Source organism: Piliocolobus tephrosceles, chromosome 9 (genome assembly GCF_002776525.5).
Source record: "Piliocolobus tephrosceles isolate RC106 chromosome 9, ASM277652v3, whole genome shotgun sequence".
In the NCBI taxonomy this organism is placed as follows: Eukaryota; Metazoa; Chordata; class Mammalia; order Primates; family Cercopithecidae; genus Piliocolobus; species Piliocolobus tephrosceles.
The window spans coordinates 39,879,990-39,952,078 of NC_045442.1; the positions used below are offsets into that span (position 1 = coordinate 39,879,990).

At 41.4% G+C, this 72,089-nt stretch overlaps 1 protein-coding gene and 1 pseudogene across 4 annotated transcripts; one reads left to right on the forward strand and one right to left on the reverse strand.

The window, feature by feature from the left end:
• Nucleotides 1-3,865: 3,865 nt before the first annotated feature.
• LOC111552195 lies at nt 3,866-4,398 on the forward strand (annotated as a pseudogene). Its single transcript, XR_002734579.1, has one exon. The product of XR_002734579.1 is annotated as a 60S ribosomal protein L23a pseudogene (transcript).
• A 6,539-nt stretch (nt 4,399-10,937) lies between these two features.
• Nucleotides 10,938-50,438, reverse strand: LGI1 (leucine rich glioma inactivated 1). Of its 3 annotated transcripts, none has more exons than XM_023226292.1 (8): nt 49,872-50,438; nt 49,400-49,471; nt 30,968-31,039; nt 30,801-30,872; nt 18,612-18,683; nt 15,874-16,043; nt 15,431-15,595; nt 10,938-11,363 (listed from the first exon to the last, which is right to left on the reverse strand). In XM_023226292.1, exons 1-8 carry the CDS (start codon nt 50,084-50,086, stop codon nt 11,326-11,328), a joined length of 876 nt encoding a protein of 291 aa, XP_023082060.1. In that variant the 5' UTR covers nt 50,087-50,438; the 3' UTR covers nt 10,938-11,325. The 3 variants fall into 3 exon arrangements, with proteins under 3 accessions (XP_023082060.1, XP_023082058.1, XP_023082059.1); XM_023226290.1 differs by having other exon boundaries at nt 10,938-12,144; XM_023226291.1 differs by lacking the exons at nt 30,801-30,872; nt 30,968-31,039 and having other exon boundaries at nt 10,938-12,144.
• Between the last annotated feature and the right edge of the window lie 21,651 nt (nt 50,439-72,089).

Here is a 72,089-nt window from a genome sequence, read left to right on the forward strand (position 1 = left end):
TCTGTGCTTATTCACGCTCCATTCAGAGTACTAGTCCCTCTTTACTAAACCTTGATGAATTCTGTGCTAAAAATACTTCTTTCCCATTTGGTGCAGTGAAATGTCATATCCATTAAACACCAACATACCAAATGCTGCTTCCACATACTCAACCCAGCAAACCCAAGTCAACAGGAAATTGGATCTTCCTCAGTTTGTTCATACTGCACATCTCAACAGATTATTCTGAAGGATTATCTAAATGCTAATTGTTATCTTAGAGCTGTCTTAGAATTAGGAAATAAAGAACTCATCTACTATAAAGAAGGTGGCATTGGGTCAAGGTCGCCAAACCCTCAAGCTGTTTTTTTTCCTCCTTTATAACAGATAGTTATAGAATTTTCAGAACTGGAAGGGACCTTTGGGATGACCTTGTCCAGTTCCAATATCTTCTAGAAAATTGAGGCACCAAGAAACTTAAATGTCTTGCCTAGGGTAATGCTTAAAACTAGTACATTCTAGAGCTTTTGGATAACTTTTTCTAACCACAGGCTTGGAGCTACTAACATGATACTGGTTAGTCCAATGCGGTTATTTATATCAGAGTCTCCTGAATCCCAGTTAGTGGGCTGGTCATGGGCTATCAACATCAGAATCACTCAAGGAACATTTAAAAAAAAATTCCTGGGTCTCATTCTTTGAAAATTCGGGTTTGATAGGTCTGAGGTAGAACTCCAGGAATCTGTATATTTAGTTAACTTTCTAGGTGATTTTGGTGTGGGGCACCCAGACTGGGGGACCATTTTGAACAGAAGTCAGCATTTTATGTTCTATTCTCTGCTGAGATTGGCCTATGATAATTTTAGCCACTGACTAGACATTTGCAGGAAAGCTAAATTAGGAAAAGTCTTGGACCACTAAGGAGTGTCTAAGATTTTAATCTGCAAGGCCAACCTCAAGGTGATTAAAGTATAGAGAGAGGGGAACTAGTGTTGCCCTTGCCAGATACAGATTGATTTGAAATGGAAGCACATTCAAGTACAGAACGGAAAGTGATCTAAGAACACTTGGTCTCTCCTCCTCTCCCAGAGACGGTGGCCACTAAATTAGAACTGGCAGCTTGACTTCACTTAGGAAAACGTCGTTCTGAAACAAAGGATACCAGTTTAAATATTTTAAAACAGAACGTTTGAGGGAACACACTTTAAAACTGCATATAGAAAAGGTAACAGTAAATCATTATAAATAATAGACCAAGATGGGAGGTTATATTTTGCCAGCTTTTGAAAAATAAGAGCTGGAAGGGATCTTTGAAACCTTTTAGTGAAGGGATTCTAGACACGTCTGAGGGTGTGGCCCTCCTTTAGGAACTCTGGCTCTCTAAGCAGAGGTTCTCGAAAGAGACCACACCTCCTACTGTTAGTATTTGTTGTTTTGCCTGTCTGGTATTCTTTCCTTCCTTTTAATAGCACTCCGATCTCACTTTAGGGAATCACTCTTACCTCACTCTCACTCTACGTGGTTCTCATCCGTGGGTTCCAGGGGTGGGAACATGGCCCAACCTGGGCCAATAAGCATTCTACCCTTAGCCACAACAATTGCATCAAGATGGGCACTGGGCTGATGAGCACCAGCCCTGAGCTTTTATTAGAACTACTGGAGAAGAGGAGTTCCCAGCCTTTCTGCTGGGCAAGGCTATACCAGCAAGACTAATGTTGGAGCTGTTGGTAGGTGTTTTTCCACCATGAAAGGAGGGAGTGACTTAGGAAAAAGTCAACATAGAGGAAAATAGGGCCAAGAGTCAGGGAATGACAGATTTAAGAAAACATCATCTGCGCATCTGGTCCAGATATTTCTGAAGCTGGATGTTTCAGATAGTTTGGTTAGGCTTCAGTAACTTACAACCAAAAAAAAAAAAAAAATCGTGGCTGCCGTGACTCCTCAGGGATCAGAATCTGGGCTGTGCATTTAGAAAAATCCTGATAATTCTGATACATTCATTGAGAGTGGACGGGATTTGAAAACAGGAAATGGGAGTATGCGTTTACTCAGTGGAGCACTTCTAGTTGAGAATAACTTAAGCTAGTTGAGGAAATTTGGCCAAAGTCACATGGCTAGAATACAGTAAACCTCTTGTGAGCTTGATTCTATCTCCTTTTTGGGAAAAAAAAAAAAAACACAGTATACTTTTGAAAAGTAAAGGCACACATCACTTAATATAAATTTGCTGACAGGGATGATGTGGTAGAATTGCTTCATTTTATCATTCAGGGATATCTGACTTTTATTGATGCAAAAGCTAGACAGAAATTTGAAGAGCTTTTTTTCACACAGTGTTCCCTCCAGTGCTATAAACATTGACCACATTTTAACAACATCAAGTTTTATTGGAACATAGGTAATTTTCTAGAGGTCAAAGTCCCTCGATGTTCCTCAATAAGAATGCATGCATATCACACACTGTGACTCCTATCGCCTTCTATGTTGGAGCACACCAATGCTGCTGGGGTGGTCTGCTCACTTCACTGCCATCTTCTACCTGTACCCTCTTGGTGGGTCCCACTGCCTCACCTGGGTTTCTATTCCACCTCTTCTTCTAGAAGTCCACAGACATCCTCAGGTCTCACAGAGAAAGATGTGATGGGGCACAAGCATCTTCCACCTATCCTGATCAGTGATTACAGCTCCTATACAATAATGTACCACTTCTGCAACTCATATCAGCTTAGCAGAATAGAGTGGTCAGATGCAGGCTCCTAGGTCAGACTTGCTAGCTGTATGTTCATGGACAAGTTACTAATTTCATTAGTAAAATGGAAGTATTAAGAGTAACCACCTCCTGAGATACTTGTGAGGCTTATACAGTATTTAATCTGCAAACCCACTCTATGACTATCCTTATTCACATTTTGCAGATGAGTTTGATTAGCTTGTCCCGGGTCCTAGAACTAGAGAAGGCCATATTGGGATGCAAACCGAGGTCTGCCTGACTCTTAAAGACATGCTGTTACCACTATGCCCACTGCCCCAGAGACAGAAGTATTGTGGACACCAACAGGATTGACCTACAGGCCAAAAAAAAAAAAAAAAAAAAAACAGAAAACGTGTCATGAATCATTTCTTCTTTAGAACCTTATAGAAGTTACTTTTGCCTCTTTCAAGTCAAATTTTTTGCATGCTGGCTTTTAGAAATAAGTTCCACTGGTTTGTAAATTATTTAGGGGTAAGGACAATTTTTTGCTCATTTTAATTTTCTTTGTATCATCTACTATAGTGCTTTGCACATAGTAGTTGTTCAATAAACATCTTCAGTGAACTTGAGCTTGTCTTGTGTCCATACGTATAAATACTTACTAAAAGCTCTATGATATTGGGGACACATCAAATTTCTGAGTGGAGTATCTGTCTATCTGGCAGTTTACAGAGTTCTGAATTTTTAATATATATTTTGTCTTTAGGCACTTCGTAGCATGGTGCCACTGATAGACGTGATCCAAATGAATCTTTCTTTGCTTCTTAACTGATTATATAGCTGTGGGAAAGTTACTTTGCTGTTCTAAGACTCTGCTTTCTCACCTGTAAAATAATACTATTATCATAGGATTAGAGATGATGGACGATAGTACGGATAAAGCCCTTAGGATAGAGGCTGACTCATAGTAAGTGCTCAGTAAATGTCACCTATTACTGTGATTACATTAAAATATTAAAGAATATGTCCTATATTAAAGAAATTTTATTTTAGAATTGTTAAATATGTGTGTATAGACAAGGCCAAGGGAATGAAGTATGAACAACAATTATCCTGAGATCTGGCATTATTAAGAGGACCGATTTCTGGGATACAGATTTGCTGGGAATTACTGTTAAAACTCCAGCTGACCCTTTTCACAAGATGGCGCCCAAAGCGAAGAAGGAAGCTCCTGCCCCTCCTAAAGCCGAAGCCAAAGCGAAGGCTTTAAAGGCCAAGAAAGCAGTGTTGAAAGGTGTCCACAGCCACAAAAAAAAGAAGATCCGCATGTCACCCACCTTCCGGCGGCCCAAGACACTGCGACTCCGGAGGCAGCCCAAATATCCTCCGAAGAGCGCCCCCAGGAGAAACAAGCTTGACCACTATGCTATCATCAAGTTTCCGCTGACCACTGAGTCTGCCATGAAGAAGGTAGAAGACAACAACACACTTGTGTTCATTGTGGATGTTAAAGCCAACAAGCACCAGATTAAACAGGCTGTGAAGAAGCTCTATGACATTGATGTGGCCAAGGTCAACACCCTGATTCGGCCTGATGGAGAGAAAAAGGCATATGTTCGACTAGCTCCTGATTACGACGCTTTGGATGTTGCCAACAAAATTGGGATCATCTAAACTGAGTCCAGCTGCCTAATTCTAAATATATATATATATATATCTTTTCAACAACAACAACAACAACAACAAAGCTCCAGCTAGGGAGGATGCTCCCTCTGGGGCATCTCTGAGTAGTACTGACCACAGGTGTGGATTCCTCTCTGGGGATAAAAATTTCAAAGGGCATAGACTTTCTGAAAGTGCTAGTGTCAAGCTTCTTGCCTTTTTACTCCCCATGGCTTAATTAAGTTAGTTCCCATCCTTCAGTTTTGTGAACCATAGGTAGATCTGCAGTGTGTGTGTTTAATAAGGATTTACTCAGGAAATAAATTGTGTCTCTTTCACCTTCAAGCCTACCCTGGTTACTGGTGGGGAGCTGGCAGACTGTCAAATCCTATTCTTTTGGGGGCAATCCATGGCCAGGATTTTTTATGGAGCTGGGAACTCACCACAGGGGATGTGGCTGCTTGTCAGAGATGCAAACAGAAGCACTGGAGCTTCTGGGCTTAAGTGAGTTGATTTCCACCAAGTTGTTGGATCCTCTTCAAAAATTAGGACTGTTTCTAGGAATTAGGGGTGGGATGGATGGAAGAATCACAGGTTTCTAAGACACAGTCCTGACCCTCAAAGATGTGTAACCTGGTGGGAGAGATGGATATATTGACAGCTAACCACAATGCAAGGTCGAGTGAAACATGAGCCTTGTTTATGGTACAGAGCAATGGGCCGAGAAACCCGGAGGAAGGAGAAATCACACCTAACTGGTTGGATGAGAAGGACTAAGATTTCAAAAGGTAGAAAAGTGGGGAAAGGGCATTGTGGGTGGTTGGAGCTGCTGAAGCATGTCAGTGCTTAGATTAATAGAGTTTGGCAAATTGTGTGGGTAACTGGAGTGTGGGCAAGGTAGAGGATACAGGAGTGGGAGAAACAGCAGGCCAGATCTTGAACTCCACCTTCAGGACTTTCTAGGGTCATTTTAGGTCTTCTTGAAGTGTGGTGTCCCTGGCGGCCCTGATGCTGTTGATATTAAAATGCCTTATATCCCACATTCTGATTGATATGTAATGATAAGAGCTGAGTTGAGTGAGTTGAGCTATAGTTGTTTCAGTTAGCTATAGATGTGGTCCTGGGACAAATGCCAGTCCAGGGAGAGTTTGCAATCAGTTTGGGATAAGTACAGAACTTGAGACATTGCCACAGCAACCAAGTGTGTGATCGTTTTTCTAGTAACTCCTTTTTAACTTTCAAAAAGATTGGTTAACAATACATTGGTCCAAAATACACTGGAAATTTTAAAATTTTGATGGTTCAAAACTTTTCATACATTGGAATTTTTACATAAAAGTTTAGAAGCCTTAATCTGATTGAAATAATATTACGTTTTGAAGACATTTGAGATTGAAAATGAACTTGAAGATAGAGCAATAGAAATTAGACAGTCTGAACTGTGGAAAGAAAAAGGATGGAAATATCTAGTACTTACCATCATATCTACATTACAGTAAATTATGCCTAAACATTTTGAATTCGTTGGAGATAATATTGGGACAAGCACAGAAATCCATTCAAACTAAGCTGAAACAAAACAAAATGTATATGTGCATGGGTTGTTGTTAGAAGGTTATAGAAGTCCCTTGTATTAGTCCACTTTTATGCTAATAAAGACATACCTGAGACTGGGTAATTTATAAAGAAACAGAGGTTTAACGGACTCACAGTTTCAGATGGCTGGCGGGGGGGGGGGGCCTCAGAATTATGGCGTTAGAGCAAGGGGCAAGAGAGAGCTTGTGCAGGGGAACTCCCCTTTATAAAAACCATCAGATCTCATGAGGTCAATTCACTATCATGAGAACAGCATGGGAAAGACCCACGCCTATGATTCGATTACCTCCCACATGGTCCCTCCCACAACACATGGGAATTGTGGGAGCTACAATTTAAGATGAGATCTGGGTGGGGACACAGCCAAACCATATCATCCCTTGAGGAATTCAAGGGCAGGGAGCTGCATCCAATGGCTAACCAGCATGGAGACTGCATACATGTAAAGACCTGGTCCCCTTGCTCCAACTTGAGACAACTGAGAAGGGACATCCCAGCCCAGCTGTGTCAAGTTAGAGCAGCTACCAGGTTGCCTGAGGCTTTTATTAGAATTTTGTCACAGTTCAGTGCCTCCCTCCACCCAATCCTATTTCCATTTTCTCCTTCCCAGGCGATGACCTCAAGAGGACTCCTTAATTAATGTCTGTACAGTAACTTCTCAGAGTTTGGTTACCAGATAACCCAACCAGGAACACTGTACCTCCCCGTCTTCCTCTCACGATCCCTCCCTCCCCACTTCCTCTTCCTTTTTGCTCTCCCTTGTTCCCTCTTTTCCTCCCTCTTTTTCTCACCCTTTTTCTATCTTCTTTCCTCTCTCTATTCTCTCTCTTGCTCTCCCTCATACTGTGGAGTTTCTCACCTTGGCTCCTTTCTGAGCTCTCATGTCTTTCTCTTCTCACTTTCTGACCAATTTCCTCAGCCCTTCTGGCACATGGACCATCATGGCTGCCCCCAAATGGTGTCTTCAGCTCCCCAGTCACCATCACTGTGGTATATGCTGTATCTCACCCCAATGCCTTTACTGGGCTGATGTCCTCATCTTGCAGCTGCTATGGGTGTCCGTTAATAATAGCTCATATGTGTACCCTTCTCTGGAGGACTATCCTTTACCAACTGGAAGCTTCTCTCCTGGAGATGCCCAAAAGGTTTTGCCCCACACTCCTTGGCCAATGACTGTCAGATGGGTGGGGGTGTGCAAAAGTCCATCCTCCTTGCCTCAAGGCAGGACACACTCCGTGGTACAGTTCACACTCTGGACAGCCCCCTAGGATCAGGTGTAGCCTGTCTTTTCCTGTCTTTGCATAGCATCTTCCCCTGTCCCATGCGGCTCCTCTCACTCCCTTCAGGTGTAGCCTGAGAGCACTCCCTCAATCAATCCCTCTGCCTCTAAGGAGCCTGATTTAGGCTCATCTCCTTACAGATCCTGTGCTTGTGGCAAATTGGCTCAGCCTTTGCTGTCCTAATTCCAAATATCCAGGAGACAGAACTCTCTTAGAGTTCTTTCTCTTTGAACTCCCATTCAAAAACCAGTGCTCCCTGTGTGCAGCTTGGCTCAGGCTGAGCTCAGCCCAGCATCTAGGACGAACACCTGGAGTTCATTTCAGGTGAACATTGGGAACGCATTACAGGTGCAACCTTCTGTGGCTGCAGAGGGGACAGAGTTAAATAGTATAGGGTAGATGAAAGGTACAGGGAGAGGGGACAACTCTCAGAAAAGGCTAGTCATTTCCTGCAAAGGTGAACCCTACCCGTGTCCTCCTCCTCAGTCTTTCTTGAATTAATTTTCTTGGTCTTCTCTTTACCCCTCATCAATCTTCCCATCTACGTGCCAAGTTCTAATCAGATAGTGAATATTTGAAAAGTGGCACCACGTGATGGAGAAAGGACTGGGCTGAGTGTCAGGTTGGAAGATGGTCCTAATTCAGCTAGCTTACTTCACATACACCTCTGGGTCTCCAGCTTTAAGGTAAATTAGAGAGTCAGTTTGCTAGCTTCAACAGTCAGTGCTTTTCTGAAAACAAGAAGGGCTGGCTGGTTGCATTGGCTCATACCTATAATCCCAGCACTTTGGGAGGCTAAGGTGGGAGAATTTCTTGAGGCTAGGAGTTGAGATTAACCTGGGCAACGTAGCAAGACCTTGTCTCTACAAAAATTTTAAAAATTAGCTGAGTGTGATGGTGCATGCCTGCAATCTCAGTTATGCAGGAGGACCACTTAGCCCAGGAGTTTAAGGCTGTAGTGAGCTATAATTGCACCACAACATTACCGCCTGGGCAACACAGCAGGACCCTAAAATTAAAAAATAAAAACAAATAGGGCAGAATCTGGGTCTTTAAATCTCTGTATTCCTGAATTCAGCACAATGCCTGGCACAAAGAACACTGATAATGTATTTTTTAAAAGGAGCTATTCTCAGCTGGACGTGGTGGCTTATGTCTGTAATCCCAGCACTTTGAGGGGCCAAGGCAGTGGATCACCTGAGGTCAGGAGTTCAAGACCAGCCTGACCAACATGGCAAAACCCCATCTCTACTAAAAATACAAAAAAAAAAAAAAAAAGCTGGGTGCGGCGGCAGGCGCCTGTAATACCAGCTACTTGGGAGGCTGAGGCAGGAGAATCGCTTGAACCTGGGAGGCGGAGGTTGCAGTGAGTGGAGATGGCGCCACTTCACTCCAGCCTGGGTGACTGAGCAAGGCTCCATCTCAAAATTAAAAAAAAAAAAAAAGGAGTTATTCTCTAAAAAATGAAATGATGGAGAATTACATTAAGATAATAAGGTAGAGCATGATCCCAAAGTATGCAATATTCTGAGTGTGGGGTGCCTGTTAGCAATAATTATCACTCGGTAAGTGCTTAGTTGTGCCAGTTCCATGTTAAGTATTCTATTGCTGTTGTATAACAAATCACCCCAAAACTTAGCCATTTAAAACAATTTAAGCCATTTTATTATGCTCATAGAGTCCGTGGGTCAGGCATTTGGACAGGACACAGTGGGGATGGCTTGTCTCTGCTCTGCAATGTCTGGAGCCTCTGCTGGGAAGATCTGAAGTCTGGTAGTGACTTGTCAGCTGGGGCTGGGATCACCCAGAGGCATCTTCGCTCACAGAACTGGTGGCTGAGGATGGCCTTGGCTGGGTCTGTTGACCAAGGCACCTACATGTGGTTTCTCCATGGGAGCTGGGCTTCATCACAGAACAGTAGCCTCAGGCTAGTAGGACTTTTGAAGGTGGCTGCTCACAGCTCCAAAATCAAGTGTCCCAGTTTACAAGGTAGGAGAGAAGCTTCATCATTTTTATGACCTAGCCTCAGAAATCAACTATATTATTCCCACCACATTCTATTACGAGCAAGTCATAAATTCATTCACGTTTAAGAGTAGGTGCACTGGGTACTGCCTCTTGAGGGGATGGGGGAAAGGCTGTCACAGAGCACATGGGATGGCAGCTATTGTGGTCATATCTGGGAAATAAAACCCGCCGTGCATGTACTGTCTCATTTAATCCTTCCATTATCTTTGGAAGTAGGTGTTATTGTCCCTCTTTACAGGGAAAAAAACTGAGGCTCTGAGGGGCTAAGCAACTGGCCTGTGGACAAGGCGAGTTCATGGCAGAGCTGGAGTTCAACCTAGTCTGTACAGAGCAGGTCTTCTCCAATAGCATATGATGCTGCTTACAGGAAAAGGGAACTGAAAAAAATAAGACATTCAAAGGCCAGTTAGGGAGTGACATATTCTTCTCTCCCATAATCCTGATGTCAGAGTTATTATCTTTCCCATATGGGAATCTGGTTCCTGTGCATAACTCTCCAGGGAATTGCTTCACAGAAACTATGTAAGTAGGTGTGTACCTTTGATGCTTCAAGTCTTCCAGATATGCACTGTGTGCCAGGGGCTGCTGTCTGCCCTTCCCGACCACACTTACATGGCAAAAGAGTCCAGCAAACAATGAGCAGGAGCAAGCTCTGACCCCCTCCGTGAAGGCAGCACACAGAACCAGTTCGTGCTAGGAATATCTTCTCTGCCATGATCCCCCTTTGAAATTACATCTTCCCTTTAAGTTCAAACAAGAACCTAGACTTCCGGAAAGTCATCTTGATACTCCCAGGATACTTATAATCTGGAATGTTTAGAAGGTACTTGGCACTCACTGCTTGCTCTGTAGGTTTTTTGTGTTCTAACACCCCAGTTAGTCTTCTAAGGCCTCAGAGGGCAAGGTCCATGCCCTATTCTGGCTCAATCCTCCACCCCTGCTGAACAATACCCCATTCTTAGGAGGTAGGCAATAATTAGGTCAAAAGGCCTCAGAAAGTTTATTATTGTATTATAACCGGAGGACATATGCTTCTTTAAAAGCATTTTTTGAGAGCCTACTGTATCACAGGCATTGTGCTAATGACCCATGTGATCCAGAAGCAGAAATTTAGAAAATCAGATATGAGCCTTTTGGGCACTCTGCAGCAGGTAAATAACAAATCAAAATTGTATCTAGAAGTGAAGCATCCTTGGTCAGATTAAGAGGCCTTCATGACAGGTACATTTGAGGCAAACGCTATAAGGTTACAATCTCTATCAGCTGTCAGATGTTTAGAAAGACCCTAAATAGGGTATTGAGATCCTAATTCTTGATTTTACTTTCTCCTAGAAGTTGTCTGAGTGATGATTTTCTCTGGGGCTATCAGTCAGGAAAGGATGGGTCTTGCTGTCACTAATTTCAAATCAGTCCTCTTGTAGTAGGCAAATTTCTCTACCTTTCTTTTAATTTGTCACCATTTCACCTCAAATTATCCCGAAAGGCCATGACCTTTGGAAATACCTTTGAATGTTCAAAATCATCTGATCCAGCCACATATAAACCTGGTCATAAATTATGGGTAATCAATATCAGATTACCCATAATTCTATCTTCACTCATTCTTCACACTGTAAATCCTTGATCCAAATACAAAGCTATTATATAAAACTATTTCTTCAACAAACCAACAACAACAAGAATAAAACAGCTCCTGTAAATAATTACCTTTGGGATATGAAAGAAAATGTAAACATTTTATTTGGCAGTTGTTTCTGAACACATGAATAAATAAATGGAAAAGTACATATTAATATTTCTTTTTGGAGTAACAGATACCATTAAACGCTTATTTACACATCTTCACTGCAAAGAACAGTTACACAATTAAATTTTGTCTTATAAAAGGTAACTTCCCACATCACTGGACTGGACAGTTAAGGATGGAGATACTGGTAGTGCTTGGTTCTAGCAGTCTCAATGTTTGAAAGGCATTCATTTGCAAGTGTGATAAGAAGAGTCATCATGCATTGAGTTCATCCGGGTCATGTACTGTAGAAAATTTCTGATGGCAGCCACAGAATTTGGTGTCTCATGCGCTTAAGTCAACTATGACATGTTTGTAAATCTGTGTATTTCCCTTAAAACTGGAAGCAAAAAGAAAATTACGTTTATTAATGGACACATGTGTGAATGATCTTGGTGCCTGAACATTTAATTCCTGAAATTTCACAAATTTGGCTTTTTCTGCATCCCAGTTATACACTTGAGTAAAGGAGTAATCACTTCCAAGAATTGCATATTGGTAATTATTTATCTGAAGAGGCTGGAACACCATGGATCCTCGCGACGGCATCCTCTGAATATCCTGGAACGAGGAGCCTCCCCATTTCATGACTTTGGAATCACCAATGAATCTTGTCAAGCAAATGTACACGTCCCCTTTCACTGAGAAGTGCTTCACTGCGTACACATCCTCCATGTTAGGAATGTCAGTTTGGTTAGTGAATAATTGTGTTGCTTTGTTCCACTGATAAATTACAGGACGCTGGGAACTACTGGACAGAATTAAATGAGGCGTTCTGAGTGTCTGAGGTGTTCTGACTATTTCTAGATATTCCACATCAGTGTCCCTGTACCACGCGTGTAAGGATTGATGGGAGTAGAATCCGTTTCCGTTCCATTTGTAAATGGTAGTAAAACCAGCTTTTGAACTGTCAGCAACAACAAAGTACCAGTTGTTTTCAATCTTGAATGTTTCAATGTCATTGGGTTTTCGGATTTTGAGAATTTCAATATCCTGGATTTTTATGAATTTATTTGCAAAACTGTCTCGTTTATAGATGTGAGAGCCACCAAACAGCTGGGCCACAATAACATAGAGCTGAGTTTCAATGACTATAGGCTTGCATACTACAGTGGATGTGCCTGGGAAAAGACAAAGGAGAGGTTAGTTGTGTGGCCATCCTCTTTTGGAGCATGTAAACATGCAGGCTGGGGCCATACAACTTCCACCCAAATCAGCCTGAAACAAGAGATCTCCTTGGTTGATTAGGCAAGGCTGGTCTCCAAAGCCCAATGGCAGCAGTGTCCTGAAGTTCTGTGCCTTTGTGCCTTGTGGGGCCTTTGTTACCAACAATTGAGTTGTTAACGTCATATCCAGCCTGCTCTAGACGTTCAGGACACACAGCTATGGCCCGAGTGTTCTCTTATTTCTTGCACAAAGAAAGCATTACTTTCCCTGACACATCATGAGTTAATCATAATTCTAATGAAAACTACTGTTTACTGAGCATCTATTATGTGCTTTCTCAATTTACCTCATTAATTTTCCCAACAATCTTAAGAGATAAATATTATCTCTTTTTCCACATGAGTAAACTGAAGCTCAGAGAGGCTGTTTTGGTAGCAGAAGGCAGAGTTGGGGATTCAAAGCCAGGCCTACCGGCGTTTCTACACTTTTAACCCAAGCTGGGGACAAGTTAGCTATTCCAGGACTTCAAATTTGGGTTATCTAAGATCTTAGATAACCAAAGGCTAGCATCGTGGTCTGGGTAGTCCATGGCTCTACTGTAATTGTTTTGCTCTAAGTCTGAACTGCTTCCTGCTCTAGAATAACTCGCCTTTTCCCTGCAAAGAAAGGAGATGCCGCTTTTCATTTTTCTGGAGCTTTAGGTCACTGGTGGCAGGAGTGAAGAGAAGGAAGAGGAATGTTTAAGAAAATCGAAAGACAGGGGCAGCCATGGGCAATGCTCCTGAAAGTTATTTTGGGAAATCACAGAAAATGATGTGGGATCTGTCAGTGGCCTAGCTTGATATCCTTTGGGGAAGAGTTTGACATTTATCTGACCTGTGAGATTCTGATTTTACAGAAGGAGTTTGGCTCTAGAAAATCCAGAGACAGCTGGGCAAATCTGGGCTTTAGGCCTCTTCTGACTACAGCTCTAGTGCAGGGCAGAAAGTTCTATGTTAACTCTTTCTACTAATTGGCTTCATCCCTAGGCAAGGTAGTTTTCTTTGTGACTCTTTTCAGGGCTAAACTGATTGTATGATCTTAAGAAAATCATTTAACTTCTCTGAGGCTCAGTTTTCTTTTCTGTACAATGAGACTTTAGACTAGATTAAGGATGGCCACCAGATTCCAACACGTACGAATACTGTTTGACTCATTGAGTGTGATTGCCTGGGGAACTGTGTTGAGAAGGATTCTGTGGCCGTGTCTGCACTCTACATGAACGATTACCATGATAGATTAGTGGTGCCTGTCTAGAGTGAAGGAAGGGATAATGACTGAGTATGGGATACATATTTGTCATCTACCATGGTTGGAATGTTTGTGTCCCTTCAAAATTTATGTTGTAGTTTAATCCCCAGTGTCATAGTATTAAGAAGTGGGGTGTCTAGGAGGTGATTAGATCATGAGGACTCCACACTCATGAATGAATTAGTGCCCTTGGAAAAGGGCTTGAATGAGCCTGTTAGATCTTTTTTTGCCCTTCTGCCATGTTAGGACATAGAGAAGGCACCGTCTCTGAAGCAGAGAGTGAGCCCTCACCAGACCCTAAATCTCCTGGTGCCTTGATCATGGAGTTCCCAGCCTCCAGAACTATGAGAAATAAATTTCTGTTCTTATAAATTACCCAGTCAAGGTATTTTTTGTTACAGCAGCAGGAAGGGACTAAGACATCATCCTAGACAAGATGAGCTGTGAGGTGCCCTCTGAAAGTTTGCAGATGTATGATTTATTTCTCTTGTAAGTGCTCATCTAAACAGCCATTCAAAGAAATTAATGAACCATACAAAAGTAAGAAGAGCCTGGTTTCAACTGCACAAAACCCTGCTATAGTCCACTGGAAAACTTATGGGGGCCTAAGGAAGCATGACCTTCTTCCTTCAGAAAGGAGGATTCTAAAAGAAAGGAGTTTCTTTTAGATTCTAAAATGGTCTCAATTTGGAAGGGATCCCTTTATTTAAGCAACCCCAGCCTTGAGCAAGCCCCGGACCTGTCTTGGTCCTTTGAGCAATGAGGGTGATGGCTACCAGCAAAATCCATCATGACCCTTCACGCCTTATCTAAAGAGTTACCTTTTATGGGGACGTGTGAGTGCTCTTGAGAGCAGATTTAATGGTATTAGAAGCTAAAGCTGATATTAAAAATTGTAGAGGGAGCCCTATGTTCTAACTAATGACTTATAATTTTAAAAATTATTAAAATGGGAAAGAAACTTAAGAGATCAGCTAAGTATGGCCAGGCAAGGTGGTTCACTCCTATAATCCCAGACCTTTGGGAGGCTGAGGCAGGTGGATCACTTGAGGCCAGGAGTTTGAAACCAGCCTGACCAACTTGGCAAAACTCCATCTCTACTAAAACTACAAAAATTATCGGGGCGTGGTGGCACATGCCTGTAGTCCCAGCTACTTGGGAGGCTGAAGGACAAGAATTGCTTGAACCCAGGAGGCTGAGGTTTCAGTGACCCCAGATCATGCCACTGCACTCCAGCCTGGGCAACAGAGTGAGACTCCATCTCAAAAAAAAAAAAAAAAAAAGAAAAAGAAAAAGAAAGAATTAGATTCCATGGCCAAATTAAGGGTGAAAAATACGGGAAAAATTTCTTCACTGCAGGACTTCTCAGATTCACAGATGTATGTATTACAAATCTACAAGACCAAGATATGGTTCACGAATTTATTGAACCACAAAATCTTTTTTGTTACAAGGCATACATTAACATTTTGTAGAAGAAACGTTTGTGCAACAAAGTTTGAGACTTATTGATCTACAATAACCTTCTTATCTTATAGTTAAGAAAAAGGGGTTGGGGGGTATCCGTGAGTATGAGCGGCTCGCCCAAAGAGACTGTGGCAGAACCTGGACTAGAACTTCTGATTCACCATCCAATACTTTTCTTTGAAGAAAAATAATCATTTATTTACTGTTTATGTATTATACTAGACCCTATGCTAAGTTTCTTGTATATGTGTTCACATGATCTTATTAACAACCCTGTGAGTTAAGTATTAATATTATTCCCGTTTTACAAGTGGGGAAATTATGGCTTAGAGAACAATCCCAGGTCATTTAGCAAATGGTAGAGTTGGAATTCAAATGACTTTAGGTCTGCTAAAGCATTCCCCTATACCACTCATCTTTCCTTGTTGCCCTTGGCTGAAGCAATTTAACTTCCCACTCAAAATATTATTAGGCTTTTCATACCTGTAATGTTGTCATAATTCCGGAAGGTCTTTTCCACATGGTCCCATTCAAGGAAAATGCATTTTCCAGTAAAAGGCTGAGCGATGACTACATACTCATCATTCAAATAAGAAAAAGTGTCTATGGACAATGATTGATAAGGCAGGTCTTGAGACTTTGCAAATTCTGCAAAAAGAGGAAATGATAAATAACTGTGAGCTAATACCTCTTTCCTTGGCTGGATCTCAAATATTCATAAGAAATACATGTATTTCAGAGAATAGTAAAATGGTCATTTTACTTTTCTTTTAAACGCATGAAGCATTGTCAATGGTTCATAATTTTTTTAAAATTAAATTGCTCAGCTGGTTTTTAAGATATAAAAAATATCAGTTTCTGCATATGAAAAAAAAAGGTAGCTCTTATTTTAATTTTATGAGGTGGAATGATGATGAGTACATTACCTGTAATGATGCAATCGAAATCCTTGGAGGAGAGACTATTGATTTTGCGCTTCTTGTATTCTGGGGGGCCTTCACAGTAGATGTCTTCAACAGTTGCATTGGTGTGGCCAAGCCATTCCACTAGCCATTTCAGTTTACAGTCACAATTAAATGAATTACCCCTCAGGTCCCTGAAAGACAAACTTCAGCTGCTTTTGCTGTACAAGGGCCCTACCCACACAGGAGAGAGTTCTACATGAACAATTAACATGTGCAGAATGACCTTACCCGGCTTTATATCCTGCCCTATAATCCACCTGGAACCTGACTGACCACTCACTTTGGGCTCAGAGAGTTAGCACCATGCACACTTGAAGACTACCCAGTCAATGGAACCTTATCACTTACTCCCTCTTGGATCCCCAAGTGGCTTAGTCTAGGGCTGTGCTGTCAATAGAAACAGTATATGAACCATAAATGTAATTTAAAATTTTCTATAGCCACATTAAAAAAGTAAAAAGAAGCAGGTATAATTCATTTTAATAATATGTTTTATTTAACCCAATACATACAAAAGATTATCATTTTGACAATCATCAATATAAACATTATTGAGATATTTTACATTCCTTTTTTATACTAAGTCTTTGAGGTCCAGTGTGTATTTTATACCTATAATATATCTTAATTCAGATGCTAAATTTTACCAGAAATAGGTGATCTATATTTAGATGTCATAAAATTCATAATTAAAAAAATAGATGTATATACCCAAATTGTTCAAACATACTTAACATTTTCCAATAATTGAGCTGAGAATCAGCTTTTAGATTTAAATTTAACTGTTAAAGAAATTAAGTAAAATTTAAAATTCAGTCTCTCAGTTGTACTAGGAGCACATTTTAGGTGCTCAGTGACCATAGGTGTCTGGTGGCTACCCTATTGGACAGCACAGGTCTAAAGGACAGAATGTAGTGATTATTGTAACGTATTTAATTAAATCAAGTGAGCTGTTTGCTTTTCTTCTTCCTCACAGACATAATTAATCCTGATCCTCTTCTGTGGTCTACAAATTCAGTTTAAATAGGAAATGACTTTGACACAGCAGAGTTACCACAGACATACAATCGCTCATGCCTGTAATAAGTTATACAGCATAGACCATTTACATTTCCACATATGACCCCAACTCACCAAGTTCTCTGTGTATTTGCATTGCTTCTGTTCAGGAATTCCACCTCCTTTCCTGGTCACACAGAATTCTTAAGATAGATGCTGCCTACTCTTCACACCGCACATAAATAATTTTTAAACGCCCAAACATTTAAAAATGTTTTTTAGAGGATACTTTCAAGAAAGCCAAGAAATCCACTAAAAGGCAAGTTGGCATGGATCCTTGTACTTCTAAGATAATTCTTGATTTGGGCATATTAGAGTAGGTCCAAAAGGCTAAACCCATCTTGGGATTCCCTGGAGACTGAGCCAATTTCAATATTTTTTTGTTTTGTTGTTCACTAGTGTAGGGTATAGACTAACACAAAAATGGGGTAAAGGATCCCCAACGAGCTACATCCCACGTCACCCATGGAGTGTGTTCTAACTTCCAAGACACTCCCAGAACTGACCTAGTCTCCCAGGAGAACTCTGACCCACACTAATGAGTGGCAACCTTTCAGGCTACCGTAAACCAGAGAAGATAACCATGGTCTGTCCAGGACTCTCTTGGACGACTCCTGATTTGGGCATTCTCCTGGAATTAAACCATCATTCAGGAATTGGGGTAATAGACATGGAGGAGGGGCTGGGGAAATACTGCAAGGAACAAAGAAAGTTTTTCATTAGGCTACTGATTTGAAGTTAAATACTGGGCTTGGAAAAAAGTACTTGACTCAGATTTTCCTTTTGTTTGTTATTGGAGAAAAGTTGTTTTGAATATATAGTCTACAGCAAAGTACCTGAATACTTTTTTTAAAAAGCTTTTGTTTTCATATATCCTTTCATTTGTTCCTGTATTCCACCTTATGACATTTAAATACCTTTCTAATGTTCTGGAAGGCAAATAATGAAGCTGAATTGCTTTTGAGAGGTTTAGGCATATATTACTTGCTTTGCTTACAGCAAAATATACAAATTCCTTGCAAAGATCTTTCACTCGGAGGCTTAAAAGTCAAAGTTTGAAAGCTCTTTTGTTTGAAAAAGGGTCAAAAATAATTAAATTCATTCCCTTCCTGGGGCTTACGCCAAATTCCTGGGGATTAAGCTTAGAGTTGTTGTTCAGTCTAATGAGAAAAAAGGCAAACTTTTCTCCCTTCCCCCACTTCCTGCTCCATTTCTCTGTTGACTGACCAACCCAAGGGTGTAACCTTTCATCTTTATTCTGTCAGTTTCCCAGACTCCTTTATGTTTTCCCTTTGTAGCCCTATTTCCTGAACCTCATGAGAAAAAAGGGATCTTGAAATTTCTAGCCGGGTCTCTTCCCACCCTGTCAAAGTCCCTTACCATTGCTCCCTGCCATATAGACACATACTTTGTTAAAGGAATGCCTGGGTGTCATATATTCAGAATTTCCAATGATAAATACCACAGAAGATTCAAATGTTAGTCTATGTAAATTTAAATTTTTAGCCAGTTAAAATTCAGATTTACAAATCCTAATTTTAATTTAAAAGCCAATTAAAAATTCTAATAATCAATACCAGGCTTCCTTGTTAATGACCGCAAATTAATTAATTGTTCAGTGATTTCTTAGGTCCTCTTACACATTTGTTAAAGAATCCAGGCCTTTGAAAATATCTTTTGGGAGTGTCTGAAGATTGTTGTTTGCAAGGCTCCTGGAAAAAAAAAAAAAAAAAAAGTGATGGTAAACTGTAGTAATAAATTAAACAAAGGAATTTACTGATAAAGTTTAGTTTAGTTATGAGTCTCTTTTGTCATTTCCAGCCTACTAAATGACTTGTGGTCCTTTTTTTACTTCTGAAATACTACTCAGATTCCTGCTGTTGTCCTTTCAGTTCCTAACCTGTTCACTTCAACACCCACTCCGTATTTATTTATTTTTATTTTTATTTTTATTTCTTGAGACAAGAGTCTTGCTCTGTCACCCAGGCTGGAGCGAAGTGGTGTGACCTCAGCTCACTGAAACCTCTGCCTCCTGGATTCAAGTGATTTTCCTGCCTTAGCCCCCCATAGCTGGGATTACAGCTGCCCACCACCACACCCGGCTAATTGTTGTATTTTTAGTAGAGACAGGGTTTCATCATGTTGGCTAGGCTGGTCTTGAACTCCTGAGCTTCAGTGATCCACCTGCCTCGGCCTCCCAAAGTGCTGGGATTACAGGCGCACTCAATATTTAAACAACATTTTATGTTGGTTAAAAACAACAACGATTCCTGGGCATTGATCTTTCCATTTAGAACAGAACACGGGAGAGTCACACTCTTGGACACTCAGTCTAGGGGATATCTCCCAAATGATGACTAACCAAACTGGTGAGTGTCCATCTCCAAAATGCCCCCTCTCCTCCCGCCTGGGCTGCCCCTTCCTCCTTGCTTGCTCCGGAGAGCAGCCAAACCTCCAACCCACAGTGCCAATAGCTCTATCCCTTCCCCAGCACATCCTTTCTCCTTTCTGAAGCCCACGCGGCCTTTTCCTTTCTAGCTCCATTCATTCCACCTCAGAAAAAAGTTTTCTTATAAATACCTATCCAACCATTCTCTTAATCACCTCCCTCTTTCTCCTTCTTCTGGTTCTTTTCCTGTGATCACAGGAATGATTTTCCCTTTCCCTTTCTATTTGTTCTTCCACAAATCACTACAATGATTCTAATCAAGGTTAATGAGTAAAAAATTGTCCTGATAATGCCAAGGAAAGGGAAATGTGTCCCTAGTACACAAATATAGCACAGTGCTAATGCTGTATGACCGGGGAAGGTCACCAGGTAGTGTAATTTTCTATTTTTAACCAGCACCATATATATATATATACACATGTTATAAACTTTTCTTAGAGGTTTTTTTTTTCACAATAAAAATAAAAAACTAAACTAAAAGTAAAAAGCCCATACCATTAGCCTCTAAACCCTTGAAAATTCTCTCGACTTCCCTTTAAAACATTCTCAAAAGTCTATGTCTTCTACCTCCACTAATTAAATATAAGATTTCTCAAGTGCAAACATTCAAGATTTTTAGAACTTATTTTTGAGTTAGTTACGTTGTTTTTCTGGGTTTTAGAAATTACTACTAGTTTAAATGGTTCTCAATGAACCTTGGAATGTAAGAATAGGAACTGAGTCAGAACGTTCCACTCTCGATGGTGGTCCAATTGTGACAAAGAGCATGGCTTTTGGAGTGATTCTGAGCTACGTTTGAATCCTGACTCCAGCATTTACTGGTTGTGTGACTTTGGTAATGTATCTTCTTGGAAATTCAGTTGTTTCATTTTTAAGTGAAGATAATAATACCTTATCTCATAAGATTATTGGAAAAAGAAAATGAGATAATCAAGGATGGTGCAGGCATCTGTACTACTCTCAGTAGAGTGGCTGGCGTCAGAAGAGGAGAATGGCTTCTGTATGTACATTGTCCAAGAAACAACGTTTAGAAACAGACCATACGAATGAGCTGCTATGGCTGTCCACATACAGCAAAATTAACAAAATGCCACTAAGGAAGACTATTCAAGAGAATGTCTCCATAATTCATCTTACTGACTGGTGTTTGAATTAAGAGATGTCTTGGACCAGTCCAGAGTCACTCCTCATGTTATGTGTCTCAGTTTATTTTCTGGCACAATGTGGCTTAAAGTTATCTTACTAACTTCTAAGTGGATGTCCCTTCTTCTGAAGCTAGCAAAAACTGCAACTGGCTGAAGGGCATAAATTTAGAGGAGGTTGAGTCACAGGACAGTGGGTATGCAATGATTAAGCAGTCAAATCCTGAATTACTACTGCCAATAGGGCTACACAGGAAAAGGCACTGTGCTTGTCTTACTGTTCGAGGGGAATTCTTTTTTTTTTTTTGAGACAGGGTCTCACTTCGTTGCCCAGGCTGGAATATAGTGGCATGATCACAGCTCACTGCAGCCTCAACCTCCCTGGCTCAAGTGATCCTCTGGGCTCAGCTTCTCCAGTAGCTGGGACAACAGCTGTGTGCCACCATGGCCAACTAAGTTTTTTTTATTTGTAGAGACAGGGTCTTGCTATGTTGCTCAGGCTTGTCTTGAACTCTTGGGCTCAAGCTATCCTCATGCCTCTTCCTCCCAACGTGCTGGGATTACAGGTTTAAGCCACCTACCCTGTGGGATTCTTTTAAACAATGGGTGAATCTGGAAGTTCTACTTCCTGCCCAAAGGAGCAGAGCTTTAGGCCTCACACGATCCACGTGCAAGATAACCACAGAACAGATGGCAAAACAGAGCTGCAGACTCGGAGCTACGGGGCTTCTGGAATGGAGAGGCAGTATTTTTGCATGACAAGATGGAGGGCTTCTAATTCACCAGAACTGCGAGATGGGGCTGAGAAAGACAGGCTGGCCTGATGGGCTGTGGGATGAGGCATTACATTTCCTGACAACTTCTTGTGACAGAGGCTCTTGCATTGGGAACCAAAGGGTTGGGGAGGCAGGGGAGTCAGAGGGAGAAATGGTGGGTGGATTCGCTGAATCCAGTGTCAACCCTTTGCTGCTTCGCTACCAAAAATTCAATGAAATCCTTGCCCACAATGGACTGCTCTTAGAGGAGAAAGGATGAAGCTTCATGTCTAGGTTTGGTGAGTGATGGGCATGAGAAGTCTGCCTGGATTCACTAAGAGAAGCAGAATCAAGAGGAAGTAAGATTCAGACATGAGAGCAGGGCTTCCAGACACCCAAGGCCGGGGAGCTGGAGTTCAGACAGCTTCCCTAAGTCTCTGGGAGGTCCCAGTGACATCAGGGTACATTTGGATAAAAGTAAAGCAGGCAGTGGGATTTGGGCAGAGAACGACTTAGGAAAGCAATGTTGACAGAGCCTGAGAATTATTCTGCAAAAAAATGTAACAGGTTGCCAGGGTGCGGTGGCTCACACCTGTAATCCCAGCACTTTGGGAGGCAGCAGTGGATGGATCACCTGAGGTCAGGAGTTCGAGGCCAGCCTGGGCAACATGGCAAAATCCTGTGTCTGCAAAAAATACAAAAATTAACTGGGAGTGGTGTGTGCCTGTGGTTCTAGCTACTCTGGGAGGCTGAGGTGGGAGGATGGCTTGAGCTCAGAACTTGAGGCTGAAATGAGTCATGATTGCACCACTGCACTCCAGCCTGGGTGACACAGTGAGATCCTGTTTCAAAAAAAAAAAAAGATATATATAAAGGATTGTGTAAATAAACGATGGTCCATATGTAACATGGAATATTTTGTAGGAGATTTTAAAAATGAGGTAGGTCTCTATGATTTAATATGAAGTGATACCTAAGTTTAGAGTGTCATCTCTCTGGAGCAAGAAGGACAGATAGATGTCTGTGGATACACAAAGAAAACTCTATCAGAAGATACAAAAACTGTTGATTGAGGTCGTATCTTGGCGTATGGTTACTGGAATCTTTCACTTTTCTATGTAAATACATATTTATGTTGTGAGTTTTTATCATCAAGCATATATTATTATTTTATAATCAGAAGAAACAAAGAATAGAGTTGACTTTTTGAAAGGATCCTGTTACTTAGTACTTGTACGTAAGTGTGGTTCTGTCCAGTGAGGGTTCAGCCATTCAAAATCAATCATTTGGCTGCATTCATCAACTTCCAAAGCTACCTACAGGGTTAGATTAGTAATTACTGTCACGGCCCGAACTCGGGGGCCTGAGTGGTCAGATCATGCAAATGTCTTTCACAAGACCTCCTACAGGAGGGAGCTGCCTGTTTTCTAAAAATTGCCCATGCAGTTTCAGGCCCTCACCCTCTATGGAGATTGGGACTACAAGGTTGTCCAGGCTTGAAGCCACTGCTATGGTTCTTTGCCCCAGCTTAAAGTCAGCTGTGATGAGGACCTGTTGCTTCCACAAATCATCATGGGCATCTGAGGGCTTCAGGGAGATTCGCTGCAGGAGAGAGCTGCTGAGGGCACTGGGACCAGGGGCACCAGGAAAAAAAAGGGCAAGTCACGCGACGCTCCCTGAAACCTCCTCAGCATTTAATCATAAAAACAGGGTAAATAGAATGAGATCTGATGTTTATCAGGGAATTTAAACAGCTAGAGAGACTGAGATAGCACTTTGTGGGTTAGAGTTAAGGTTATTTTAGAGTTGATATTAGGATTATTTGATTCTTCAGATTCCACCTCTGCATTGAGTTTTGCTACCAGAGAGCAAAATACCTGGATAAAATTTTTGCAGTTCTGCCTTCATCCCACTCCCAGCTTCACAGAGTAGTGACTTAATATTATTATTAACTTTTCCTCAACAGAAGCTCTCGTTGCTATATGTGCTACGTGTTTGTAAAACTGGTTGTAGCTATTCTTTCCTGCATCACTTAGTGTAGTGTAGTGGTTTAAGTGCCAACTTCATCCAAATCCACCAGGGATTAAATTTGAACGTCATCACCCTTTGGAATGTGTCCTTAGCCAACTTAATTTAACCTCTCTGGGTTTCTGTTTTGACATCTGCAAAACTGAGTAAAGGGTATGAATTTCACTTATTGTGAGAATTAGCACATGTAGTTACTAATATTTTTATATACATATCTTTGTAATGGATTCCAGGAAAAACTGTATCTGCAGGTAAATTTTTAAACCTTATGTGTTAAGACCACAAAACTAATCTTTTTCTTTGATGTTATAGTCATTAAACAGTGATATTAAATATCTAAACACTTTAAAATATTCACTTCAGGAAGCTGAGATCATCTATTCTTTCTGCCTCTCTTAGTAAGGAAAATCCTATGCCTTGGTATTCTTAAAAGTTCCATCTTTTACTTTTACTGATACACGTATACACATACACACATACATACACATACTACATATGCACATATATATGTAATAATAATTATTTCTTCGCTTCAAGAAAAACTGGAAAGTGCAAAAATTATTTTTTAAAAAAGAAGAGAAATAATAATTATCATAGGAGAAGTAACCACTGTTAAGATTTAGTCATGTTTTCTTCCGGCCATTAATGCAGAGCCCATCAAAAGCAAGGGATTCTGGAAAGCCATGTTGCTAGTCCTGCCCCCCAGGGTGTCTACTCCTTCTCTTACCTCTAGAGTGTCATGACCTGAGAGAGTGTCACCCTGAATTGCGGTAGGGGACCCTCCTTCCACTGCAAAGATCTGTTAGCCAAGGGTGAGGGTTAAACAGAGCTGAATTTTAATACTAGATATAAGAATTCTTGATTCTTAGGAATAGGAGGAAGAAAAATTATGAAGGACAGAGAGGTAAGGAGTCCCAGGTAGCCACCAGAGTTGTCAGGAAAAAGACTTTCTATATGGTATGGTTTAAAGAGTACCAGGCTCCTGCGTTGGCCGAAGCTGACCCCTTGCCAGTCAGACTCACTTTAGGGCCCAGAACTCAGCCACAGAGTACAGGGGTGATGTGAACAGGGAAGTGGATATCTGAGTTTGAGCTCTGGCTGTTCCCTTTTCTATAAAGTTAATGATCACTGGGTCAGAACGATCTCCAAGTTCTATTCTTGCTCTTAAATCACATCTTTGTCATTTTCACTGAGAGGCTTATGGCTTCATCTTTAAAATTAATAGATGACACTAGGATAGGTGATACTTTAGGCCACATACTTAGGGGTCAGTGTGTTTGACAACAGGCTTTTCCAGGAGATGGAGGTCGCACTGGGTCGCACCAGAATATCCGACTGGGGTGGGGTGGAGCTGATTGGGACAGGGATGAAGACACAGTCAATTAGAAACTTGAGGAAACATTTAATCAATGTTCCTTTATTTCTAGGATAATTCTGCAGTGAGCACTGGAAGGATGGTTCTCTTTCCATTATCTGTAGGTCTAGCATAGTGCCCGGCACAAAGTAAGCCCTCAACAGATACTTTTATTTACTTATGTATTTATTTATTTTGAGATGGAGTCTCACTCTGTCACCCAGGCTGGAATGCAGTGGCGCTATCTCAGCCCACTGCAACTTCTGCCTCCCTGGTTCAAGCAATTCTCCTGCTTCAGCCTCTTAAGTAGCTGGGATTACATGCACGTGCCACCATACCCGGCTACTTTATGTGTTTTTAGTAGAGGTGGGGTTTCATCATGTTGGCCAGTCTGGTCTCGAACTCCTGACCTCAAATGATCTGCCCGCCTTGGCCTCCCAAAGTGCTGGGATTACAGGCATGATAGACACTTTTAAATGAATGAACGAATGAGGCAGGCTGGAGTAGATGAGAGGAAGTGTACATATCTAGGCAAAGAAAAGAGCAGAGGATGCTCCTTCGAGGCCCCCTGTGCCAAGGCACTGAGGGAGAAAGCTCAAAGCCCCGTGAGTGACTAGTGCAGTCCCCACCAGCTGGTGTGGACTCCTTCAGGAAGGACCCTCCCTCCCCACAGCCCCACTGTGGTAGAAATCCCAAGGCAATGTGGAGGCTCTTTAAAGTGTGCCTTCAACTAAGTACCATTCTCTAGGTCCTGATTCACAGTTTACCTAAGAAACATTCTTTAAAACAACTGAGATATTGCACAGCTCAACGTCTAGTTACCTTGAAACTGGCTTAGTAAGGTCAAGTGTTCTCAAAGGCAGATGGCCATTCCTTCTTGACAGAAATGATGACCATTTCCTGCCCTTTGGTGTTTTCATCGTCTACCCAAGAAAACCTCCAATTATGACGGTGGAAGCCACTGGAAAGTCTTCTCTCGGAGGCAACCAGACTGGCTCAAACACCACATTTGTTTCAGTGCCACCGGGCTCTTCTGCTAAGAGAGCATCGCCCACAGCCATCTGGGGTGCACCCAGTCCCTCTGCAATGCAGATTCTCAGCTTGGGTTTGTGTCTCTCTGAGCCTGCGGCGGTGCAAGTGCAGTTACTTTAATTTCATAGAAAGTGTTTAAAGGGGATATACACTCTACCATTTAGAATCCTGATTCAGGACTAATGGAGGTTATGCAGTGAATTTTAGTTTATTCCTACACAGTGGTGCTTACTACATACCAGGCCCTGTTCTAAGCGCTTTGCATATATTAACTCACTTAATCTCAAGACCTTAGGCACTAATACTCTTAATTGCCTTGTTATTCCACATCCTATTTTAAAAGATTATTATTATAACCCCATTTTACATGCCCAGGCTGTAGCATAGTGAAGCTAAATGGCCTGCCCCAAATTCCACAGCTGTTAAGGTGCAAAGCTGAGGAATTGATCTGAGGTGGAGAAAAGTGCACTTTGAAGCCTAAAGCCTTAAAAAGGAAACCAATGGGTCTGATAAATGCCAGCTTTATTAATAAGCAGTAAATAATGGAAAATAAACTTGACCTATTGAGCTGGCAGAGAGAGAGTTGAACCCAGGCAGTCTGGTGGCAGAGATCACCCTCTTAGCTGCTACATTGCACTACCTCTTTAAATACATGGCAACGTGAAGGCTAAAACAAAGCATCCTGTGCAACTGATTGGGAACACGCAAGCATCCCGAGTTTGGGGACTGTTATATAGTTCTTTGTACGCCCTCAGTGCTGAGCAACCATTGGATACTCTACAATACATATAGACTGATGGTAATTTTCTCCAAATATTTATATATATGCATGCAAACAATGCTGGTTCCACTGGGCCTTATCCACAGTGACACTTACATGGCACACAAAGCAATCATTATTAAAGACTCGTGGGTATTACTAGAAGCTAATACATAATGTTTGAAGATTTTGTCATCATTGGCCATAAACTAATTTTTATTCATAAACTAATTTTTTATTCATGTTTTCCTGATTACCAAAATAACATATATTTATCAGAAAAATTTAAATATACAAACGATTGCTAAAATATACAAACCATTCAAACATTAAAGTGAAACATGCATAACATTAGGACAATGATTCAAAATAAAGTAATTGAGAATCTCAGGATTTGACAGGCTTTGAAAGGACTTAACTTTAAGAAGTCTCTCTCTCTTTTTAAGGGTGAATTTGTAGAGTTTTAAGGGTTAATTTGCAGGGGAGGGGGGATCTTGCCTGATAGCCGGGTATATATAATAACTTTTTTATTTTTATTTATTTGTTTATTTTTATTTTTATTTTTTCTTTGAGATGGAGTCTCACTCTTTTGACCAGGCTGGAGTGCAAATGGCGCTATCTCAGCTCACTGCAAGTTCCACCTCCCGGGTTCCTGTCATTCTCCCGCCTCAGCCTCCTGAGTAACTGGGACTACAGGTGCCCACCACCACACCTGGCTAATTTTTTGTATTTTTTTAGTAGAGACTGGTTTTCACCGTGTTAACCAGGATGGTCTCGATCTCCTGACCTCATGATCCGCCCATCTTGGCCTCCCAAAGTGCTGGGATTACAGGCGTGAGCCACTACGCCTGGCCTATAATAACTTTTAAGTTGTCTGTAAATGTCTCTTAGAAGAGAAATCTACTGACATCTCCGTATAAGAAGGTGAGAAAGTATGTTGTTCCTTTAGGCATGAACTAAATTTATATAAATGCATAGGTAAGGGAGTGGCTTTAATGTTAGGCCAGAGTGGGAACCAGCTGGACCTGAAAGTATACGTCTAATCCCAACTATCTGCATTTTGAGATGAAGTATGTGGGTAGGGCTCCTGTTTTCAGGATCTTTTCTTTCTTCTCTAGTCGTATTTCCTCCTCAAATCATGTCCCATGGAAGGATCCAGCCAGCTCAATAAAAGCTATCTGGTCCTGCTCTAACTGACACAGTGGAGATAGCACCGGACATCTCATCAAAGACTGTGGGAGACATCTGGCTTTACCACTTAGTAACTGGGGAGCAGCTTAAACTCATGGTGTACCTCCACTTGCTCATTTGTCTATGAACGTAGTGCTACTGCCCTGTCTCTTTCATGGGGTCATCAGGAGACTATGATGAAGCCAAGAATATGAGAAAGCTTTGTAACCTCTTCCTGCAGCGCATACAGATTAGAGGGTGAGGTGCTAATTCCTCACAGCTCAAATGTTTGCCTTGATTGGGAAGGATTGATCTGAGGTGGAGAAAAGTGCACTTTGAAGCCTAATGTCTTAAAAAGGAAACTAATGGCTCAGACAAATGCCAGATTTATTAATAAGCCATAAATAATGGAAAATGAATCTGACTTATTGAGTCGGCAGAGGGAAATTTGGGTTTCAGATCCTCCCTACTCCATCTCTCCTTGAAAGACAGAAAGGAAAGAAGGAAGGAATAAAAGAAGGAAGGAAGAAAGAAAGGAAAGAAAGAAGGAAGAATGGAAGGAAGGAATTGTAAAATGAAGAATAGCATCATTCGAAAGGGGAACATAACTTGGGGATAAAGGCCCTCAGTGAGAAAATATTTGTCCAATTTCTCTTGCTAGCCTGAGCTTCTCTAAGGTGGGACTAGATCTTACTCATCTTTGTAGGCCCTACTCCTTGTAAAGCATGTGTCACATCCTAGAAACTATTTAAGATGAACCATATGGCATTGCCATTTTTGTAGATAAAAAATAGCCTAACATTGGCAATGCCATATGAGTCAACCTAATAAGTGTTAGCTAAAGATGCAAGAGACCCAAGGGTCATATTCATTTAGCCAGCCTTAACCCCTGTTCCCTCATAACACCTTCCCACCTCCAGCACCAGCTCAGAGAGGTGGGACTTCTCTCTCACTGCCTGTAAGAGTCTTGCCTCTCTTTGAGGGCTGCCCTTGGTGTTCCTTGAACCTGAAATTTTCTGGATATTAAGTGTATTCTGTACCAGTCTCTCTCTCTTATGGGCTCCATACAGCTAAAGAAAGGGCATCATTAAGACCCACATTTAAATTCCTTTTTCATTTGATAAACATAATAGGCTCCACTAAACAAAATGGGTGTCCTACACTAGGATGTCAAACAGACTTTTTTATTTGCCTTTTTCCTCTTCCCCTTCCCTTCTTCCTCTCCCTTCCCTTCCTCTCTCCTCTCATCTTCCTTCCTCTTTTTCTTTCTTCCTCCCTCCTTTCCTCTCTCCTCCCTTCCTTCCCTCCCCTCCCCTTCTCCCTCCCTTCCTTCCTTCCCTCCTTCCTTCCTTCCAAGACAGGGAAACATTTTTTCTTGTTCTGTGCATGGAGCCTGAGGGAAACCACAGGCTTTTAGGCTGGAGAGGAGACACAGCTGAATTGAATTGGGCAGGTGAAGCTTATAGCTGGATTCCTCAAAAGGACACCTGAGTCCTACATCCTCCCTACAGCTCTCATGATGCTAAGCATTGGACAGAGGCCATGTGGGTTGGGATGTATGTAAATCTAGTGGATTTCAAGTTGAGGTCATGAACTTCCATTTCTCCTTCCATATGTTTGCTTCTTTTGTTTAATTTTGTCTGAAAAATGAGGTTTGGCAGTGTTAGGCTCTGTGACAAAACTGCATAACATTTATTCTGTAAACAGCCATCTTAGAATCATATCATGTCATTGACATGAAGAGTAGTATTGCAAACACTGTTTTTTTATTATGATAACTCTACACAGAAGCCTTGAAAGGTATGATTTTGTAAAACATATCTGGTCATTAGCTTCTCTTTGCTACAAAACAAGCAACAGGAGAGAAAAGGGCCTGGTGGAGGCAGAGGGACAACCGCATGGATACGCTGGAAATCAGGCTCAGTCAAAGGACAGGAATTTTTGTCTCCTTTGTTCCCTGCTGCGTCCTAGGGCCTAGAGCAGAGCTGGGAATGAAGCATGATGAGAGAACAAGTTAAACTTGACAGAATGACTATGACACTTGGATCTCTTGCATCTGTATCTAGAACTGATAAGATACCTATTAGGTAGGTTGAGAAACAGCTGTTGAAAGGATGAAGCGTAACTGCAATTCAACTGTTAAGTAGATGTTCTCATAATTCCATAACTGATCAGCTCGTGAGGCATCTATCCCCTCCAAGACTATTTCCTCATTTCTGAAATGGGGATTATTGTGCCTGTTTGGCAGGATTATTGAGAGGATTAAATGAAAAGTGATGTAAATGTTAGTGCCTTTTCTTTCTATGTGTTTCTAGTTTCCTTAAAATAATCTGTGCGTATGTAAGAGTGTGCATGTACGTGTGCATGCACGTGTGTGCCTGCATGTGTGTGTGTGTGCGAATGTGTCTGTCTGTAGAGGGTGAGGGAGGCTAGAAGAAACAAGTTGTTTGGGTCATGTTGTTCAGGGGTTCTCAACCTGCCCACGATGCCACTTTAGGCTGGATAATTCTTTATTGTGAGGGGCTGTCCTATGCAGTAGATGTTTAGAAGAATCCCTGCCTTTTACCCACTAGATGCCAGTTACATCCCCCAGTTGTGACAACCAAACATGTCTCTAGATACTGCCAAATGTTCCCTGGGAGACAAAATCGTTCCCTGTTAAGAACAACTGCTGTTAGCTGTAATCACCAATTGAATAATTAAATATTTCACTGAGAAACAAGTTGATCGGGTACTAATGAAGACATTGTCTGTGGCTATATTATGTTTAAATGTATATAAAGTGAGGGCTTATAGAGGAAAAAGAAAAGCTGATATCAAATTACATAGTCAACCCATAATGATCCATGAAGCAAGTAATGATGTAGATAATAAAGAAAGTTATTTCAGGCACACAATTTCCCTGCATTAGATTGCTTTTCTAATTATGGTTGGTTTAGGATACAAATATTAATAGTAATCAATTTCTTGAACACCCTCTGACAGATGACAGGGAAAGATGGCAAGTGTGCATGGAGAGAAATCATTTGGGTTTCTTAAATTTTTATGGACACTCATAAAGTAGGTGCATTAACCACAGGTGATCAAACTGCATTGTCCATTAGCAAGCTTAAAACGTAATAGCAATATTCATACTTACAAGTGAATTAAAGACTTTAGTCCCCGGAAAGTATGTCTTGAAATTGACTTGATGTTGTTGTTTTCTATGAATCTGCAATAAGTTATAATATTTTTTGTCAAACAGTTATAGGAACTTGAGAGTACTTGTCCTGAATCATCATGTTTTAAAAAAGATTTTTTACTTACAAATACTCTAGATGTGGAAGACCAATAAAAGCATCATCACTGATCACATCAAAGGAGTTCGATGTGAATAACCTGCCCAGAAAAAGTACACAATGAAAATGGTGAAACTGACAGATTGTCAATCTTGGCTGCTTTTATCTCTCAGAAAAATGAGTGGGAATTGTATACAGAAAAATGCCTGCATGGCTGTCTGCTACAGTGTTAGTTATGCAGATAATCTATGCAGCATTTTTTTACTCCTAATCATCTCCTCATCAAAGGCTCATCAAGGGGTGCCTGGTGCCCCACTCCTCACAATGACTGCCACCTGCCCTGGGTGACATTTTGAGATACAATCAGAGCAGCCAAAGCAGACAAAGCAAGATTTTACATATTTTCATGACAAAGGCACTAACAATCTTTTCTACTTGTTCTAGAAGCCTCTGGAGTGTTCTGACTGGCAAAAACAATGGTGCTTGGGGTTTTGAGCCTGGGAAACCTAAAAAAAATTAAGCTGCATGCCCAGTTGTGCTGTGATATCTCATAAAAGACAGGCAGTTGACACTGGCTCCATGAACACCAACCAGCCTCCTCCTTTGCAAACAGACTGAAAATGGGAAACATGAGGTTCGGGAAGAGTCTTAGACCCATTTTATCACTGAATAGTTGAAGCTTTTACTTGGACAAATATATTTGCAATTTCAAAATCCACAAGGATTTGGTTTTGAAATTGCTGATGAAAAAGAACATCAATCAGCCATCCCACACCCTGTTGAACTCCTTGGAGAACTGAATGAGAGGCTTAAAAGAGGTAGTTTTAGGCTAAACTGTACAACAATATATTATGTCATAATGTAATAATAATAATAGTAATTCTGTTAGTAAAGCTTATCACTTTTACTTTGAAACCGGGGATTAAATATAACTACCACAAACTAGCTCACTGAATTCACCTCTGAACCTGTGAACTAGAGGAATTAAAACTAGGAGATCTCACTTTCTGAACATTTATGAGTCATCTGTTTGTCATCTGGGATTGCGTCAAATAATCAGAGGAGGGGGACAGCAAGGGGTTAGAGAAGAATTGGCATGAGTCGATAATTTTTGAAGCTGAAAGATGGATACATAAAAGTGAATTTTACTATTTTCTTTACATTTACATATACTTAAAATTTTTCATAAAAATGCGGAGAATGGGGGATAGGAATGAACCAACCAAACAAAAGGAGAGATTTCTTGCATTTCTTCCTAAACTATCAATCCTAGAGTGGTGTTGGATTGTCTTCTAATCCCTTATGCCTCTAATGTCATGGCTTTGTACCCAGGTAATTCACTAGGTTCTGAAAAGCCAGCACTAATGAATAGTGATACATGTTAGAATTCCATGTTACTAAAACAAATTCAAAGCTGTATGATTTCCATCACAGCTTTGGCAATTGTGTCTCTTCTCACTTCATAGTTCTGGAAATCAAGAAGATTCCTCAGCTTGACTCCAGGGTAAGCTAACATCCAAAGGCTTCCTTAGGTTCCAGACTTCCATTGCATTCAGTACAGGCAGCATCAGTGGTGGAGAGAATGGAATAAGGCAGAAATTGGTATATACAAATATTATACCTCTCACACTCACTGATTTGAAAAATGGCCCATGGACCATGGACTTCATAATCTCATACTCCAAGCTGCCGGAAGAAATAGTTTCCATTGCTACTTCCCTTTATGTTAAATCAGATGCAGGACAGAGTGGGAAATGAGTATCAGTGGGCAGAACTTGCCCATGCATGTCACGGGAAGAAAAGAGAGGATTTCTGCTAGATTTTTTGTCTGCTTGTTCATTTCTTATCCCTAGCACCTGTGATACAGCACCTGTCCTATAGTAGACATTGAATAAATATTTGTTGAACAAAGAGGAATTCACTTTACATTAAATTCTGATCCTTACCAAATTACTGGATTAAATATTTCTTACAGCAGGAATTTGCCCTTATTTGTTTTTGTGTCCCCAGCCCCGAGCACAGTTCCTGGCGGAATAATGTTTGTTGAGCTACATTTCAAGGACTAAAACCTCTGGTGAGAACTACAAATACATATGCAAAACTATGGATGAATACTCGAGGAAAGGAGCCAAAACACAATAAAGTACATCCTATATGATTGTACTTATATAAAGTACAAAAGCTAATGTATTGCTGCTAGAATCAGGAGAGTGGTTACCCTTGGAGGCAAGGAGCAACTGGAAGGGAACACAAGGGGCATCATTTGGGGTAATGATAATACTGAATTTCTTGACCTGGGTGCTGGTTACAAGGGTATTCACTTTGTAAAAAGTCATTGAGATGTACATTTATAACATGTGCACTTTTTCTTTACGTATATTATACTTCAATTTAAAAGTTTCTTATAAAAGCTAAAAAAAACACCCTCTGGCTAAGATAATAATGAATACCATAATCTCTTAATTCTAAATTCAATTGTAGTTTCTATGGAAAAAGATGTATAAAATTAGACATACATTCTAAAGATAGTTGAGTGGGCTATCCATTTTATTATCCTACGTATACTTAAAAAGACTCCTACATCATATTCTATACAGAGGATGAAACTCTGACCCTTAATTTGTATGGATTCTTCTAAATATGTTTGATTTCATTATTATAATTTGTTATTGAAACACATATGTTAAAGTATTCCACAGTCTCTATTAAGGGAAACTGTGCCCAACCCACTCCACCTACACAAAAAACAGAACTGGGGCAGACCAGGGTGGCCGTGTTTTACACTACACAACCTCTGTCCCTTTCCACAGGGTAGCCAGTCTCTAAATCAACCAGCATCCCATGGCCCAAGTAGCCTGGTTTAAAAAGGTGAGTTGGGCTAAGATGAGACCCTTGATGAGGATCTGTAATTGGCCGACTGAGAAATGCAGCCACCTGGTAGAGAAGCTAAAGGATAAAGGATGCCTTAGGGTTGAGTTGAATCCATGGTAGGTAAAAGTATGTGCAAAGAATGCTTGGGAGAGTGCAGAATGGTCGTGGAGACCTCACCAAGGGAAGTTTTTTGAAGACTGGTATGGGAAAGATACCTAGATCTGTGTTGGAACCTGAGCCAATGCTTCTGAATGCTGCTTGCTCTTGGAATCACCTGGACAGCATTAAAAATACTGATGCTTGGTTCCCACTCTCGCGGATTCCGGTTAAATTCTAAACCTGGGGTGTCACCTGGGTTACTGAAAAGCTCCCTAGGTGACTCATATGTAGCCAGGGTTGCACATGGTAAGCTTCCCAGGTCAGTCAAAACGCTGTCCCCTTTACCTGTGGTGACCAAGGGGCCTCTGCTCCTTGCAGCAAGTCTGCCTGGAGCAGTTGCTGTGGGGCGTGGAGGAGCTGTGGACTTTCTTGTCCCTATAACTACATGTAGCCTAGAGTCTGCAATAATATGAGTTGGAAGTGACAACTATCCTCACAACAGCAGCAGCATCATGGAGGGGTTTGTGAAACCAATGTACTGTCCAAATGACCTTGTTACTCTGAGCCACAGATCAGTGATCTGGACCCTGCAGACCTGCCAAGCAGTCAGCCCGTGGGTTTGTGCAGAGGTGGTGCAGAATTTGCCCTCTGCCCCAGTTCCATGGGAACATTTGAGGTTTCTCCTCTTTTTTTAGGGAAGCATTTTCCTAAGAAGCCAGGCATTTTCCCCTAGAATTTTGGTGGAGGTGGACACAGGGATGTGCCTGATCCGTCTATACCCTCCCCCAAGGGCTGTGCATTTATTAATTCAGTAAGAAAAGGGGCTGTGGGAGGAGAGGGGAGGATTTTTTCCTTTGCCTTCATAATAGCCTACATGTCATAGACTCCTGCCTGGATTATCTTATTTGGTCTTTAGAACAACTCTATGAAAGTAGTAAAGCAGGTAAGATCTACTTGACAGAAGAGGAAACTGAGGCCCAGAAGGCTACTAAACGCTTTCCTTGAGGTCACAAGGCCCAAGACCCCTGGTTCAGTACCCTTTTCCACACACTGGGTGACCTCTCAGCATAGGTCCCAGGTCACATAATGACATAATAACCATATTCTGGCGAGCAGCCATAATACCACCACTCAGCTCATATGGATTTAAGAAATGTAATTAAACAATAAAGCCTTTCTTAGAGGAATTAATTAATCAGCATAAGCAGTCTTAAAATCACATCCAGATCATATCAATCTGTGTTTTTCAAGTAGAAAGTTTAAAAATTTTGAACACACTTTGTGAGGTTTTTCCAGTTTTTTGTTTTTGTTCTTTGACAAAGTCTCGCTTTGTCACCCAGGCTGGAGTGCAGTGGCATGATCTCGGCTCACTGCAACCTCCGCCTCCCTGGCTCCAGCAATCCTCCCACCTCAACTTCCCAAGTAGCTGGGACCACAGGAGTGCAACACCAAGCCTGGCTAATTTTTGTATTTTTTTTTTTTTAGAGAGACGGAGTTTCACCATGTTGCCCAGGCTGGTCTTGAACTCCTGGGCTCAAGCGGTCCACCTGCCTCGGCTTCCCAAAGTGCTGAGATTACAGGCATGAGCCACCATAACCAGCCTTGAATACACTTTGGTGACTTCTGTTTATAAATAATATATGCTCACTGTAGAAATTCTGGAAAACACAGAAAAGCTTAAAGAAGAAAATGAAGTGCACTATAATCATACTACCCAAAGACACTGATATGCATATGCATAATACACATATGGTATATACACAAATGTATTTCTAAAATTGACATCATATTATATTATTGTGTGTCCTTTTCATTTGCTTATTATATCATGAACAATTTCTCATGACAATCAATTTTTCAAAAATACAGTTTCCATAGATTAGTAAGTTTTGTATTATGGATATATCATGATGTAATTTTTTCTTATTATTGATTCCAATGTTTACTATTATAAAAATGATTATAACCATCCTCATATATAAATATTTTTCCTATCTCTACTTATTTCCTTATGATAGACTTAGGATAGATTTCTAAAAGTACCATTATTAGATTATGGATGGTTTTTAAATCTCTAGTTCTTCACTGCTGACTTGTACCAAATTACATGTCCAACTCTGAGTACGGAAATGCCTATCTGACCATATCCTCACCAACATTTAAAATTATCATTTTATTTCTTTTTCTATGAAATCATGTCCTTTGACTCCTTTTGTTGCTTTCTAAGCACTTTTTATTTATTAAGGATATTACTTAGTCTTTACTTATTTCTTTTGATGCTGAAAGTTTTTTCTTACTGAATACCGATTTGCCTTTTCATTAATGATTTTTAACATAGAGAAGTTTAAATTTTTATTTAACAAAATATATCAACTCCTACTATGTATTATTTCTTTGCTTTTAATTTTTTTTTTTTTTTTTGAGACAGAGTTTCACTCTTGTTGCCCAGGCTGGAGTGCAATGGCATGATCTCAGCTCACTGCAACCTCTGCCTCCTGGGTTCAAGTGATTCTCCTGCCTCAGCCTCCCAAGTAGCTGGGATTACAGGCATGTAATCCATGTAATCCACCATGGCATGTAATCCACCATGCCTGGCTAATTTTTGTATTTTTAGTAGAGACAGGGTTTCTCCAGGTTGGTCAGGCTGGTCTCAAACTCCTGACCTCAGGTGAGCCACCCTCCTGGGCCTCCCAAAGTGCTGGGATTACAGGCGTGAGCCACTGCTCCTGGCCTGCCTTTATTCTTTTTTTAAAATCTTTTTTTTTTTAATCATAAATTTAGGGGGTGCAAGGGTAGTTTTGTTACATGGATATATTGTGTAGTGGCGAAGTCTGGGCTTTTGGTATAACCATCACCCGAATAGTGTGCAATGCACCCGTTAAGTATTGCATCATCTCTCCCTTCCTCCTACCCCCCCACCCTTCTGAGTCTCCAATATCTATCATTCCACACTTTGTGTCCATGAGTACATATTATTTAGCTCCCACTTATAAGTGAAAACATGCAGTATTTGACTTTCTGAGTTATTTTACTTAAGATAATGGCCTCCAATCCATCCATGTTGCTGCAAAAGACATGATTTCATTCTTTAAATATCCTTTCCTGTCTTCAGATCGAGGAAATATTGCCTACATCTTCCCCTTAACATTTTCTTTTTAATATGTAACTCTTCAGTACATTTGGGACTTACTTTTATGTATGATGTGAGGGAAGACACTGCCTTGTTATTTTCTAAATATTTACCCAAACTTACCCAAAGCTTTCTGTTGAATAATTAACAGAATTTACAGAATCTCCCCTACTCAAGTGTGTGATATCCTTCAAATGTCTGCCACTTTTTTTTTTTTTTTTTTTTTTTTTGCATTTTCCAAGGATCAAATCTTGGATTTATTTTTTATTCCCACTGTTTTCTAATTTATTATTTTATCTTTTCTTTACTGCTTTTCTCCTAATTTCCTTAGGATACTTACTAAGTTTAGTGCTCAATCATATACTTTTATTCTTTCTGAATAAAAAATGAAAGTATTTAGAAATGGAACTTTACCTTGTATAATGTATCCAGTAAGTTTTGCTCCGTACTCATCTTTTAAAATTGTGTATTTCATTTCAATGGGAATTTAGAATAATATTCTTAAAATTCCCTGTAATTTTTTTTTTAAGCTTTCATAATTTCATTATTAATACTGAACTGGGATCAGAGGATGTGGCCTGTAAAATGCTAACACTAAACTCTAATTCCTCCAGATTCCGCTGTCTATAGGGATGCGTCATGACTAAGTGACACTTTCACACTAAGGCCATAAAGCTATTAGGGGATTCCTGGTTGAACGGAGAGGTAAGACACACAGAATTTACTTCAAAAGGAACGGAAAAGTAGGCAACAGGTTTGCATGGAGCTTAGAGTTGAGGGAACCCAGGGCCAGCAACAGAGCAGTAAATGAAGAAGCAGAAGATCTAAGAATGAGGATATAGTTACAGGGGGTCAAGGGCAAGACTGCCCAAATTCCAGGTGAGAGGCCAGAGACGGGAATGCATAAGAGCAAAAGGACCGGGCAGGCTCATGTGTTGGTGCTAAGTCTGGTGCGCCACTGAGGTGGTTGCCTGCCCTGGGGCCTCACCTCTCCAGAGGCCAGGGAAGCAGCACACTGAAGAGGGAATCAGGAAGCCTGGGTCCTAATATAAAATAGACCATAAATTCTGTGTCCTAGAGCATACCACTTCTCTCTATGTTGTAAAGCAAGGAGACTAGACTAGATCATTTGTGAGGTCCCTTGTAGCTCTAAAGATGTATGAGTCTATCCTTACAGCACTGCAGCCTTCATTCATGGAAGAGTAGGCATGTGGAGTCTGGGGAGCGGGGAGGCGGGTCTGCAGATGGCTGAATAGTTGGGGGAAGGGTGACTCCTGCTGAGAAAAGTTCCCACTGTCTCAAACTAGACTGCTCATTTGGTCCCGTGCCAGGCACCCTGGCTCTAATGACACGTACTTCTTCAGACCCTCTCCAGTCACTTGTAATATCTTGATTGTCATTAGAATTGTATCTGGCCCATGGGTGGCCTGCATCCCATCTTCCAACCTAGAGCAGGTTTTCCTGGCTATGGAGGGAGATGATCTAGGGAGCTCTTCCAAATGATTCCCAACTCCGTGAAAACCACTCTGATTAAGAAGGAAGAAGTGAGTAGCCAGCACCTGGTTGTCACTTGGAGAATGAATTGATTGGATTCAGAATAGAGAATCAGGTTTCTAAGCTTGTAACTACCAGTTATAATTGTATGTTTACACATTAAGTAGGTAAATCTGTTTCATCATCTGTTAAAATAGGATTGAGGATGCAAAAAGACTTCCTGGATGATTTTAAAAATTACGTGAGATAATGTGTATGAGCATGTCTCCAATGCTTCTGCCAAGGAATATCTAAGCAAAGAGCACAGACATCAAATGTCGGAGCTGGAAGAGCTCTTAGATCTAGGAAAAGGACACATGTTTTACTGCAAAGGAAACTCAGGTCCCGTGAGGATGTCACCTGCCCCAAGAAGACTTTGATTGACATCTTCTAGGATATTAGGTAGGACATGGACAGTGTGTACAAACATGAGTGTGCATACTCCCAAGTGAACATGGGTTTGTTTGCGTATGTATATGTAAATGAAAGAGCACAAGATGCACAGGTTACAGCTGTTACAAGATATGGAGGGACAGCTGCAGGGGCTTGCCAAGTTGTTTAAAGCTGGCTTTGCTTAAATGATTCAAACCCTTTGGTTTTTACAAATATTCTCCTTTATCCAAAAGAATAGGGCTGGTTAAATGATAATTAATAATAGGCTGATGATTCACTTTAGTTAAATGCACACATTCTAAGTGCATGTGCCATGTGAATAATTTACATTTGAATATTTTAAAATATGCTCCTAATACAGAAAAGCATTAAAATTGGAAGCATCACACACATTATTTGACAGTTCTTTTCGACTCTCAATCTTGAAAATTCAGCTGATCCTTAATTAGATTACCAACTCTTCAACCTGGATTGATTGGAATGACCTAAATTTGGTTCCACACTAACCTGAGGGTGGGGGGCACTTCAGAGAGATACGTAGTCCAACTCCTCTTTTTACAGTTGAGGAGACTGAGGCTGGCAGAGGTTAAATGACTTAACCAAGGTCACATCTTTTGTCAGTGGTGGGGCTAGGATTAGGATGTGGATTTTAGATTTGCAGGGATGTCCTTGACATGCACACTAGCAAACATTTGAGCATGGGCCCACTGCGTTTTGAATGGTAACCCCTATTTGGTAATCCCCAATCCTCCTGGGATTATCTCTCATCCCAGGGCAGTGAAAACTCTTCTCTTCTAGGAATTGGCACAACCAGTCAGCAGCCCACCCTCCCCATGTGTTTATAAAATCACCCTGGATCTCCCCGGTCCTGGAACACCAAGGAGAAGGGCCTACTCCATGCCAGCCCTCATCTTCAACAGTTTGACATCTGATTTTAATCCTCAGATGAACACTAAGATGTAGGTTTTATATTCTCCACGTAAGAGATTAAGAAAACCAAGGTGAGGGAGGTGAAGTGATTTCAAGCTTGAAAGTGGCAGAGCTGGGATTCCAGGCTAAGGCTTGTTCTCTCCCTTCCCGACTTCCCCAGGACTCATGAGTGGCCATGAGGAAGCCAACTCCCTCTTTTTAGTATCAGCCCTGCCCAGTATCTGCTGCAAACCTACAATAGCCTTGCCCAGAGCATATACTCCCAGAGTATATTCCCTGGAACACACGACCTTCAAGGGGTTAATAGGTTTATGTGCACAAAGACTGGTGGATACATTTAGGAAAAGTGGGTTAAAGAAGTTAATCAGAGTTCTTAACTATGCCTTTTCTATCCTTAAGTAAATTGAGACTCTTCAAAATGAAATCCAATATATGGTTTCCTGATCTCACTGATAATGGGACTCTTTTATCATTGAGCTTCCTACAAAATGAATATTCCATGGAACATGACCAGCAAAATGCTTGTTTAGCCATTTAGAAAATAGCTGTGATGAGGCCAGGCGCGGTGGCTCACACCTGTAATCCCAGCACTTTGAGAGGCTAAGGCGGGTGGATCACGAGGTCAGCAGATCGAGAACATCCTGGCTAACACGGTGAAACTCCGTCTCTACTAAAAATACAAAAAATTAGCTGGGCATGGTGATGGGTGCCTGTAGTCCCAGCTACTAGGGAGGCTGAGGCAGGAGAATGACGTGAACCCAGGGAAGCAGAGCTTTCAGTGAGTCGAGATCGTGCCACCGCACTCCAGCCTGGGCAACAGAGCGAGACTCCGTCTCAAAAAAAAATAATAAAAAATAAATAAAAAAGAAAAGAAAATAGCTGTGATGAAACCTGCTCCAAATAAAAACAGTGAGAGTATATATTTATACTCAGAAGCCTTTTCCTGTTGAATGAGCTGCAAGCAGTCATCTCCTTCCTCCAAAAGTTGGGGATCTAGTGGGAGGTCCCTAAAGAAGGGGTGTGTGCTAAATCCCTTGAACAGGTAGAGAGCCTACTGGGGAGGCTGACTCCCAGAGGCACATCAACAAATCCACACTAACAAAATGGTCTCGAGTTGCTCCTTATGTGGAGACAGACCGTTTAATGTATCCATTAGGATGGGATTCTTTCCACCTGTGTATCCTTTGCTATCCAGCCTCTCTAGAATGAGGTGGGGTATAAATAATTAAGCTAAAAATAAAGTGAATTATCATATGCATATATTTCCAAAGTACTGTATGTTCCATAGAACCAATGTTCTATGAGATGTTAAAAAAAGTAAACAATTTTGAATAACTTCAGAGATGTTTCTATGCCAAGGTAGCTTCGTTGTAAATAACCAAGCAGGGATAGAACATGCAGTTTCCCAAATTTATTTGAGCACAGAACTCTTTTCTTTCAGGTCAACTGCTCCACAGGACACAAGTTTAGACAACAATAGTCTAAGGTATAACTTTAAAGTAAATAAGTCCTTTTTCTTTTTCTTTTTTCTTTTCTTTCTATTTTTGTTTAAGCGAGGAGATCAGAGCTTACACATATAAATGAGAGTTGCAACCTAGGGAAACTAGCTGCTCTTGCCAGCAACGCGGCCACTCTTTCAAAGGGCTTTTGAAATTCCTTTCAGTCATTGTCTCCAGGAATTAGGGCACATTCTCCAGAATACCCTTGTTAATGGCAAAGGTTGACCCTTTGAGAGGGGATTTGATTTTGGGAACAAAACTATGCAAAGTCAAGCATGATGATTCATGTTCAGGAAGAAGTAGACAGCAGCGGTTAAAAGTGAGGACATGAGTTTAAAGCCCAGCTCTGCTACTTAATAGCGGCGTGACATTGAGGAGGTTACCTTTTAGGACTCAGTGCTTCATTTGCAAAATGGAGATAATTATATCTACCTCACAAGGTTACCATGATGATGACATTAAAAATGAGATCTATAAAATGCTTAGCACCAAGCAATACAAAAATAACTAATGCCTCTAATAAAACCTTGCCTGGTTTTATTGCATGGCTTGTAAACTGGAAGTAAAGACAGTTCTCAAAGGAGGGTCCAGAAATCTTTAGCCATGGAAGCACAGTTGGGCAAAATCTATGGCCCTCCATGAAGTCAAGAGTGATTTGTACGTATACATTCTAGTTTGTATTTTTAAAGATTCATTGCCTTTTAATCATATTTTACACATGCAAGCACCTGCCATATTGCTATGTAAAAATGGGCCTAACAATTTTTTTCCAATCCTTGCTTCATGAGAGGGATACTGAAACATCATTTTATCATCAACTACCACAGGGAGAGCCTGGTAAGGTCCCTTTGGACCTGTTTGGGAGATTGGGAATGACAATTATTGTATTAATAATCTTAACAACAGCCAGTTTCATATTATGAGGTTCTTTCAATGAACAACCTAATGTATTGACTTGTTAGAACTGATTCAATAATCTTTGTCCATTTATTTTTATCTCTTTCTTTATTTTATTTCTTTTTTCTGAGATGGAGTCTCGCTCTGTCACCCAGGCTGCAGTGCAGTGGTGCAATCTTGGCTCACTGCAAGCTCTGCCTCCTGGGTTCACGCCATTCTCCTGCCTCAGCCTCCTAAGTAGCTGGGACTACAGGTGCCTGTCACCATGCCTGGCTAATTTTTTGTGTTTTCAGTAGAGATGGGGTTTCACCGTGTTAGCCAGGATGTTCTCGGTCTCCTGACCTCGTGATCCGCCCGCCTTAGCCTCCCAAAGTGCTGGGATTACAGGCGTGAGCCACCGTGCCCAGCCACCTTTGTCCATTTCTTTAACCATGCCATTTCTTAATTATATTAAAGTAACTGTTTGTAGAATACAACAGAATTTTAAGATAGGAAGAAACCTTAGATGTAATCAAATGCAAGGGTCTCAAAATGCCAACTTATGTTTGTTTGGTCTTTATCCTGTTTAAAAATCTATTTCCAGATTTCCACCTTCCCCTAAAAATTAGGAAGGTAGGGCTCCATGTGTACGTACCACATTCCCATCAGCAATAGTCAGTTGGAGCAGGGGACGTCATTTTTAGGTAAGACATGTCTTCTCTGGTTTACCTCAGTCACCACTGCTCCCTATTGTCTTATACTCAACTGCTTCCTTCATTGATCTTACTACCTCAAACCCCACTAGCATGTGAGTTTCAGAACCGCAATTTAATCTACCTTTAATATTTTATGCAATAAAAGCTGAGGTCCAGTGATACTTTGTGACGTACCCAAGGTCATGCAGCCCAATAGTGGCCAAACTGAATTTCAAACCCATTATCTCCTGACTTCTACTTCAGGCCCCTTTCTATGCTACCATAGAACCACTCATCTGAAGACTGCCAATGTTAATTATTTAAACAAAATCTAGCACGTTTTACAAAATGTGGTGCCAGTCATTTTATTCATGAGGAAGAAAGGAGAGGGTTATGACTTTTTTTTGAAAGGTAAATAGTTCATGTTTCCTGCGAGAAGTATTTAAAGAAAAGGTTTCTCAGCAAGTTCTGCTGGAGAACTGTGTATAGAACCACAAAATGTTTAAAGCTGAGATTATTGGCAAACGCAGATTATACAATCAGACACTAATCTGATGTTACGGTAGTTCCAATTAAAGCGATTTTCAGATACTATAGTAAAGCTAACGCGTATTGAGTTACAGGAATCTTGCCAAGCATTTTCCATGCCCTGTTTTACTTAATCCTTACTGTAAATCTGTGCAATAGGTACTACGGTTCTTCCTCATTTTGTAGATATAGATATCAAGACTTGATTAAGCTTGCCCCAAATCACACAACTAGTAAGCAGCAGAGTGGGGATTTGAACCGATGCGTATCTGCCCACAAGCCTGTGTTGTCTGCCTCATTGCCAGCTCACCAAGGTCAGCTGTTTTGATATTACAGCTGATGCTGTAAAGCCCTTGCGGACATTTTGTAGCCCATGTTAGCCACAGGATCAACAACCAGCAAGCATCACCATCATCACTAATCAACTGAATATCATTTTGAACAAAATGAGAACGCTTATCAAGACTACGTTATAATACATTTAAGCAGGCCAAGCAAATACTTGTAATCCCAGCACTTTGGAAGGGTGAGGTGGGAGGATTGTTTGAGACCAGGAGTTCAAGACCAGCCTGGGCAACATAGCAAGACCTCATCTCTACTTACATAAAAATAATTTTTTAAATGAAACCATTGCATTCAAATACAGGCAAAGTATAATTTACCATATCAAGAATCACTACCAGCCTGGAGCTGCCATATCAGGGTGAAAAGTGACAGCGTGTCACTCATCTTTGTGTCCCTCACAAAGCCCAACATTTTACCTGCTACCCAGTAGAGTCTCAAAACATGTCTGCTAAAATGGGAGGCTTTTGTTTTCATTTTGTTGCTGCTTGCAACTATACAATAAATAAATACTTGTTTTGGCTAAGCAGGTACTTAAATCAAAAAGGAAATTGTCTTTGTGCTAATGATTTTTCTTTTCATATTAATAGTGCTTAACTAACATTTCCCTCTGGATGTCCTGTCAGACTGGATAAAGGAGCATCTTACCCTTCCCAGGACAGACTAGTCAGCCTCCACAGTCCAACTAAAAACCAAGGAGGCCAAATGTGAAGTCAGCGTGGGACAAAAGAGATTCAAGCGGTGGGTCTAACGAAAGGCTTAGATGCTTTGTGTTTGAAATCTGGTATGCTGGAAATCTCTGCTGAAGAAGTTTGAATTCACAACTTCATGAGCAAATTATCTCCTCGAGGTTTTTTAGTTCGGCTCACTTCCCAGACCTCCACACCATTAGTCCACATGAACTCAGATAGGGCGCACCAAACATCAGAAACAGTGTGAACATGACCAGCACTATCTGCTGAGAGTAACACAGGAGCCTTCAGCACAAAATCGATGGAAACATAGACTGGATTCAACAAATATATGGGAAGCCATGTCTAGGCTTTTCTCTGGGACCACAGCTTATGGGTGATCCTCCATGAAAGACACAGGCAGATACAAGCACCATAGCTTAATAAATGGCACACAGTGCCAGACATCAGTAAAGTCTAGAGAATTTGAGAATCAACAGAGGTCATAGAATGAAATCCTGCAGAACTTGTTTGGGCATGTGTGTGTGTGTGTGTGTAAAGTCAATGGTGTGAGTGATAACCCTGGACAAATAGAAAGGGTCAAACGCTATGGACGCTGGCTCAGGTGTCTGGATTTTCTCTGTTTCTAGGGAGTCATGAAAGCATGGAGAGCTGTGTCTCAGGAAAGGCAACGCTAATGGAGGTGGGTCAGATGGGAACTGAAAGCAACCAGGGAGGCGTGGAGGCTCCTGCCACAGCCTGTGAAACAGTGAATGAAATGCAGCCTCATTGAAGGCAATGGTGCTGTGGTGAAGAGGAGGAGGCAGATTCTCATGCTGTTGGACAGGATACATGTCCAGGTGGAAGTGGACAGTGAAAGAGAGGGGTCAGGTAACTCTGAAATTTCTTGTCTGAATAACTGAAAGGATGAAATACGCTTTCAGAGAAAACATTTGTGGTGAGCGCTAGTTTGTGCAGTTATAAGAATTAATTCGCTTCAAATAACAAACCTGTACATGGATCCTCGAATCTAAAATAAAAGTTAAAATGATTTTTAAGAAAGTAAAAACAAAAAGAAGTAATTAGTTAAAAAGTTAAAGATTAGATCTATGGATCATTGGGCAAATTGTAGACAAAACAGCCTAGATGCTTTTTGGTCCATCATGGGGACATCAGCTAGGTACAAACCAAAACATGCTCATCTATAACCAGCTAATAATTCCTCCAAAAGCACCCTTGGCTGATAGGTCTGGCTTGAGTGGTCATTGAAGACTGCTAAATTATAGGCTTGTAATATAAGGAGGAATAGAAAAAGGTAGCAATTGCTTTAAAGGTAAAGGAGGCCATGGGTATTTTTTCCCGGACAGATCATATTTTGAAGGACTAAATGGTAAAGCCTTAGTAAGGATGGACTTATTCCTTCCTTTGTTCATGTCTTTTGCTTTTCCATTGTTTTTATTTTTTAATTTCTTATGGATCATATATTTATATGTTGATTGTGGATTAATTTTTAAAATAATGCCATTCCCCTCCTTTGACCCTGAAAGATCAAAGATCTATTCTGTCTTTCAAACAAGACCACATCCAGTTGGAATACTAAGAAACTTTTTCTGGTCACATCAGATTCTTACACGCGGTGTTTTTGTTTTGTGTTATTTTATTTGAGTATGATACTAAAACTACCCTGGAAATCACTCCCTGAAAATAGAACACTCTCAGGAATTACAAGGGTTTAGTTAATTAAAATAAGCTATAAATGGGTGGCGACGTGGCCACATTTTGTCCTCTTAAATTGGAATTTCACTTCCATCATGAGCCCATATCATTGGGGATTTCAGTCTGCAGTTGAGAAGGAGCAGGGCTGTAATGTGTGAAAACACATTTCTCTAAATTCCATTCACTAAAAGTACCACTTTCTATCACTAAAAGCAAGTTAGAATGCATAATCATTGTCATTGGTTATGTTTCAAAACTTGCCCTATGTAAAACATGAATGAAATTGCATTTGCTTTGGAAAGGTTTTTGTTGTTACGTTTAAAACCATAAATGAGATTTTTAAAAAATATATATTTTACAACTAATCTGATGAATTTGTATTGAATAATTTTATTCTTTCTCTCTCCTCTCTACAGAATGTGGGTTTCTGTTTCTCTTGTTCTCCAACACAAACGGCCAGCCACTGCTTACCAGGACCTTTTCCCAAACACTGCATGTAACTGAAGGTACCATGTCTGTTTTCCTCAGTACCCCAGACTGACATTTCAACAAGTACTTCTCATCATGGCTTTTGCAGAAGCTCTGAAAAAGTATCTGGGGACATAACGACATTATCAGATTTTTAGGGTGGCTGATAGAAATAGGACATTTGCTTTAACCCTTCCCAACAACAAATCAAGAAACCAATGAACTGTCTTCCTACATCAATCACGCTGAATTGATTCTGAAATTTATCTCTTCACAGTGTATGAGGGGTGAGTGTGGTAATTCACAATCACAAATGCTGCTGGAATTCATTGCAAACCTCAATGGCTTGTGCAATCTAGGCCTAATCTGGTGGTCCAATGCCGCTGGTCTTCATGTTCCAATGGGGGATTGGCAGCCCATATGGGGTTTGCAGGGTACTGGACAGCCCTGTTTCACAGAAGAGACCTTTCTGTCTGGGATCCATGCATTCCCACAATTGTTATGATCGCTTCATAGTTCGTATTCAGAGCCTTCTCATCCATTTCCTACTCACTGCACATGAGTTTATTAGGCTTTTTCCTGAGGATAGGAGGAAGCAGAGAACATTGGGCAGGAAGGATGGAGAGCAGAGTCTTTAGGCACAGGGTCTTGGAGATTAGGGACAAACTTTGGCCCCTGACAATTTTGCATAAGATCAGCACTGGCACAAGTCTACCATGTTGAGGTTAGCCAATCTGAGTTAACCGAGAACACACAGGGCGAGAATTACTCGCTTTTTGTTATTTCTGAAACCTGAACTGCTTTTAGAAATAAAGGCTGGAATGTTCCATAGGAACTCGGAGCATGGGACACGGGCATGGCACACAATCGGTTGGGCTATTTAAAAACCAGTCCCTTGGCTTCCCTCTGTGATTCTAAATACGTGTAATCACATTACCCTGCAGCAGCCGGTAACTATTTCTATAACATTGTCCAGCATCTGTGCTTGCCGTGACTAGGTCCACCCAACAGAAACAAAGCGGAGATGTGGTAACTGATTAGGTTAATCACTCCAGGCTTTCTGTGCCACAGCTAATGTCCATCTAGTGTCTACTGACACTACTCCTAGAATTGTAAGGACTGATCTATGTACCTATCCTAGGGGAAGGGAGGTGCCTTAGCATATCAAAAGGATGCTTTTTAAATGAGCCATTTATTCATTTAACAAGTGAGCACCATAAATACAACTTATCACCCTCTCAGACATAGCAAATTCTTATCCTATGGAAGGATCTCAGCATTACAGACTCTGTCCCTTTCTGTGGGAAAGAATCTATCTTTTTTGGATTTGTTTGATGTGCTAACTAACACTTCCCCTAGTCACACCACTAGCCATCAATCAAACAGATAAACTCCTTAGGAATATCTAGTCAATTGTTAATCATTTGAAGACATCAGCCAGTAGAAGGACATTAGCCAACAACATTACATAATGTCAAAACAACTGATCAAGTTTGTGAATTCAATTAAACAGTCGAACCAGTTTAGGAATTTCATATAGACAAAACAATAGATTGAGTGACTTTTAGCTTTTTAGCTTGAAAATATGTGTTCTCACTTCCATTTTAGAGATAAGAAGACTGAGGCTTAGTTAGATTTAGTAATCTGCACAAGACTACATGTTTAGGTTCTATGAGTGGCAGGGTGAGGTTTAAACACTTGTCTCCAGCGTTCACTCCACGCTGTTTGCCTCTGTGTATGTAACTTCAAACAGCCAAAATGGCCAGGTAAGGCAAGAAAATAAAAAAAATAAAAAACAAACAAGTGAAAGGCTTGGGTCCTGAATCATGCAGTTAAGATAGCCAAGACTCAGCTGATCCACAATTGGCTAGTTCTGCCCATATCCCTCCAGCTACAAGCCAAGTCTGTGACCTGATACCTAAGTCCTGGGAGACCTCTCGACCCCCATGTGATACCGCTATAAGAAGTAGGACTCTAATTGCCAAACATTACACATCAGAACAAATTTTACGTGTTCCATTATGCCTGTGAACAGATCTGATTTCTTAGTCAAATATTATTTTTTTGAATATTTTCAGGCATAGACTGAATATGTGGTTCCCTTGTGGCCAACTCAAAACACATAGCAGAGAGTAATCCTTTGCACTATTCTATATTAATATTTTCTTTCCCTCCTTGTAAGGGAACTAGTTATAAATTAGATGAGATTTAAAAACAGTCTCTTGAGAATTGACATTTTAAGGAATTACCTAGAAAGAGCTGAGGTGTTTTTCCCCCACATGGTAAATCATACAGAGTAGCAGCCTGCCCCAGATCCCCGGGAGACAACATCTTGAACACATATGTTATGCTGGGTTCTGTATTGACTAATTCAAAAACTCCAGGGCAAAAGAACCAAAGTTCCCAAGTTAAAAAATGAAAGTAAAATAGTGGAATGGAATTGGGATCATTGTTGCAACATTCCAACAACTTCATAAATAGCCATTAAAGTAGACAGCACGACAGGTTAACAAATTTACCATTGTAAGACTCAATCTGCACTGTTGGCGTGAAGTCGCAAACAAACCCATCTACCTCTCACTTTACTGATATTCTGTTTTCTCAGAAATAGAATCACATTTGACAAAATTAATATTGAGATCATTTTACTAGAAGGCTTATCCAAATATATGCCATATTAAAAATAGTCATGATATAAATATTTCTCACAAGAGCTGCAGCGATGGTGTGAATAAAAAACTCCCTTCTGAGATTTCAGTAAAACCAGATCTCACAAAGGATCTGAAAGAAAACAAAAAACAGAAAACAAACAAACAGACACACACAAAGAGACACACACACACAGAACAAACCTTATGTTAATCCGGTTTAGCATAACAGTGACTATTTTGACACTATTTTATGAAGTACGATACTATTCCTTCCCAGATGAAGTAAGAGAAATGAATCGGCTACAGGTTTCTCATGATATGTTCAGGGCTGGGGGTATCTAAGCATGTTCAGTAGCAGCTAAAAAAAATCAAAAATTCTAAATGCAGCAAATGTTAGCACTGTCAAATGGCCATGCATGCAAGAGGAATCTCTCTCTCCATGCCCTTCTACAAATACATGCAAAGCCCCAAATCCACCGGCTGGAATTTTTAAATCGTAAATTAGATATCAAAATGCTTACGGGCCTTACAATGAGATAACATCAGGAGGAACGGTGCGTGGAATGGATCTGGCATTCTCACATAAAGCATTATCTTTGGTACAAGTACACACGGCAGGGCATTTTGGCTTCGCTGGTTTCTTCCCCTCAGTCAGCAAAAGCGCAGATAAGAGACATAGGAAATAAGCAATTCTTTTCAGGGGAATGCAGGCATTTCCCATCCTTTTGCTTCTTTCTGATTCCATGCAGTCGAGAAAATATCCCCAACCATGAACAGGGCTTCTGGAATTCAGATGGTGATTGTCTTGCTCTAAGAACAGGTCACATAGGAGTCCACCCTTTTCCTCTGCCTCTGTATCTCTGCTTTTTCAAAACAGAGACCTGCAGCTGATTCGTGAGCTTCTCCTCGCTCCAGCAATGCACTGCTCGGGGGAAGAGACCTGTGAGGTACTGTGAGATGGGAGGGATCCAACTGCTGGAGGAGAGAGCCGACTTGCATCACCACGAAAACACTGAGCACAGACCAGCCTTCGAAGGCAAAGTGAAGTGATGTCACAGAAAATAAACAGCTTTCTGCTTTCACCGGGAGGCCCTTTAATTGTTACCAAAAATAGGACGGCATTATGTCTTATTAGTGAGTGGGTGGGCGGGTGGGTGGGAGCAGTCATCTTGCATAGGATGTCGGCAATCTCAGAAACCTCTGGGAGTCTGCTTTTCATGTAGCAAACAACCTAGTAAGAAAAACTAGCTTTGGAGCCAGCCCTGGCTGGAAAAAAAATGAAGTTAAATGAAACTCTCTCTGCGACATTGGGCTAAAACCTTTTGCTGTTTCTTGCTGAGCCTACCTGGCTGATGCCATCAGTGAAAGACAAATCAGAACAGATGAAGAATGTGACTTTCAGGGGATAAATGTGAGTAAATACTTTTCTGATATTTATTAACTGTCATGAATGATTGATTTTCTTATGCCCCCTGGGTCCCCCATGTAATTCGTTCTCTCCTTCCGTGACAAGGAAGGGAAACAGAAGTGCGGACCCTCTCTGTGTATAATCCACCTCCCTCTCTTCTCCTACCCTCCCTTCTTTGGCAATAGCACCAGAAGCCTGGAAGGAACTCCCTGCCAGCAGGAGGCGGCCAGCTCTAGCTTCCTGGGGCTTTGAAAAAGGCCTGGCTCAGTCCCGAGGCTGTGACATGCTGGAGGAAATGCTGGACTAGGAACCAGACACCTGGCTTTGAGAACCCAGGTCTGCTGTGAACTCACTGAATCTATTCTCCTGTCTGTAAAATGGGGATGATAGTAGAGACATTCTGGAATTAAATGCAAATGATCGGCTATGTTACTCATGTACTCGATAGGTGAGGATGGGCTGCTGGAAAAGAAAATTCATTTAAAGAAGCAATCAAGAGGCCCTGGCCTTGGGGTGGGGTAGTTCAGTGCAAGAGAGTAGGAAGACTCTTGGGATGGAGGAAGAGGAGGAAAACAGTCCCCTGGGTTATTTCACTATGGTGAAGGCGGCCATCCTTCAAGCTGGCACGACCAGCCTGGGATATCACTCCACATTCCTTTCTCCTCTAGCTTGTTAGACTGACAGTATTAAAAGGACTGCTTGAGCACATGCTATTTTGACATAACCTCATTCTGCATCAGAGCTCAAAGTATTGCCATTCTACCCTTTCGCTCATGCAGCTGGCCCCGTGCTAACTTCAATCCCTTGTTCAGTTCTCTGTAAGCTCTTTGCAGGGGACAGTGGCGTTCATGTGCATTCTTACATTTGATAACTGTCTGTTTACCCCAGAAGACTGCAAGGTCCACGAAGTTAGAGACCCTGCTAGGAACCCAAGGCTTATGTAGCATTATGCATGTAGCAGGCAACCTGGGTGGCTATGCCAGCAACAGCAGAGTGTACGGTCCATTCATGGTCATGCCCAGCCAAATAACTTACTGTTACACCTTGCAGTTCTAATAAAGAGATCTAATCTAGTCAAGGAAGTCAGGGGCCAATTCCCTGAAGAAGCAGTGACTGAGCTGAGTTCAGAGGTAAGGAGGAGTAGCAGTGAGGGTTGGTGAGAACACTCCAGGTAGAGGGAACAGCATACATAAAGTCTGGCTCATGATCTGCAGAGCAATGGAACACCTCTGCAGAATCAGGCAGAGGAGTGATATTATCTGGTTTGTGTTTCAAAAGGACCAGTAGGTTACTATCACTAAGTCAGTTTTTGTGGGGTTGTAAATACTGTGTGCTGTTTTTTACAGAAGGGAAAGAGAAAAACTCTTCATTCAAGAGAAGTCATGATTTTAAAGTATATTCTACGAACGCTTCACTGTCAAGGACTCTGTGGAGGAGGGAATGGAGGACAGTGTATTTAGAAGCTGTGACCTCTGGGCAAGCCTCACTTTAAACAGTGAAAGTGTCGCTTAAAAGTTGGCTGCAAGTCAGGTTTTTGTCCACTAAACCCTGCTTCAAGTGTCCAGTGGAAACTTACTCCATAAAATAATTACGTGGTAAAAGTTTTATGGAGGATCGTTTTTATTCAAAGTCACCCCCTAAATCAACTGACTTGTAAATGATGTGTTCTGTAACTACAAAATGAAGACCCCGAGAAGCTTCAGGGACCTCAAAGATCCTGGATTCAATACCTGCATATTACAGACAGAGAAACTGAGGTACGGAGAGGACACACAGAGGCCACCACCCTGCATGAGATGAGCCTCATGGCAGAAACTTGGTTACAATGACTAATGTAATCGATCAGGCTAAGTCACTCCCTACATTTCACTTTCAAATGTTTCAAATCATGAAGATTGCTTGACTAGCTGTTGGCTTTGTGGTATGAAGACACAGCCAAAGAAAGGGTGAGCAGTCTTTTTCTTTTGACTTGGTAAAGCTAGGAAGGCAAATGAATGAGGGAAAGAAATCATATCCATATTATTCACTTTGCAGCTGTATTTATCTGGCAGTTCAGTTTGTCCGTTCAAGGGGGAAAAGGACCATTGGGGAGGGGAGGGGAGGAGAAACTCTAAGGACAAATTACAATGGGCATTCTGAAAAGACAGTAACTTCTTATTTTTCTATGGCATTTAAGACCCAGACTTGAATTCTCTATTCAATTAAAAACACCCACTAAGGTCAAGCAAAATTTAACCATGTAATGCAGGATGCTGGTGGCCTTTTTGGGAGCAGAAACCACCTCCTGGCTCCAGAACTGGATCTGAGGAGAGACTCAGGGAGATGAGGGCAGGTTGCTGCATTGAAGTCTTGAGAGGACTGAAGAGGGGGCTCCATTGCTGATAAAGCTTCCCATCCTACCGCTCCAGGAAGCCCCAGGGAGCGCAGAGATGATGTGGGAAGCAGGAGGTGGAAGCTTAGGGGTTTCCACCATCTTGGAGGCCTTCAGATAAGGTGTGACCACCCACCTGTGGATCACAATAGGGACCCTGGGGAGAGGGGCTTGGAAAGGATTAAAGCAGAGTTGGAAGGAGGCCCAGGGAAGCCAGGAGGATGAGGTGAGGCAGGCTCAATGCCCAGTCTGAGCTGTAGAGGAGTAGCTGAGCTCTGCACTTTGCCAGCCATATGACCATGGACCAATTTACCTTTCCTAAGTCACAATTTTCTCCTGTGTAAAACGAGGATAATAATAGTATGTATCACATAGAGTTGTTGAGAAAATGAAATATGATAATGTATCTAAAAGTGCTTCTTGTGCAGTCTGATATGTGTGAAAGATTTATTATCATCATCGCCATCATTCTCATCATGGTTGCAATAGGACTTGCATTCTGAACATGTGACTCCTGGGACCTGGGAAGCAAAGCTCTCAAATAAAAATGAGGTTAGCTGAAGCGTAGATTCACTCTGGGAAGCAGACACTTCTGAGCAGAATGACACACCGTGGCCTTGTCAAGGCTTCCGCCTTGGGAAGGAACAAAGTTACCTCCTGGGAAAAAAAAATCTCACCAGTCTGGGTGAGAGTAGGAGCACCCCTGCTTGGCCCAAGGACAAGGTCCAGAAGTGGAGAAGACTTAAGGTGGTTGTGAATACAGGATGAAGACTTTTATCAGCCTACTGCCCATGAGCATATGTAAGTTAGAAGGGAGTAAGAGGAATCTCTTTTGGGATCCCTGTAACAAAATGGGACTTCTCTCTAGTGTGGTGGGCACCATTGCATGGCATGCAGGTGCTATAAGGAACTATGCACAATCATGACACCAGGAGCTGCTGAAGAGATAAGACAAATAATGCTGCCATCCAGGCCTGGGGATCAGACTAAAGTCATGGAATTTTTCACCAGCAGCAGCTAAGCCTTAGTGGCCCAGCAGCAGCTCAGCCTTGGCGGCCAAGGAGCAGTGACAGCCCTGCAGACATCAAAGGCACTGGGAAAGGATCCCAACAGGGAGGCAGAGCGTAAGAGAAGGAAAATGAGGGGCAAGAAATAATATTTGGGAGCAAATGTAGTGTTCCCTGGGCACCCTCAGAAAGACTGGAAGGGGGTTCTCATCTGGGGGCTTCTGATGGTTCTGGAAGAGCTGTTGAAAGCAGAGTGAGACAGGAACAGCATGTGCCTGGTTATGATCCCAGTTTTCCCCTCAGGCTGGTGTGGCCTAGGAAACACACATTGTGCAAGTAAACAAATCACTATTAGGAGCTTAAAAGATCAAGCTTGGCCTTGCCTCCTTTTACAAACACTCAGACATGCAAACTGGTGTCATTTTAAGCAGCTTTCTCCATAGAGCAGGGTTTGCAAAGCTGCGTGTCAGATACGATAGTGAATCGGGACATCAATATCAATCTAGTGAGTACAAGTAGAATTTGAAAAATAAAATCATTTCGAATACAAAATCAGAGCATATTGCACCAGTAAGGATAACTATTGCCTTGTGAAGGCTTTGTTTCCATTCTTTGTGTATGTATGTAGGCACAGTTGTGATATAAATTGTGCTTCTTTCAGTTTACAACCAAAAAAAAAGAAGAAGAAGAAGAGAAAACAAAACGAAAGGGGAAAAAAAAAAAAAAAAACTGCATGAGAGGATGCTAAAGATCCTTTCCCAACCCAGGTGTCCAAACTGGCAGGGAAATGATCTTGACTCCGATAAATTTCACTTACTGGTTGAAGTTAGCAATTAGACCTGTTGACTCCGATAAATTTCACTTACTGGTTGAAGTTAGCAATTAGACCTGTTGGAATATTGTTTCTGTTCTTCACGGGCTGTGTGAACTTAGGACAGTTGCTTAGCTTCTCTGTGCCTCATTTGCAACAATGAAGTAAAAATAAGAATACTATGTCTGCATTGTTGATATTAGGATTAGTGATGATGTACATGGAGAGAATGTTGCAAAAAAGGCATTGGACTACTGATAATTCCCCTGGAAATAAGTGGGAAGGGGGCAGCGGGCCAGATCTTTAAGATTACTTAGCAGTAGTGTGTCATTAGGATTCTTTGGTAGCAAGTGACAGACACTGACTCTACCAACATAAGCGTAATCTTGTTGCCATGGTGATAGAGTGACTCACAGAATCCAAGGAAGGGTTGACCAAGCAGGATTTAGAATGAAGGAACTTGTGAAAGCTTGGGAATCTATGTGGCAGGAGCTAATGGATGATGCCCTCTGGCAAATTCAGTCCAACCTGTTCTTATCCTCATGTTCCTCCCCAGAGGATAGACTATGATGGACTGAGCTTGTGTCAAGCGCCCTGCCCATTGCCCTGGGAAAGTGGGGCACCATGACTGGCAATCTCACCAAGAGTGCACATGGTGGGAGAGAGGTGGTTCCACAAAAGCAAGTTGGGCACTGCTGTCAGAGCAGAGAGAACAGTCTGGGCAGGTGAAACCCAGGGATGCTCATTTGGGTAGGAGTGCTGGGCTCTGATACCTAATATCATTGGCCCTTGCCCCTAACTCAACCTCATGGCTTTAAAGAGAAATGACCAGAAGACAATTCAGACAAACAGATATGAACACTTTCTCCAAGGACAGCTAAACTTGCGTGTTCCAACTGTGGAATCTGGATTTTCACCTCTTAGAGTTCATGAGAATAAAACTTGGGCCAAGAAAGGGGTTGAGAAGTAATAATGAAAGCTGACTCCTGTAAAATACGTATTATGTGCCAGCTGCCATTCTAAAGCATTTTATGCATATTAACTCACTTAATCCTCATAATAATCCCATGGGCTAGATAGATATTACTGTTATTTCCCCTATATTAGCAGAAAAGGAAACAGAGGATCAGTAGGTTAAGTCGTGTGCCCAGGGTTCTGTAGCTAGTGAAAGGTGGTGCTGGGATGGAAACCAGGTGTCTTGGCTCTGATGTCCACAGCATTAGTCACTGCTGGTCACTGCCTCTCTGATGGGCTGTGTAGAATGAGGGATACTGTGAGCTGCTTCAAAGCTGGTAGCGCCTCACTGGCTGGGCGCTACTATTGTACTACAATTCCCAGCATGCAACTGGGCTGGCTATCATCTTAACCCCTTCTTCACCAAAAGTTCCTCACTGTCTTGGGTAAAATCCTTTTTACTGGCAAAATCTGATCTCCCTCATGGATAATTACACAATTGAGGCATAAATGTAGATATAAGTGGCAGTAGATAGTGGAGAGGGTAAGATTCTAAGTTGAAATACCCTCCGCATTTTTTAGTATTTGAAGGAAGACATTGGAGAGTACTATGGGAAAGATTTTTTTAACTTAGAAATGTGTACTGTGAAAACGTCGATGGGGATGTTTTAAAGCACCCATTCTCAAACTTGGCTACACTTTAGAATCACCTGGGGAATTTAAAAAATACTTAAAGTTTGGGTCACATTCCTAGAGGTTCTGATTTAATTGTTCTGGGATGTGACTGTTAAAAGCTCCCTGTGAAATTCTACAGAGTTCCCCATGGGTATAAAACAGGAGGCACAGCTTGTCATGCAGTGGGGGCATATGGGGAAGCATCAGGGCTGGTCAGGGGCCCGAGGGAGCAAAGGGAAAATGCAGACAAGAGCCTTTATTGTGATTTCTGCGGGAATGGTAATGCAAGACAGAGTAAACAGGCTCAGGATTGGCTCCTTTGAATAAGTTCAGTGAGCTTTGGGACATATGGACTGGCCCTGGTTGTCTGTTACCTGGCCCTGGGGTGATTGGAGCAGGTGGATGGTGGCCCTGAGAGACAGCCCAAAAAAGGAAATGGTTGGGGGTATGGACGCTGGCTCGGTGGGTTGGTTTGCATTGGAAAGGTGTGCTCTCCCACGTGAGTCATTTACTGTCTCTCAGAATTGGCTAACCCTGGGAGGGGCAGTCCCTCCAAGGTCAGCACAGCTCCAGTTGTCAAAGCATCAGGATACAGAAAATTTAAAAACATGCTTAATATACCCTTCCACTCTTCAGCAGAAAGCAGCTGACCGGGCTTAAAGAGAACTGGGAACAGCTTGAAGCCTGGGGAACCATCCCATTAGGAGTGGTGTTCGCAGCGAAGGAAGCGGGGGGCGGGGGTCAGTGAAACCAGGAGGATTTCAGCCCCGGCCCTATTTAGTTGACCAAGATTCCAAACCTGTCACGGAATGACACCCGGGCGAATGGGAAGAAAGGCGGCAAGTTCTGCTTTAAAAAGCCTCCCTTTAGAGACATCTGCACTCCCATGTTTATTGCAGCACTATTCGCAATAATCAAGATATGGAATCAAATTAAATGTCCAACAACAGATGAATGGATAGAGAAAAAAATGTAGCATATATACACTATGGAATGCTATTTAGCCATTAAAAAAAAAAAAAAAAAAAAAACAGTGAAGTCCTGTCATTCGTGGCAACATGGATATTGGAACTGGAGGACATTGTGTTAACTGAAATAAGCCAAAAACAGAAAGTTAAACACCACATGTTCTCATTCATACATGGTAGCTTTAAAAAGTTGATCTCATAGAAGTAAAAAGTAGAACAGGGGATACTAGAGCCTGGGAAGGGTAGGGGGAGGTGGGGGGGCATACAGAGAGTTTTGTTAAAGGATATAAAATTACAGCTAGAGCCGGGCGCGGTGGCTCAAGCCTGTAATCCCAGCACTTTGGGAGGCCGAGACGGGCGGATCATGAGGTCAGGAGATCGAGACCATCCTGGCTAACACAGTGAAACCCCGTCTCTACTAAAAATACAAAAACTAGCTGGGCGAGGTGGCGGGCGCCTGTAGTCTCAGCTACTCGGGAGGCTGAGGCAGGAGAATGGCGTGAACCCGGGAGGCGGAGCTTGCAGTGAGCTGAGATCCGGCCACTGCACTCCAGTCCGGGCGACAGAGCAAGACTCCGCCTCAAAAAAAATAAAAAAAATAAAAAAAATAAAAAAAATAAAATTACAGCTAGAAAGGAGGAATAAGTTCTAGTGTTCTCTATCAGTGTAGAATGACCATAGTTAACAATAATATAGAGTTTCAAGTAGCTGTAGCTAGAAAGAGGATATTGAATGTTCCCAACACAAAGAAATGATAAATGTCTGAGATGATGGATTTGCTGATTATCCTGATGCATCAAAATATCACTGTGTACCCCGTGCATATGTACACTTATTATTTGTCAATTAAAAAATAAATTTTTAAGAAAGCCTCCTTGAAGCAGTACCCACAAATTATTTATCTTTCTGTGCCCTTGACTAAATGATCATTACCTGGGAGAAACGGTTAAAATGGTCTTGTAAAAGAGAAAAGTTAGTTTAGAGATGTGGGCTGGTACTTCAGTCTTAAAAAATAGTTTTTCTTAATTTTTGCTACCAAAGTTAAGTATGCTGAATTTATACATTTCTATGCCTATCTTCAAACTCGAGCAGAACCTGAATTACCCATTGATTGGAGTTTATTGCTTATGTCCCCAAGGGAAGTGCCTCCTCTGGCTCATGCTGGTGGGAGAAATTGAACCAGCCCTGCTTTCTCTCCCGGGTTTAATTCCCAGCAAAGGAAAAACAATGTAATTCATGATGATGTCAATGACAATGACGACAACAACAATAACCAACCTTTAACACATCCTTATAATGTGCCAGACCCTGTTGTAGGTGCATTAGAATCATTACCTCATTTAATCATTGTAACACGGTTTGGTTAATTTGCCCCCATGTTTCATATGAGCAAACTGAGGCATGGAGAAGCTAGGCAGCATGGCCAAGAATAAGAGGCTGCGCTGGCTTAAAAGTGAGGCATTCAGATACTAGCGTCCATGCTCTTAATCGCTCCACAGCACCATCTCCTTGGATCGCAGTGATTTCCTGGAGCAAAGGTAATCTGATCTTACTCACACAGGAGCAGGTAATAACTGCCTGAATATAGAACTCCTAAGAGGCGATTGGTATTGGAACCCTGAGCTAGTCTAGTTACATAACCAGCATAACCCTTGGAAAAGCTGTCGCACAAGGGAAGGCTGCCTCTGGGACTAGAAGAAAGCGTATGCCAAGATCTGGTTCTGCAGTAGATGAGCTGTTTGACCTTGGGCCCAACTCTTCACATTTAGGCTCTGATTTTCAAAGGAAGTTCTTGGGCTGGGTAATCTCTGGAGATCCTGTCCTGTAAGCAGCCCCTGCCAGCACTCCTACTGGGGAGTGATTACCATAAAGACAAGGAAAGTGTTAAGCAGGTTCTTGCACCTCCCAAAGTAAGTAGCAAATAGCTGTTTGGGTGTCCTGAGGAGTTCTGAAAACATTGGGCCTAGTTGCCTCCTGCTTCATCTTGCACCATATGCCTGAAGTTAGTGAATGAATAAACATCACTCATGGCTATTTCTGGATGCTCAAGAAACTTTGAAAAAAGGAAAGGAATGATTATTTCGCGAGGAGAGTATACAGAAGACCCAGGGGAAGACAGGGTAGGGAGGAGAGTGAGGCTTCTCTTTGTTTTGATCCTAGAATTCCCATTAGGTGGACTGGAAATGCTAGACTTCCCATTGTTGGACTGGAAATGCTAATATCCTGAAACTCTTAGGACCTCTGCATGAAGAATTGTCCTGCCCCAAATGCTCTTAGCACCCCCACTGAGAAGGAGTAAAAGAGTTTCTCACAGTGGAAACACTGCGAACCTCTTTGTGCATTTTTCTGAACATCAATCAATAATCCATTAACTCGGGGCAGCTGAATGCTCTTCATACAGGAACCCAGAATAAATCACAGATATTCTCTAGGAAGAACTGTAGAAAGGTTCTGCGAGCTTGAACAAGACATTTCATTTCCTTGGGCCTCAGTTTATTTATCTTTATAGCACTAATATTCCATAGCTTCCTAATTTCTCTCCCCAGAAAGGAGAAATAACTTGTAAACACAGAGGCTTAGAAAGAGTTTGTTTTTCCCATTTGGGGCATGCTAGGTACATGTACTGCAGTTAACCAAAATGCACATGGTAAAGTTTAAGCCAGAAGAATGCAGAATCAGGCCGGGTGCGGTGGCTCACGCCTGTAATCCCAGCACTTTGGGAGGCCGAGGCAGGTCGATCAAGGTCAGAAGATTGAGACCATCCTGGCTAACACAGTGAAACCCCGTCTCTACTAAAAAGACAAAAAATTAGCCGGGCGTGGTCGCTGGCGCCTTAGTCCCAGCTACTCGGAGGCTGAGGCAGGAGAATGGCGTGAACCCGGGAGGCGGAGCTTGCAGTGAGCCGAGATCGTGCCATTGCACTCCAGCCTGGGCAACAGAGCGAGACTCCGTCTCAAAAAAAAAAAAAAAAAAAGAAAAAAGAAAAAAGAATGCAGAATCAAATTATCCCAGAATATTTTTAATAAGGTATGATTTTAACGATTTAGCGTTTTTTTCTGGAAATATATTTGAATTTTATCAGACCTAAGCACCAAAAATTTAGGCAAGGTCATGGAAGGCCACTCTTTTCACTGACTAGACTTGAATAGAAATCTACTCAAGAAAAGAAGTTTGTTAGAAGATTAAAAAAAGGATAATTCTAAGTCATGGGCAAGGTGAAAATAATCTAGCCAGAAAATATATTTGGGGGTGGTACTAAGGAAAAGCAGTGGCTCTAAGAGGTATTGCCCTAGAGTGGGGCGTGGTTATTGTAATATAAAGTTGAAAATATGATTACTTTTCTATCTTCCTCTGCTTCTTTATGCCTGAATCACTCCCAAGATAGTTCTTAGCAGGTTTTCTTTTGTTTTGTTTTTCAACATTTTTATTTTTGAGACAGAGTCTCACTGTGTTCCCCAGGCTGGAGTGCGGTGGTGTGATCTCAACTCACTGCAACCTCTGCCTCCTGGATTCAAGCGATTCTCCTGCCTCAGCCTCCTGAGTAGCTGGGACTACAGGCCCCCGCCATCATGCCTGGCTAATATACATATATATAGTATTTTTAGTAGAGATGGGGTTTCGCTATGTTGGCCAGGCTGGTCTGCAGTTATTTTTTTTTTAAAAAAAGATCCTTCTTCATTCTTTCGAGGAAGCTATTAACTACTTTTGTTTTGTTTTAATTTATTGGTTTAAGATTCTGAAGTTAAGAGGAAAATCATGCAACTAATCTGTTCATGCTTTGGAAACTTGAACTTCATGATTTTGGATTTCAGCCTTTTTGCTTTTGTCCTATCCCTTTAGAAGGGATCTGTATTGTTTTGTTTGGCTTTATACTCTCGTTCTGGAAGAACTCAGAGCTTTCCATTGCTGCTCATGACTTATGGCCTGTGTTACACCCATTGGTTTCTGTAGGAATGATGACCCAAGAAGTGAAGAATTTGACCGCAGAAAATAGCAAAGCAATGACGAATCTGGTTATGACCACAGGATTAGTGCCCTGAGGGTCCAGGGCAAAAAAGGGTGTTAATAGCAGGGAAGCACCAGGCTTCTGCACCAGCCTACTGCTGGCTCACATTCAACACTGCCCCTATTGCTCCCAGCAGTGCAGCAAAGAAGGCAAAGGAATCCAGGCTTGCTGGTCTCTATTGATCATTTCACCTGCCCTGTGAGCAAGGCATTTTCCCCACTGAAGCTTACAGAGGTTAGACTTGTCCAAGATCATATATTTTGGCTTCAAACTGACTTCTGTTTCCAAAAATATTTTTCATGTGACTTCTTATTTTTGATGTATATGAACTTATGGACAGTTCTTGAATTTTTGTCTATGTGAAGCACATATTGTGTGACATATTTGCATGGGGCCAGGCATGGTGGCTCACGCTTGTAATCCAGCACTTTGAGAGGCTGAGGCGAGTGGATTACCTGAGGTCAGGAGTTCGAGACCAGTCTGGCCAACATGACAAAACCCCGTCTCTACGGAAAATATAAAAATTAGCCAAGTGTGGTGGCAGGCGCCTATAATCCCAGCTACTAAGGAGGCTGAGGCAGGAGAATCATTTGAACCCGGGAGGCGGAGGCTGCACTGAGTTGAGAGTGCACTACTGCACTGCAGCCTGGGAAACAGAGAGAGATTCTGTCAAAAAAAATTTTTTTAAAGTCTGCATGATATTGTTTGCTTATATGATGTTTAGAACAAGGAAATGATTGAGGCTGACCACACTCTGGCTCTGGAGGCTCTCTGGGCATACGTGGAGGACTCTTGGGTCATACCAATCCACTAGGATGCAGCCTAATGTGAAGATTACAACTCAAGTCTTGGCTTTGCTATTTAGCAGCTGAGTAATCTTGGGCAAGTTTTCCTACTCTCTCAGCCTCAGTTTCCTCATAATGGCATGGAAATAATACTAGTGCTTCTCTTACAGGATCACTGTGAAAAGAACATGAGATGCCCTTTGCAGGGACATGGATGGAGCTGGAAGTCATTATCTTCAGCAAACTAACACAGGAACAGAAAACCAAACACCGCATGTTCTCACTCATAAGTGGGAGCTGAACGATGAGAACATGGACACAGGGAGGGGAACAACGCATACTGGGGCCTGTGGGGGGCAGATGGGGAGAGGGAGAGCATCAGGATAAATAGCTAATGCATGCTGGGCTTAATACCTAGGTCATAGATTGATAGGTGCAGCAAACCACCATGGCACACATTTACCTGTGCAACAAACCTGCACCTCCCGCACATGTACCCCAAAACTTAAAATGAAATAAAATTTAAAAAGGACACGAGATAATGTAAGAAAGTAGTTAGCACATAGAAAGCTGTTACTATTCCAGTATGTCTCCTACTACCCACGGTGCCCCTTATATAAGAGCGCCCTCCTGAGGCTGTCAGAATAACTGGGGGTGAGACAGGGACTGAGAGGGGACACCAGGCCTGAAGAGTGGGGAGAACAGACTGGAATGGATTCCTGACCGAAACTACACCCGCTCAACCCCAGGCCTGTGTAATAGGCACTTCCACTTTAGTGTAAGGGTAGATCCCAGAATCCCTGAAGAAACACAGTCCAGAGCTGGCATCCTTCTGGCTATTTGCTAGAGTGGAGCCAGATTTCAGAGGGCTCTCTCAAATGACAATGTCAGCACTAGGAGCTGATGGTTAAAGCTTTGCAAGAAAACAGCATCCAGCCTCTTCTTTTGCTACTCTCATGGGCCAACATGTAAGTGAGTAATGATGGACACAGGCCTTGCTTAAGTGGTGAGTCTACTGTGCAACCTTTGACTATAATTATGTTGCTCAGATTAGAACTAAGTAAACACTGGATTTGTTTTGTTTTTTTACTACGAGCAAGTGAATCTTATTTCTTACTTAGCATAGTTGTCCAAGTTTGTTTGTTCAACAAATGTTTAAGCGTGTTCTCTATGTGTGGCGCATGTGGCACTGGGCATTCGGTAGAAAGCTAGAGGCCGGGTGTGGTGGCTTATGCCTGTAATCCCAGCACTTTGGGAGGCCGAGGCAGGTGGATCTCTTGAAGTCAGGAGTTCGAGACCAGCCTGGCCAATATGGTGAAACCCTGTCTCTACTAAAAATACAAAAATTAGCTGGGCGTGGTGTCACATGCTTGATTCTCCTGCCTCTCCTGCCGGCTGAGGCAGGAGAATCACTTGAACCTTGGAGCCGCAGGTTGTAGTGAGCTGAGATCGTGCCATTGCACTCCAGCCTGGGCAGCAAGAGTGAGAGTGTCTCAAAACAAGACAAAAAAAACAAAAAAGAAAGCTACGCCCACAGAGTTTCTGCCTTCTACTGGAGGAGACGAGCAATTAAACAAGAGAAAACAAGTGCGGTGCGGGCGATGTGCAGGCTGGCAGAGAAGCAATAGTCGCACAGAATCCTGACTACGGTGTGGGGACGGTTTGAACTAAACCAAAGGGCCCCGACTCTGCCTTGATCCCTCCAGAAAACCTCCTAGGGCCCCAACTTCCCTGTGCATGTCAGGTGACCACAGCGGTGGGCAGCATCCCACCTCAGCCTCTTCTCCCAGTGAGATCTGGGAAACCTCCTCCCTCCTTTGCCTCTGAATCCTCACAAACATGACCAAGGGTTTTGAGGCATAGTTTTTAGGAAAAAAAAACAGGGAACAAGGAGAATAATAATAAACAAGAAAAAAGTACAAGAAGTAAAATGTATCATGCCTTACTGGGACTTGCTTAGGTGGTGAACATTGTGCTAAGAATCTTTCTATGTATATCACACTGTGTCATTCATTTCTCTACGGTTGGTACTGTTGATATGACCATTTTTCCAGATAAGGAAACTGAAGGTAAAGAGGAGAAAGAAATAGGTCATAAACCTAACGAAAGGCAGAGCTATGATTTGAACCCAAGAAAATGTGGAAGTAAATTAATCATTTCTTAAGGGCAATTTTATTTTATTTTATTTTATTTATTTTTTGCAGGGGCAGTAGAGGGAGACATTGCTGTTCCCAGAAAGGGGCCTTTAGGGAGAATAAAGAAAGGAATCATTGATAGGAGTGCTAAATCCTCCGGTACGTGGTAGTGCTGGCCACAGAAGGAGCTCAGTAACTATTGAATGAGGCAGTGAGGGAGGGCATGAGGAAGGGAGTGAGGGAATGAGTGAGGCCCCTCCCAGCCTACCAGGACATGTACGGCTTTTCTCTCATGAATCCCAGTCACAGGCCAGCTGCCTGCATCCTCTTTTCTTCCATCTTGCAGCTGCCAGGCATTCAGGGTAGCTTGGTAGTTGGTTTCCACAACTCTCCTCAGTCCCTGAAATCCTCCTTACAACACTGGCTGTACCTGGGACTTGGTCTCCATGGCTTCTCCAGATGTTACTGCCCTGGAAGGCAATCCCACAGGACCATTTTATTTTAAGGGTCAGAGGGCTATAGTAGTTTAAGACCCCTGGTGGATGCCTGAAACCATGGATAGTACTGAACCCTATATATATTATACTAAACTTTGATTTTTTGTTCGTTTCTGAGACAGGGTCTTGCTATGTTGCCCAGGCTGGAGTGCGGTAGCTATTCACAGCCATGATGGTAGCTGACTGCAGCCTCAATCTCCTAGGCTCAAGGGATCCTCCTGCCTCAGCCTCCTGAGTAGCTGGGACCACAGCAGCATACTATCTTTTTGATCTGATACCTGAGATGGCTACTAAGTGACTAATGGATTGGTAGCATAGACATCGTGGATACACTGGATAAAAGGATGATTAACATCTGAGGGTGGAGTGGGAGGGCGCAAGATTTCATCACGCTACTCAGAATGGTGCTCAATTTAAAACTTACAAATTATTTATTTTTGGAACTTTCCATTTAATATTTTTGGACCTCAGTTCACCAAGGGTAACTGAAACTTCAAAAAGTGAAACTGCAGATAAGAGGGAACCACTGTATGACAAACAGTAAATATAAGGAAGTTGTAGAGGTTATATAACCATCCCAAACACTCCATGAATGACCTACTTTTAGCTCTGACTGTCTATCATATGGTCTCCCCAGAGTCAGATGACAGTCTTGCCACTTGCCACCTGGGTAGTGGTGATCTTAAGCAGGTTATTTAATCTCCCTAACCGTGTCTGTAAAATGGACCCCATCTGCTCAGGTTGGAGTGAGCATTCAAGATCGTTCTGTACTTGAAAGCTCTTAGTACAAGGAAAGTGCTAAATAAATGTTGTCAAGGACTGAATTTTGTCCCCCCAAAATTCATATTGAAGCCCTAACCTCCAATGTGACTATATTTGGCGATAGCGCCTTTAGAAGGTAATTAAGGTCAAATGAGGTCAAAAAGCATGGAGCCCTAATGCAGTAGGATTTCTGTCCTTAGGAAAAAGGGGGCCGGGCGAGGTGGCTCACACCTGTAATCCTAGCACTTTGGGATGCCAAGGCAAGCAGATGGCTTGAGATCATGCGTTTGAGGCCAGCTGGGCAACATGGTGAAACCCCATCTCTATAAAAAATACAAAAATTAACCTGGCATGGTGATGCGCACGAGTAGTCCAGCTACTTGGGAGGCTGAGGTGGGTGGATGGTTTGAGCCTTGGGGGCGGAGATTGCAGTGAGCTGAGATGTGCCTCTGCACTGCAGCTGGGGCAATAGAGCCAGACCTTGTCTGAAAAAAAAAAAGGAAGAAAGAAAAGAAAAGAAAAATGGAAGAGACACCAGAGGTGCACATGTACAGAGGGGAAAGGTCATATGGGGACACAGAGAGAGACTGTCTGCAAGAGACCTCAGGAAAAACCAACCCTGCCAACACGTTGATCCTGGACTTCCAGTCTCCAGAACAGTGAGAAAATAGATTTCTGTTGTTTATGCCATCCAATCTGTGGTATTTCATTATGGCAACCTGAGCAGACTAATACACATGTTCCGTCTACTTCTTTTGCTTTCCTGTTATTTGAACACATTTGCCAGGTGAAGTGTCAGAGCTCCTGTATCAGAAAGTGGTCAGTGTGTGGGTTGGTAAGAAGAATTTACCAAAAACAGTATAGATTTGAAAAAGGAAAGTTTTAGAAAGAAAGAACTCTGCAAAAGGGTGCAGCAGGGTGCCTCAGTGAGAGAGGGCTGAGCATGCCGCGGTGATTTTCCTTAGGAGCATTTGTGGACCTTATGGTGGGATCTTAAGGGTAAGTTTGGCCATATTAGCCAGGTAGGCCAAATCAAATACATGATTACATCTGTGGACATTTTGGTGCCTTAATGTCAGCAAGGGTTGCACAATGAGTTTTGACATGCATGAATCCTGGAGATGGATAGAAATTCTAGTTACTTACGACATTTTTGAAAGAGATCTAGATACTGACTTCAGATACTAGGGAAGTTTAATTACTTCTAAATTCCTCAGATAAGGAGTTTTTGTCCTGGAGACTGCTCGATGGTCACCAGGTGATTTTCCTCTCCTCATTTGCTCCCTGACAAATATCTTGGTAAAATCTTTGACCCTTTATATTCCCCCATGTTCATGTCTACCTGCTGCCTGTTGGGGTATCAAGAAAGGGAAAATGGCCCAGTGAAGGGGGTTGATGAATCTGTCTGGCTACTTCCTGCTGAAAGGGGGCTTTAAGGGGTAAGTTGCGTCTTTCCCTTTTTTGCTGTGTCGTAGAAGGAATGAAGGGTCATGAAAAATGCATTCACGGGGGATGGGGACTGGCTTCTATCAAAAGGCGCTATATAAATGGAAGTTGCTGTTGCAGGCCAGTGTTGAGATTGCATAGTCATCTGTAGGTGGAATCGTTGTATTCTGGAAGATACAAACTTATTGAGAGCTTTAAAAAGGCAGGGAGCAAATATTAACAGAAAAATGACAATGAATAAAGGTTCAAGGAATGGGAGAAGCCCGGTCCTGGTTACTTTGGGAAAGTGTCTGTAACCATTTGGCTTGTTTGAAAATTTACTGGACATTAGTTTCCACTTCTCCAGACAACAGATTTTGTTGATGACAGCACACACTCCTCCTTGTTCAGGTGAAGGTAATCAAGAACCCATCTATTATCAAAAACCGTCTCTGCTAGTGAGTCTAAAGACTTTTCTAGTGCTGATAGACTTGTGCCAGTTTTTTCTAAGGCTATTTAAAAGGAGGTAGTAAGTTATTGTAGTGTGATTTCTGGTAAGTAAAACCTCCCCAAAGAGTGACAGTTGCGATAGTTTCCACAACTCCAGCCCCAGTAAGGCCCTGTTTCTTCTGGAATGGAATTCTGAATTGGAAGTTATACTCAAGACAGTGATTTGAGTGGGAGCTATTGTTCCTAGAGCACAATCACCAGAATGAAGAGAATTATCAAGGTGGAATAGGGCCAAAGCTTGAAAAGGGTTTAAATAATTATTGGCAGAGCCACAAAGCCATGAGTCCATGAGGGGCAGGTATTACAGTGTGATGAGCTTATGAATGCATAAAACATATGTAGATATGAATCTATTTTATCATATACTAGTTCAAAACATACACAAATCTATTATATAAAGTTAAAATTTATCAAATCTTACACAAACACTTATGGACCATACATGGCGCCATTTGCAATCAACAGAAATGCAGCCAAGCATGGTGGTACATGCTTGTAGTCCTAGCTGCTTGGGAGGCTGAGAGAGGAGGATTGCTTGAACCCAGGAGTTCAAGGCTACAGTGAGTCATGATTGCACCACTGCACTCCACCCTGGGCGACAGAACGAGACCCTGTTTCAAAACAAACAAACAACACCCAAAAACATAAAGATGTGGTATTAAGTCATAATTGCATAAAATTAACTGTAGTAATACTATGCTACTGTAATAGTCTTGTAGCCACCTCCTGTTGCTATTGCAGTGAGCTCAAATGTTAGGAGTATTCACTTAAAACACCATGTAACACTATCATCTCCATGTGAGCCGTTCACCTCTCTAGTAAATTGCGTATCACAGTAAAAATGATTTCCTGAGGTTCGTGTGCATTTTTTCATCATGTTTAGTACAATGCTATCAACCTTGAATAACACCACGGGACCCATACAAATTTCCACTAGTGATGCTGGAAGTACTCCCAGGAAGCAGAGAAAAAGTCATAATGTTATTTTTTTTAAAAAGGTGAACTGCTCATTGTGTAACAGATTGAGATCTGCCACTGTGCTTGCCCACCATTTCAAGATAAATGAATTCAGTGTAAAGACCATTGTAAAAGAAGAAAAGGAAATTCATGAAGCTGTCGCTGCAGCAACACCAGCAGGCACGACAACCTTGCAATTTTTGCAAAAATTTTTTATATTGATGCATAATAAATGCGCATAGTTCTAGGGCGTATGTGATAATTTAATACATTCGTGTATTTTGTAAAGATCACATCAGTGTACTTGGGATATCCAACACATTAAATATTTGCCTTTTCTTGTTATACTAGAATTGTTTGAATTCATCTGACTATTTTTGAATGTTCAAGATGTCATTCTAAACTATGGCTCCCTACTGATATATCTAACCCTATTTCTTCTATCAAACCATATATTTGTACCCAATTTTCCACTTTTCTTCATCCCCCTGACTCTTTCCCTTCCCAGCCTCTAGTATCCACCAATCTACTTCCTATCTTCATGAGATCCGCTTTTTTTAGTTCCCACATCTGAGTGAGAACATGTGATATTTGTCTTCCTATGATTGACTTATTTCACTTAACATAATGTCCTCCAGTTCTATCCATGTTGCTGCAAATGACAGGATTTCGTTCTTTTTTACGGCTGAATAATACTCCAGTGCAGTATATGTACCACATTTTCTTTATCTATTCATTCATTGATGGGCACTTAGGTTGATTCCACATTCTGGCTATTGTAAACAGTGCTACAATAAACATGAGAGTGCAGGTATTTCTTATATATATTAATTTCCTTTCTTTTGGATATCTACCCAGCAGTGGAATTGCTGGATCATGTGGAAGTTCTATTTTTAGGGTTCTGAAGAACTTCCATACTGTTTGCCATAGTAGCTATACTAATTCACATTCCCACCAAACAGTGTATAAGAGTTCCCTTTTCTCCACATCCTTGCCAGCATCTGTTATTGCCTGTCTTTTTGATAAAAGCCGTTTTAACTGAGGTGAGATGATATCTCATTCTGGTTTTGATTTGCATTTCTCTGATGATTAATGATGTTGAGCATTTTGCATATACTTGTTTGCCATTTGTATGTCTTCTTTTAAAAAATATTTACTCAGATCTTTTGCCATTTTAATATCTGATAACTTGTGGGTTTGCCTTTTGTTTTTGTTTGTTTGTTTGTTTGTTTGTTTGGTATTGAATTGGTTTGAGCTCCTTATGTCTTCTGGTTGTTAATTCCTTGTCAGATGGGTAGTTTGCAAATACTTTCCCTCATTCTGCGGGTTGTGTCTTAATTTTGTTGATTGTTTCCTTTGCTGTGCAGAAACCTTTTAGCTTGATATAATCCCATTTGTCTATTTTTCCTTTGCTTGCCTGTGCTTTTGAGGTCTTACACAAAAAAATCTTTGCCCAGACCAGTGTCCTGGAGTAGTTCCCCAATGTTTACTTCTAGCAGTTTCATAATTTCTTAGATGTAAATCTCTAATCCATTTCGATATGACTTTTGTGTATGGGGAGAATAGGGGTCTACTTTCTTTCTTCCACACACGGATATCTAGTTTTCCCTGCACTAGTTATTGAAGAGAATGTCCTTTCTCCATTACATGTTCTTGGCATCTTCGTTGAAAATGTGTTGGCTGTAAACACATGGATTTGTATCTTGATTTTTTATTGTGTTCCATTGGTCTGTGTGTTTGTTTTTATGCCAGTACCATGCTGATTTGGTTGTAGTAAATTCTGAAGTCAAATAGTCTGAGGCCCCCATCTTTGTAGTAAATTTTGAAGTCAAATAGTGTGATGCCCCCAGTTTTGCTCTTTTTGCTCATGATTACTTTGACTATTTGAGGTGGTTTGGGGTTCCATATAAATTTTAGGATTTTTAAAATATTTCTGTGAAGAATGTCATTGGTATCTTAATAGGGATTGCATTTAATCTGTAAATTGCTTTGGGCAGCATTATCATTTGGACAATATTAATTCTTCCAATTCATGAGCATAAAATATCTTTCCATTCTTTTTGTATTCTCTTCCATTTCTTTCAACAGTATTTTATAGTTTTTCTTGTATAGGTCTTTCACTTCTTTGGTTACATTGAATCCTAGGTATTTTATATTCTTAGTAGCTGTTGTAAATGGCATTGCTTTCTTGTTTGTTTGTTTTTTTTTTTTCAGATTGTTTGCTGTTGGTCTATATAAATGCTACTAATTTTTAAATGTTGATTTTCTATCACACAACTTTACCTAATTCATTTATCAGTTCTAAGTCTCTTTGTGAATTCTTTAGATTTTTCTAAGAATAAGATTATACCATCTATAAACAAGGATAATTTGGCTTCTTTCTTTCCAATTTGGATGCTCTTTATTTCTTTCACTTACCTAACTGCTCTGACCAGGACTTCCAGTATTATATCATCTTGCTCCAGATCTTAGAGTAAAGGCCTTCAATTTTTCCTTGTTCAGTATGATGTTAGCTGTGGGTTTGTCATATATGGTCTTTATTATCTTGAGGTATGTTTTTTCTATAGCTAATTGATGAGGATTTTTTACCATCGAGGGATGGTAAATTTTAGTGAATGCCTTTTTTGGCACCTATTTAAATAATCACATGGTTTTAGTTTTTGCTTCTGTTAATGTGATGTATCCCGTTTATGGATTTGCATATGTTGAACCATCCTTGCATCCCTGGGATGAATCCCACTTGAACATAATGAATGATCTTTTTAATGTGTTGTTAAATTCAGTTTGCTACTATTTTGTTGAGAATTTTTGCACCTATGTTCATCAGTGATACTGGCCTATAATTTTCTTTTTTTGTTGTTGTTGTTTTATCCTTGTCTGGTTTTAGTATCAGGGTAATGGTGGCTTTGTAGAATAAGTTTAGAAGTATTCCCTCATCTTCAATTTTTTTGGATGAGTTTGAGTAAAACTGGTATTAGTTCTTTTCTAAATGTTTGGCAGAATTCAGTAGTAAAACCCTCAGGTCCTGGGCTTTTCTTTTATGGGAGACATTACAGCTTCAGTCTCGTTACACATTATTGGTTTACTGAGTTTTCTATTATTTTCATGGTTCAATCTTGGTAGGTTTTATGTGTTCAGGATTTTAGCCATTTCTTCTAGGTTTTCCAATTTCTTGGTGTGTAGTTGTTCATAATATTACATAATGATTCATTGTATTTCTGTGGTCCTAGTGGTTATGTCTCTCTTTTTTTGTTTCTAATGTTATTTAATCAGTCTTTCCTCTCTCTCTCTTTTTTTTTTTTTTAGTCTAGCCAAAGGTTTATTGATTTTGTTTGTCCTTTCAAAAAAAAAAACCAAACTTTTTGTTTCATCGATCTTCTGTACTGTTTGTAGTCTCAATGCCGTTTATTTCTGCTCTGATATTTATTATTTCTTTCCTACTACTAATCTTGGGTTTGGTTTGTTCTTGCTTTTCTA

Coding starts and splice junctions, on each gene's coding strand:
- LGI1 (XM_023226290.1), bottom strand. CDS start 50,086: ATGGAATCAGAAAGAAGCAAAAGGATGGGAAATGCCTGCATTCCCCTG. Junction 31,040..49,399: donor ACACCATCGCTGCAGCTCTT/GTGAGAAATATT, acceptor TTTTCTGGGCAG/GTTATTCACATCGAACTCCT. Junction 30,873..30,967: donor CTTCCACATCTAGAGTATTT/GTAAGTAAAAAA, acceptor AACTTATTGCAG/ATTCATAGAAAACAACAACA.